Source organism: Porites lutea, chromosome 10, assembly GCF_958299795.1.
Source record: "Porites lutea chromosome 10, jaPorLute2.1, whole genome shotgun sequence".
In the NCBI taxonomy this organism is placed as follows: domain Eukaryota; kingdom Metazoa; phylum Cnidaria; class Anthozoa; order Scleractinia; family Poritidae; genus Porites; species Porites lutea.
The window spans coordinates 1,783,397-1,851,865 of NC_133210.1; the positions used below are offsets into that span (position 1 = coordinate 1,783,397).

General features: G+C 38.8%; 5 protein-coding genes, 1 non-coding gene and 1 pseudogene across 7 annotated transcripts; 5 read left to right on the forward strand and 2 right to left on the reverse strand.

Annotated features, from left to right (window-relative positions):
• Nucleotides 1-3,928: 3,928 nt before the first annotated feature.
• Nucleotides 3,929-8,373, reverse strand: LOC140950851 (ADP-ribosyl cyclase/cyclic ADP-ribose hydrolase-like). The gene is made up of 5 exons (XM_073400071.1): nucleotides 8,084-8,373; nucleotides 6,052-6,140; nucleotides 4,987-5,125; nucleotides 4,544-4,635; nucleotides 3,929-4,022 (listed from the first exon to the last, which is right to left on the reverse strand). The coding sequence occupies exons 1-5, from the start codon at nucleotides 8,360-8,362 to the stop codon at nucleotides 3,929-3,931; spliced, it is 693 nt and encodes a 230-aa protein (XP_073256172.1). The 5' UTR covers nucleotides 8,363-8,373.
• A 4,170-nt stretch (nucleotides 8,374-12,543) lies between these two features.
• On the forward strand, nucleotides 12,544-12,616 carry Trnak-cuu (transfer RNA lysine (anticodon CUU)). The gene has a single exon. It is a non-coding gene; the product is annotated as a tRNA-Lys (tRNA).
• A 982-nt stretch (nucleotides 12,617-13,598) lies between these two features.
• LOC140950852 (testis-specific serine/threonine-protein kinase 3 pseudogene) lies at nucleotides 13,599-15,246 on the forward strand (annotated as a pseudogene).
• Nucleotides 15,247-17,588: 2,342 nt separating this feature from the next.
• LOC140950401 (ADP-ribosyl cyclase/cyclic ADP-ribose hydrolase-like) lies at nucleotides 17,589-26,296 on the reverse strand. 2 transcript variants are annotated; one of them, XM_073399618.1, is made up of 8 exons: nucleotides 25,989-26,296; nucleotides 22,788-22,876; nucleotides 21,809-21,947; nucleotides 21,144-21,232; nucleotides 20,192-20,290; nucleotides 19,582-19,668; nucleotides 19,050-19,157; nucleotides 17,589-18,296 (listed from the first exon to the last, which is right to left on the reverse strand). In XM_073399618.1, exons 1-8 carry the CDS (start codon nucleotides 26,259-26,261, stop codon nucleotides 18,161-18,163), a joined length of 1,020 nt encoding a protein of 339 aa, XP_073255719.1. In that variant the 5' UTR covers nucleotides 26,262-26,296; the 3' UTR covers nucleotides 17,589-18,160. The 2 variants fall into 2 exon arrangements, with proteins under 2 accessions (XP_073255719.1, XP_073255720.1); XM_073399619.1 differs by lacking the exon at nucleotides 20,192-20,290.
• Nucleotides 26,297-28,317: 2,021 nt separating this feature from the next.
• LOC140950390 (excitatory amino acid transporter 1-like) lies at nucleotides 28,318-38,313 on the forward strand. Its single transcript, XM_073399606.1, has 7 exons — nucleotides 28,318-28,924; nucleotides 30,605-30,647; nucleotides 33,991-34,322; nucleotides 35,006-35,239; nucleotides 36,179-36,373; nucleotides 37,377-37,511; nucleotides 37,894-38,313. Exons 1-7 carry the CDS (start codon nucleotides 28,434-28,436, stop codon nucleotides 38,066-38,068), a joined length of 1,605 nt encoding a protein of 534 aa, XP_073255707.1. The 5' UTR covers nucleotides 28,318-28,433; the 3' UTR covers nucleotides 38,069-38,313.
• Nucleotides 38,314-43,292: 4,979 nt separating this feature from the next.
• Nucleotides 43,293-48,253, forward strand: LOC140950853 (uncharacterized). The gene is made up of 7 exons (XM_073400073.1): nucleotides 43,293-43,841; nucleotides 44,340-44,434; nucleotides 45,179-45,338; nucleotides 46,021-46,084; nucleotides 46,232-46,485; nucleotides 47,825-47,996; nucleotides 48,222-48,253. Exons 1-7 carry the CDS (start codon nucleotides 43,293-43,295, stop codon nucleotides 48,251-48,253), a joined length of 1,326 nt encoding a protein of 441 aa, XP_073256174.1.
• A 3,821-nt stretch (nucleotides 48,254-52,074) lies between these two features.
• LOC140950854 (uncharacterized) lies at nucleotides 52,075-60,556 on the forward strand. Its single transcript, XM_073400074.1, has 7 exons — nucleotides 52,075-52,603; nucleotides 53,458-53,552; nucleotides 54,240-54,399; nucleotides 55,938-56,001; nucleotides 57,592-57,848; nucleotides 59,217-59,388; nucleotides 60,358-60,556. Exons 1-7 carry the CDS (start codon nucleotides 52,076-52,078, stop codon nucleotides 60,495-60,497), a joined length of 1,416 nt encoding a protein of 471 aa, XP_073256175.1. The 5' UTR covers nucleotide 52,075; the 3' UTR covers nucleotides 60,498-60,556.
• Nucleotides 60,557-68,469: the final 7,913 nt, after the last annotated feature.

Sequence of the window (68,469 nt, forward strand, 5' to 3'; positions counted from 1 at the left end):
TAAATCACACCCGGGGGATACTCCTGGGAATTCTTGGTGGGGGTGTGCCGCCAAGTTTTCCAAATCCTGACCCTATTTCAGATCAAAAATGTTACTTTCAACACCCGTTTTCAGATCAGACCTCTAAAATCCACACCCATTTTCAGACCTGGCCTTTAGGCAGAAAATACGTTATCATTACTTAGAGCGCAAACAAAACAATTCTTAAATCTATTTCGAATTCACATAGTTCTCTTTCTTTCTTTCCTATTTGGAATTGAAACGATAAATACGTGCATACACTCCCGTAGTTCCCTCGAAAGCCATACCCGATTTCAGACCAAATAATGCACAAAAACCCTAACCGACGGGGCGGCACATACCTATTTAGCTTATATAAGGGAGTACCCCCCCCCCCCCCCCCCCCGCAGGAAATCACACTACTTTTTTTTTTGCGAGAAACTTCCGAAGTTCGTTTCAAACACTTCCAATCACGGAAATTCGCCGAAGGCATCGATGAATTTTCCGCCCTACAGAACAGTTTTGAAAATAATTCATTATTAAGATTCCCCAGACACGTTATTCATTTTGACGTTGAATTAACAAAAAAAAAAAGAAATAAAAATGTTGCTCCAAAAAACTAGCCCTTACAATCACTCATCCCGCGGTTCACCCAAATTGTAGCAGTTAACGTGTAGAAATGATGATTCGAACTTCACTAGTGCAGTCCAGTTCCACCTCCTCCTCCCTATTTCTTAATGACTCGCCCTATCTCATCGTTTACGTCTATGTTTAAGAAAAGAAAACAATAAGGTCTTTAAGGAACAGGTTAAGTTTATTTCCAAGGTTATGTTACTACTACGTTACCCATCCAATTTTAACTTAATTTAAAGGATTATTAATCGTTCTGCTTGCAAACGTCACTGAGAGAACGGAAGCCACCTAAAAAGATTAAAAAGAATTTCGTTTAGTCCAGAGACTACTTTAGGGTGGATTCATCTGCAACATACGCGTATCTGTCGCAATTTGTCCACTGGAATTTTTTGATCTTTTAAATTTTATTACGCGAATGTTGCAAATGAATCCAAAAGTTAATTCGCATTTGCCCGTTCTCGCCAAACAAAGGGAGCTAAAGCCGCGAAGACGACGAGGGCAGTGAAATGACGTCGCTAAAAAAAAAGAACTCATTTGCGTTCTCTCAAACTTTATCTCGTCTATTTGGACCCGCTCAATTTATCAAATGTAGGTGACTTTTCCTGGAGTTGAATTCTCAAGGACTTTATCCATGTTCAAAAAGAGAAAGGAAAATTTGTTGTTGTATATGTCCACGTCCTCCATAAACGACACATTAGGGCCATTTATACGATATATAAAATATAAAAATAAGACGCGTCTTACATAAGACGATCATGTCTTATATAAGACAAGAACAGCTCGTATAAATGGTTCCCGTCTTATTTCTGTTCCTGACTCGTTTTCATGTGAATGTTGCCCGCAGCAACGACAATCCAACGTAGCGCGCCAAAAATTAACGCATGCGTACTTTGCGTTCGCGTCTCATGTAAGACGCGAAGGTCATTTATACGAAGTTTTTCTCGTCTTAGCTAAGACGCGTCTTATCTAAGAACAGGTGTTAAGGGCTGTTCGAAAATAAGACGCGTCTTAGCTAAGCCGCGTCTTATTTTAGGCGAAAGGTGCCGTTTATACGGAAAGTTCGCTTCTTATTTAAGACGCGTCCTATGTAAGACGCGTCTTATTTTTCCTCGTATAAATGGCCCTATTAAGGGGTTTTAACTTCCTAGTCGTGCAGTGGACGTCAAAGAAATGTACTAAAAAGCGTGATGCACGTGCAGAGCTGTTGTTTTGCTCATAACCAATTGTCAATGCAAATGAATCCACCCAAAAGCCGAAGAGGCTGGGTACGAGATTACCCTAACTAAATTGAAAAGGCTTTGAAAAAACTCCTCCTGCTATAAACTTTAGCTTCTTAGGTTTTCCGGAATTTTCTTTAAAGCCATGCAACCTCTCTTGGTGTACTGACTTACACTGTACTTTTTTTTTGTCGGAGTGTGTGTGTGCTTACAACTAGCACTGAGTGTTTAAAAATTGCATTGTTTAGTTGCTAAGTTTTTAGACTTAATAAAACCATAATCACAAAAGGTGAGATTTTGACTGCAAAGGAAGTTTGTTTTAATGAAAAGAATCAACCTTGTATTGATCTATTTATTAAATTTTGTTACTTTGCCCAGCCAGGATAGCTGCATATTCACTCTAGCCTGCTTAGCGGTCGTAGAAAGGGGATAGGAGATAGGGAGAAAGAGGAAAGTGGGGGGGGGGGAATTGGGGTGAAAGGGAAAGGGACCCTCCTTTCCCTTTTTCCCACTTTCGCGCTTTTCTCTCCCCCCCCCCCCCCCACCTTCCCCTTTTTGCGCCTGCCACGCATACTAATTTCACTCATGCCAGCGTTTTATCATCTAGTGATACAGTCCATCCAGACACAGAAATTTGGCCGCGTCATCATTCTTACCTCTTAATGTCTCCAAGAGTTAAAGAGGAGAAAGAGGCATTTACGAGAGAAAGGATCGTCCGTACACAAAATATGGCGCACGTCACTGGCAAGACAAAAAGGTAAAATATTGATATAAAGCTTGATATCTGCTTGCGCTTTATGATCTATAGCAAGATCCATAAAGGAACATCAATGGCTCTTGGTGATAGATAAAATACTATAATACACGTATGAGAGGTAGAACTGTACGGGGGGCACTGATTTACAATGGCAAGACGAAGGTGAGTAGACCCCTTGTAAATATTGAGATGAATCATCGTTTCGCGCACGGTAAGTACCCCCAAAATTTTCTTACTTAGTAGGGTTTATTACCCTTACAATTCTAAAAAACCACGGTCAAATAATTTGACAGATACAAGTTGGCTTTGATGGCCTTAAATTCATAAGAGGAGATCACCCGAAGCCTCCTAGACACTTTTGCCGCAAAAGTCGCTGTTTTCTCCAGTACTCAGGAATCGGATTTCTTCGCTTGCTGATCCCACACAAATCCCACATTAGGTATATGTCACGGAATTTTAACAAACCGGTATATTTTTAGATACCTTGTAGAGTACTTTTTCTGAAAATGGAAGCCCTACTCCGTGAATGAACACATACGACGAATGAAAAAGGAAAACTTAAGTCATGATATAATAATAAATAAAAGCTCCAATTTTGTGCTGACTGGTTCGTGCGACTTAAAATATAAAGGATTGGACGTTATAAGTTCGCCCCAAAACCGTTCTAAAAATAAACCAGGCAGAAAAAACACAAGTATATGGAAGTTGCTTGCTCTGGGTTTAAAGGCTCCTGGTGAGATGATAGCTTTGAGAACTAGAGATTAATATCAAGCTGAGATACCACGTACTTTGGGTCGTCGTAGCAGGTTACTTTAAGTCCTCTATTTCTTGCGTGTTTTTTAAGCATTCTAATAGAGGCAGTGTAACAACCTTTGCGTAAACTGTAAAAAAATCAAATTTATATCGTGATATGGCATGTTGCAAAATGAGTAACAACGTAAACTTAACCTGGTAAAAGTAGCATAATTCAGTTCTGAAATGAGAATTTTAAAAAATACCATAAATGATTATAAATTATTCTGCCAGGATAAAGCATATCTTTCGTTAGAAGGAGGCGGGTGCTGCCTCCATGAAAGAGGCCAGAGATGCTTGTCAGAAAATTTGAGTTGTTTTTTATTTCTGATTTCTTCTCTTCTGCAGTTTTTCCTTAAGGAACAGCCGTCAGCTAGCAATACCTGTAAGGCTAAAAAATTTGGCGCATCATCCCAGTAAACACCTCACTGAAGTGATACCAAAATCTGCTAGTTACACCTTATAAGACGCGTATCTGCCGTTTTTATGTGAGCCGATTTTTCCCACACACATATATTCTTACTGTTTCTCACCGTTTAGGGCCGTTGTTGTGAACCACTACGATCCTGAGTTCGGAAACTTTGTTCACTTGAAGATTTGGCAGCTCGTATTTGGCAAAGAAGCTACAAAATAAAATAACGAAATTTCTTATTATATTATTAATATTATAGATAGCGTAATTATCTAGCTTATTGTGTTCTGTTCATAAGAAAGTATGTAATCCATTGAGCCCTCTCTTGGTAAAAGTAATAAAGGAAGGAAATTGGAAAGATTTGGACCGAAAAAACCTAACCAATTCCTCTACAGCCTCCTGGTTTTTTTTAAAGCCATTTCGATTGCATTATATTCAGAGGAGGTTTATAAAAAGTGGGACTTGCGAAAGTGAATCTTCGGAACGTTTCGATGTCATTTGTCCCCAGAGTTTGTCAACACCCAAAGATGTTTCAATTTTATGACCTTAGCTATTACTTTAAGGTTGAGAATTTTGAGCCTCACAGTAAATTTTAATTATTGTGATTTTTCGGAAGGTGAATCAAATTTGTGGACTCCAACATGTGGGAAAATTCCCCTACCCCTAGTTCCGTGGCCCCGGCTTAGTCAATTACAAGATTTGTAAGAACTACTTGGTCGCAGGTACGATTACCTGTCTTCCCTGTAAGGAACAGGTTTTCCATTTGAATCGACCCTGGAACCATTCAGCATTACTCTAGCAATTCCTCGAGCATGTCTTGCAAACTTTAAAAAACAAATATAAGTATTTAGTTTATTAACGTAGTTAATTAAATTACTTGACCCGCGGCTGTCTATAAACTTAAAGTATCATTGCGTGTCTATGTAGCACCTACAGGAGCTTATAAAACTCGTTAAAACTTGTACGATGACAACAACAACAAAACTTTATTTCAAGAATTTAACTTAAGTAATTACAATGACGCGCAGGTAGGAACTGCTAATCTTGGCGGGACAGAAGAACAAATTAATAGATATTACTTCTATTAAACACAGTGTTAAGGAAACGATAACTTTAAAAGTTTGAGAGAAAAATACGAGAAAAGTTTGAGAGAAAAGTACATGATGATAGTTTACCGTCGTTGACGCGAGGCCCCAGAAAGGTGTCGTATAATCACATTCACTCCAATCTGGACAGGAATTGTAGTCAATCCCATCGGAGTCTGAACGAGACAGGTTTTCATTTCCACACCAAGTCAGTCCATTCCCCAGATACCTGCAACAGGTTTTAGACGTAAAACGTACATAATTGGTAAACATTATTACGAAACTCTTGCCTACCTACAGTGTAGAGGATGAGTTGGTCTGACAGTGTCTTGTGACCACCTCTGTCAGATGAACTGATCGTGAGGCAGTCAGAGGGGGCCCAAAAGATCTCTAAGTATTGAAATGAATGGATGAGCCTGCCATCCATAGGCTATAGTATATGGTGTGGGCCAGCTAACGTGGACAGCGAAGGTGAGGCGGGTAAGGAGGTGGCGTTGCCGAGTGGTAAGAACGCTGGACTTGTAACTCAGAGGTCCCCAGTTTAAGTCCCGCCCTGACAGCTACTAGATTTGGTAGTTCCGAGTTTGAATCCTCGACCACTTTTGTAAATACCGAGCCGGCTGGTTTGCCACAGGATCTCCGGCCAGTTGGGATTCTTAAATCTGTTAAGTTTATTTCGTCTATTTTTATCTAACTTAACAAAGAATGTGTGAACACAGGCCACGCTTACAAGAAGTCGATCATTGAAAATCAAATAGACGAGGGTGTCCGTGAGAGTTTTGGCTTCGAACCTATCACTGCCGTTTACGCTCAGGAATGGAAGAATAGACTGATCCTGCAGGATAGACCCGATTTAGCAGTGAAATACTCTTTTCGACTGGACCGTGGTCTGGCCTTCCAGTTATAACCAACTGTAAACATCCCTAAAACTACTCCTTAGACTGTTCACGAGTGCTTACTGGTACGAGCGTCCATCTTCGTTTCATATGTACCGAGGGGGCGGACAAGAGAACAATGCCAAGCTCTCGATCTCGACGATCTTGAGGAAAAATAGGGGACTGCATTACTGAACAATCTAAAAGCTCCTAAAGCCGTCCTGCAATGTTATATTTTAAACAGGTGACACTAAAACAATAACCTGAAGGTGATTCTTACCCGGCCAAGGTATCTTCTAGAGTTGTATAGCGATCACCGGAATCAGAATAGACCTGCGCAACTTTGTGTGTACCAGACCAGAACAAACTCTGAAGAAAAGGCAAGGATATATTTTGAGGCTTATCTTCTTCGGAAAGAAGATGCGGCCTCAACATAGAAAAAAGGCATGATTTCAAGTGAAAACCACGTCACATAGCCAGGGTGGTTTTCTTATGACTGTGCCCCACATATGCTACCATGCAAGACGTTACCACTATGGCTTATTAGACCTTAAAGTTAGCTGATTTACTTATAACTAGTTGTGCTTTTATCCCCTCAATCGTATGTACTACACCTGTGGAATTATTTGAACGAGTAGAAAGGTAGTACGTTAGGGGCAACGTTGGGTAGGGCCCTCTAATATTCTCTCTAAATAGAATTAAACCAGCGGCAACTCTTTCCCGTTTTTAAATACACTCTAAATCAGAAAGATCTGCTTTAGACCTAAAAATAGGGCCGTTTCGGTGAATAAAATACAGTCGTATTTGTGAGTCTAATTTAGCTCCCTTAAATCAGGGCCAATACAGTCCAATTAGCTAGGGCTGATTTGGTCCCAGGGCTGAAATGGGCCCTACCGTGGGCTGGAATAGCCTTTTGATAGTAGCTTTTTTGGCCTAAATTGTGCTCAAATGGCTCCAGGAAGGGCTGAATCTGAGTTTGGCCTGCAGGGCTGAATTGACACTTTGGGGCTGAAACAGATTTTTTTAATTTTCAGTGTAGTATGCAGATGACTCAACCATCATCGCACCAGTACGGCTGTGAGTAGACTGACACTTGATAATGAGTTGAGAGGTTTTCGAGTATGGCTGTGTATTTGGGAAATATTGCCCAAACTGATTATTAGTGGTTCGCTATACCAGTCATGATCAGAAAATGGACAAGTTTTTCCTATTTCTGGGCCAAGTGTTCTCCTATACCGGTGCTATTTGCACACAAACATTGCCGGGAAAGTTTTCATTACTCCGGTACTTATCCTACTCCTTTAAATGTAAAATACTTTTTTCTGTAACTTTCAATATTATTAATTAAAAAATGTTTCTCCACCGTTTCTGATTGGCTTAATAATCGGCTAATAAAGCCAATTTCACAGTTTTAGGTGAAAACGAGGCTGGGATTGACCTTATTTAGATACAACCCTCCTCGCTTTTACCATGTCCTTATGCTAACTCGTATTTTTAAGAATAATTAAATAATAAAAGGAAAGAGGTTTGCATCAATACAAGGTCAACCACAGCCTTAATGGCTAGGGAACTAAGCCCGCAGCTGTAAAATGTTCAATTCCTGTCTTATAAGCTTAGCTAACGCTGATCAAACTTGGAAGTTGCGGCAATATACAATCGACAGAATGGCATATTGAGAAAATAAGAGCTCACTGCTATCTGAGGACGAAATAAACCGTACTGATTAAACAGTACGGAACAAATGCAAGAATACGCAAAAATATTGCTCGATGGATGCCATCTGCTTTTTGAGGCGTATCTGCAGGGAAAAAGGATCTCAGTTCATATTCTGAACTGCGCAACATGGAAATATTTTGAAGAAAGTCTAGACGAGGAGGTAAGGATGTTGAAAACTTGGAAATATTCTAGGAGGCATGTTTGCCTCGATAACACCCTCCTCGGTCGCACCATTCAATAATTGTTATTAATTACCTTGTTATCATCAGTATGGTTTACGCTCGTTGTGTTCCCTTAGGTATTATGTATTTTTTCACACTTTGCATTTATATGATTACGTCACTCGTTGTTCGCTATTCCGTATACTGCTTGCGCTTTCTAAGATATTATTTGTACTTTATGAGTTTCGAAGCTGTCATTGCCGTATACCGTTAGAAACCGTGTGTAAACGTCCCTGAACTGATTAGATTGTTTCTAAAGTTTCCGAAATAACAAATATTTCTAACACAAAACATTGTATCACAATCAGGGATAAAATACATTATCTGAGAGAAGCTCCACCCTTCTTCAACAAGACACTTGTCAGTTTTTCTAACCTTTGTAAGTTCTTGCATTCCAGTTGCATCAAAGAACGGCTGGTAATCGTCGAATGCTAGGGTACACGGATTCTTATAAGCAAAGGCTTGATGAAAGGCCTCCCAGATCTCATTACAGTCTTTCCAGTTATCTGCTTCTGGACCAATAGTATTTAACTGATACTCGTAGCATCTTCCTAGTACAATTTCTTTGATTTTTGGAGTGGAGCCCTGGCCTGCAACACTCAACTCAATGGTGTTAAGAAGAAAGAGTGATCCAACCACAAATAGGAAGCTCATCTCAGCGAGTGTTTGCTGCAATGAAAACAATAAAATTCGTCATTTTCACATTACCCTCAATAAACCTTGTTGAACCGCCAAATTTTGAAATTTTGCATAACAATTGCCTTGCATTTCTCTTGGAATGACTTTAATACCCGGGAGAAATTGAAAACAAAAGGCGGTTGTGACAATGTAACATCGACGCAAGGGAGGTTTTGTGTCCAGCGGTTTTAGTGAAGACAAGGGTTTGTAGGGGTTGTTACGTTCTCGCGGGCTCGCAAAACCTCTCTCAGGTCGATCTTATTTTGCATTTAAACGCTTATGCATTTTTTTTTGCCAGGGAGGGAGGGGGGGGGGAGGGGAAGGGGTAACCAAGGTGCATTATTGGCAATGTGAAAATAGTGAATAGGCCAATAGACTTTTTTAGCTAATAAAATTTGTTTTCCCAATAATGACTATAGCTACGTGATGTTCTCTAGGGAGTTTGTCTTTTGTCTTTTCTTGAACTATGCGTACATATGCTCGTGAATGAGCGTCCATAGGACGACATTTGAAGAGAAACATTTTCTCTAGGGTACCATCAAGTGGTCTGAAATGGGAAAACAAAACTTGCTGGCTAAAAAAGCTCTATTTCGATAAATTCATAAAATTCATACTTGGCTGTGAGGTTTAAGGGAATAAAGTAATTAAGAAATGCATCATCTTATCCCTGGACCTTAAGGTCATTTCCTTTGTTTTGGTTTTTTTTTCCAAGCCTCGCAGCTAAGTTTGAATTTTATTACATGGAAATTAGTCTGTTGGGTTGGATAGGTGGATAACTTGAAGCCACCCTGGTGCTCGGGTGACACATTCCTCAGCGCCTCATAACGTCGCCTAAGAAATATAAAATAAAACATTCATTTTTCGATTTCATGTAGTGAAAGAAAGATTTTTTCACTGTTGGGTTACGCAAGATATAAGCGTATTACAAAAGTAATTTTTATCATCGCTATTTTTTAATTTGTTGTGATGAGAGGGAATTCGAAATGCAAGAGGCCCGTATTACACCGCGTACAGTCTGTGTAAAACACTACATTAATCTCGGCATTATTGACTTTCAGAGAGATGGAAATTCAAAGTTAGCTACTAGTAAATAATTTTTTGATTTTGAGAATGGTTCATTGAGGTAATATGAAATTAGCATGTACATATACCTACATAACGGAATGATAAAGGCTAGTCAGTGACTAATTCTTAAAAAGAAAAAGAAGGAAAAATTAAGGAAAAAATACAAAGCTTTCCAAACTATGATTTATTGTGGCTTGCGTACCCACTGTGCTAAATCATGAGGTTAAAAGTTCCAGTTTTGAGTTCTTCTGTGAAAACATTTTCCGTGTGTTTTGGCCCATAGATACTTTAACTTTTACTTGTGGGTGCGAGGCCGAGTATGCCTCCCGGCATTTCCAGGAGGATACGCACGGTACGCACGTGGGTACCTGTAAAAAGTTGAGGGTAAACAAGTGAAATTTTTTAAAATGCCACGTAGTTTGGAGGACGTGAAAATAAACACACGATGGTGAATTATTCTTACTCTGTTCAAGCTTAAGTGCGGTTCCCAAGGATTCAACTCCAGTGAAATTTGTCCACATTTGCCGTTTTGAGCAAGTTGGAATAAACGCAAGAAAGTTTGAAAAAACGCGAATTCGTTTTAATAGGGACACGGAAATTAGTCGGTAGAGCGTACCTCTGAAACAATCCTGGGTACGCCTCTTATTTCTCTTGTTAATTTTATCCCTGATAATCCAGTACAGTTGCGATTAATTTTTCCCGCAAATGACCCCATTGCTAGAATTTAAATCTGGCTTCAACTTAAAGGTATTTGAGCATAACTCGGTTTCAGTATAAGTAACATTAGTCTCAGACAGTAAATTTTGTAAGTTGATATAGTACCCGTTGAAGCATACCTGAAATTACAGACATGTACGAGTAAATAGATGTCAACTTTTTAAGAAATAAAGTGATTTTATCCAAGTCTCAGAATCTAAAAACTTTGTTATTATAGGCGTTTACTTACAATGTTCTTGCGCAGCCTTTGCCTATCTTCAAAGATGACGTGTTCGCATTTGAAAGGAAAGGAAAAAATTGTAGCTTAAATGTAATAGCAATTTAAAATCCTAAATAAGGTAATACATTGCTTTTCTCTTATTGGCCATGCCCTGGATGTGAATGCTTATTAATTGGATAGCACATTTTTGTCGGATTCGAAAGCTAATATGTTAATTAGAAGTAGAAAAGATACAGAAGGTTTAGTTTTAAGACACGTCATATAGTAATTTCAGTTATTTAGTAATGATTGGACTGTCCAGGAGCAATCCTGGAATTTCATGATGCCTGGCCCGGGTTAATATCGGATATTTTTACTGTTGACAGATTTTTTAAATGATGTTTTTGCCCAGTAAAAACCTTTTTCAACTTACTAGAACGCGCTGTATGTATATAAGGTTTAAAAGAACTGAAACAAAGGCTAAACTTGGCTTTTTGTTGGGCTAAAAATTCCACAGTATGGCTGGGGGAAAACGAGCACTCTCGACCGATCGCAATCAAGTGTGCCAAAGACTTAGACAATTTTGCTGTCCGCCACATTAACAAGTTAAGAGATTATAATTAGGACCACGATAAGCTGTGAATCAAACTAAAAGGTAAACAAAGCTCTCCTACGAGAGCTGCCTTATTATTCTTGCGATCTCATATCCTCTCATGGTCAGTTCAATAACAGTCTCGATACTTGTCTTCGCACTAAAAAATATCTTGATCGCTTACCAAGCTTTCAAGATCTAGATTTATTCACTCTAAATAGTCTTTTAGACAAGAAATCTGACGACCTCAGCGCCTATACTCCAACCACTAGGTGTAAATATTTCTCTCAACACAGCTTTTCCCAATTACAAAGACATTTAATAAGTCTTCCTATTCAAATTCTAGTTTTTCATTCTTTCATACCAACATCCGAAGCTTAAAACGTAATTTGGAAAATTTCCAAACCCATCTATTAGATGAACTTACTTTTCGCTTCAATATTTTAGGCATCACAGAAACTAGAATAAAAACTGCATGTGATAATCTGGATGTCAATCCTACTATATCCCACTATAACTTTGAACATGTGCCAACACCTCTTTCAGCTGGAGGTGTTGGCATGTATATTGATGATATTCTTAAATACACAATTATCGAAAAATGTTCTAATGAGGCTTTTCAGGCCCGTTCGGTTGAGTTACACCTACCCAAACATGCAAATATAATATGCGGAGTTGTGGATAATTCCCCAGAGCTTTTTCAGCAATATTTTGATCGAACAGTCGAAAAACTCAGCGCCCGTGGCAAGCAGATCTTTTTGATGGGTGATTTTAATATTAATCTCCTTCGCTTTCATGATTGCAAATACGCCCAAAACTTTATCTTATCCTTGCAAAGCTTCAACTTGACCCCGACAATTGACAAAACCAACAAGAGTACATCCATTGACAACATCTTTGCCAGCAATCTAGAAGATACCATAACAAGCGGTAATATAATCTCAGATCTCACTGACCACTTTTTCTCTCTATTACCTCCAAAGTAAAAAAATGCTACTCCGTGACTTCTCTAATTATTCAGAGGCAAAATTCTTAAACGAACTGTCCCAACTTGACACAGAAAATATTGTTAACAAGTAATAGCAACAACATATACCGAGGACTGATGTAACGACAAATACTGAAATTGGTGAGCTGGTTTTACTGGTAAGTTCCATTTTGTATCAACGCAGTCTGGTATCAATGTTAATTGGCATATAATTCATACATTGCTTACTTCAGTTTATCTAAACATTTTAAAAATTTTAGACCTTTTGAAAAATAAAATGAAATTGAGAACGCTTAAATCGTGAAAATTGGCGTATTTATCAAGAGCCATAATGGGATGCCCATTATGGCTCTTGATTAATATAATGGCAAGGTTGCGTTTAAGTGAATAGTTAGCAAATTCCATAACGACCGGCCAAGAAACTTTCTTTCCATTTTTTTCCAGGACCTTAAATCCTCTGAAATTTCGCGTGAAAATATTAAGTTTACGTTTTCTAAAAAGTAAGGGGCCGTAACTGGCGAAAAGGAGGATGGAGCTAAACTGACTTTCTTTAATTAAGAATAATTACTTAAAATTGAACTCTTGCTGAGGAAGGTGCCCGGCTAGCTCAGTCGGTAGAGCATGAGACTCTTAATCTCAGGGTCGTGGGTTCGAGCCCCACGTTGGGCGCTATTTCATTTTGTTTTCCTTTGTTTTAACCTTTGTTTTCAAGCTCATTTGTCTTCTTATTTTGAATTTGGATTATATTTTGCGAGTTTCCAATGAAAAAAAGAAAAGCCAATTCAAAACAAAAAATTCACTTTTACGATTCAAAATTGTCAGTTCCAGTTCCACAAAGCGCACTGCGCTGATTTTGAGACACCCGTTGATTTTTCGTCATACTTTTCACCTGACCTGTCATTTCTCCTTTTGCATGCAGCAGCGAATCTTCAACAAACTTGGGTTAATTGCTCGCTATTATCGGTTTCCATGCTTCACGTGTTGTAGTTTATGTAAGCCACAATAATGTGTGACGGCACTGGCGGAAGAATTTTTTGGAAGAATTTTGCTTACTTATTGTTATTATATTATTCTTATTACATAATTATTTTATAATTCCAGAATTAGCAAGCACTCGAAGCAACCGGGCGAAGCGCGTACAGAGTTGTTTGTCTTTATTTATAAGACAAGACTGGGCAGGAGCATTGTGGGGGTCAAAAATGAAGAAAGAATAAAAAATACAGTTACAAACAACAAAAAAGGCATTTAACTTCAGCTGTAATGAAAAGCCACCAGTTTAATTGGTCGATCGGGGCCTGAATGAGTAAGTTTGTATCGTTTGCATTCAACCTCGTTCCCAGGCTTTGAGAGGACCCTGGGAACCAGGTTGGTTTGAATTTAAAAAGCGCATTAGTTTTTTTAATGTTTTAATTAATACGACGTAAAACAATTGATGATTTAAATGCGATTGTACAATGTAATTATCCATTATTTGGACTCTAAAGATTCGAATTTATTGCTTGCGAAGACTTAACCGAGCATGTGAAGAAATAATTTTACAGCGTCCCTTATTTCCGCCCGCCCGTCCAGTATCCTTCTTTACCCGCAGATGCCAAAACCAGAAAGGTAGATTTTTGCCAAGGTGCAGCGCCTTTTCCGTTATTTTCGCCGCATGTCGGCTGTGTCCGAAGAGCAAAGAAAACTGCGGAATGCAGACGCATGTGGATTCAGCGGTGATGAAGACCAAACGATTGGGGGGAGTGATGGTCCAAGTAACAACGAAAATGAAAAAGTTGATGAAAACCAAGAAAATCCACCAAATGATATAAATTTGCCGACCCCAACACGTAAGGAACCGCCAGACAATGCTGGCATGGTTTTAGCGGCGTATGGTTATGTTTTAGGCGACTCGTTAGGGAAGGGCTCGTACGCTGTAGTCAGGGTGGCTTTTTCTAAGAAATTGAAGCGGCAAGTCGCGGTTAAAATTATCATAAAGAAAAAGGCACCAAAAGATTACCTGACAAAGTTTCTACCCCGCGAGATTGCAGTCATGAAACAGCTCAAGCATCCACGCATCATCGGACTTCACGAAGCCATCGAGACGGGTTCTCGGGTTTACCTTGTATTAGATATGGCGGACGGCGGCGACTTGCTAGATTACATCAGAACAAACGGTGCGGTGGTCGAGAAGGAAGCTCGGAAGTTTTTCCGGCAGTTGGTCGAGGCGTCTGAATATCTCCACAAGATGGATGTTGTACACAGAGACTTGAAATGCGAAAACATCTTGCTGGACCGCCACAAGAACATTCTACTCTCCGACTTTGGTTTTGCGAGGACACAACCCGTGGAGTGTGGCACGGGAAAACGGCGGCTGAGTTCAACGTTTTGTGGATCTTACGCGTACGCCCCACCCGAAATTCTCCGGGGTATCGCGTACGACGGAACCCGCTCGGATGTCTGGAGTTTGGGAGTTGTGCTGTTTACCATGTTATGTGCTAAGCTACCGTTCGATGATTCTAACCTAAAATTGTTACTGGAACAGGTAAAGTAGTAAGGGTACACAATAAATAAATAAATAAATAAATTACTCAATAATAAAATAACGGTTTAGAAGTAGCACATGTAGAGGTGATACTCTACCTGTTCTTGAAATTTGTGTTAGTTTTTGAGGAGAGAGAGAATTCGAACTCCCAGAGAAAAACCTCTCACCACTGCGCCACCCTTACCCCCTCACCCTGTCCCACCCCCCCCCCCCCCCCCCCCCGCCCAAAAAAAGGCCCTGAAAATGATTTGAAATGCCGAAATACAAAATAAATATGATAAATATGATCGTTTACCAACTCGGTTAGCTTACCTATAACGAAACAAAAGTTAAATTAGCGCAAACAGGAGTTCTCATATGTTTGATATCCCTGACTTATAATTTTCAGGTGTCTAAGACGGTTGTTTTTCCCAAAAAAAGGAAAGTTTCCGAGGAAGCGAAGCATCTTATCATGCAGATGCTTTGTGAAGACAAAAAGAGAATTAATATTCCAGGGATTAAGAAACACCCGTGGTTTGAAGGTAAGACGTTCGACCAATGCGTTAAGGAAAACAACAACCAAACGCTCGTAAAAGATAAGTCGCATGATTCCGGACTTGGAAACGACGCTGAAAGTATCTCCCAAGAGATGAAGGAATGAACAGCGGTAGAGCCAGGAAAACCAGTGTAAGTCTTAAGCAAGATTTGGCTGCTTTAATTAACTGTTTTCAACCAACGGCAGTTTGATCAGAATGCGTAGTGAGAGGAGAACAGTCAGAGCGTGTCATTTGTGAAGGGATGATGAGCCTTCAAGGAATTGTTGACTCACCGTTTTTAACTGGGTGCGGATTTGCCAAAATCCTAAGATGGGGTGTCGTCCGGTCAGGAGAGTTTGTTTTTAACTACTGGGGAAAGGACAGGTTCTAAAACTGCAGGCGATTGTTAAAAATAATTGGTGGAACAAACAGATATTCCTGAGTGGGAAAAAAAAATCAGTTTCCTTGAATGAAAGCAGAGTCACAGCAGAGCAAATGTTTTCCATGAGTTGGTAACTTTCCGCACGAACCTTTGATGTACTGTTCAGATAAGCGCCATCCTAAGATAACATTCAAGGAACGGAAAGTCAAAAAGATAAATGAACAGCGAAAGAGATCTTGGACAGAGAATTGATTACCGGCTTATACGCCCCATCTTGTGTGTATTTCAAATCCAACTGTAAAATTTCTCCTTAAATAAAAGTATTAATAAAATCCGAGCAAATATGTTCAGCAGCTTAGCTTACGTTGGCGAGCTAGGGGCTTGAAAGGGAATGTGGTTGGGTAGTTAAGGTGTTCTTAAGCGCGTCGATCATTGAATGTATCATATAAAAGAATCTCTAAATTAGTTCAGTGAGATAATGAAAAATGTTTTCTTGTACTCACGCATGTATGAGTTTCACTAAACCCCCCTATAGCTATGTGCTTAATCAAGATGCGAACCTCTGCATTACGAAGTCCTCGGTTTAACCAACGATTTTCTTTACGCAGTAATAGTAAAATATATGAAAAAGAACTCCTATGTAACGAAACCTTTCGTTATAGCTTACAAATTTTACCAGTCCCTTGGCCCTTCGTAAATTAACATTCTGGTCTCGATCACTACGCGTAATGGCGATGGTTCCGCTGTAAATAAACATTCTGGTCTCGATCAATATAAGCGTAATGGCGATGGTAATCATGGATGTTACACCATCTAGTAACGGGTACCCGATGGGGCTTAGACACCATAAATTCGTATTCATGTGGTTCAGTGATTGAAGCAGTTTAAAAAAGCCACAGTTGATCAGACAAAGTTTACTAATCTTTAAAGGCCTATTTAGACGGTACAACTAGGTCTATACGAACATTACTACTGTGTAATCAAAACTAACTCTCACCCGCACTCGCAATTCGCTGGTAGGTTAGAGTTCAATCAGTCTTTTGACCATGGACTCGTGTTGTGCATGAATTTACCATCCAGGGGTCAGGGGCACCCAACATCAATTTTCGGAAAATATCTGTTCGGAGGACGATTTGAGATCTAGAATTTTCGGAACATTTGTTGTAAAATGTCTTGCCTGCCTGCCTCTCCTAAGATTTTCGAACATCTAATAAATGGTATAATCGCCCATTTTTAAAGGATTTTTACCCTAAAAAGGTCACCTATAATTTTCGGGAGCCTTTTTTTTCTGGCTGAAATTTTCGAAAAGGTAAGTATAGATCCCTATAATTTTCGGATCACTAGACTTTAAGCTAGGAAATCCGAACAGATGAAAAATATTTTAGGGGATAAAAATATGCCTATATCTACCGTTTAAATACTAAAATACGTTTAACAATGCTATGTTCAAGTGGTTTTGAACTATATTCTCGTTGGGTGCCCCTGAGGGGTATCTCCCTAATTTAGTATCCATATTTCCCAAACCTATAGATAGACGCCTTACATGAGTCCTGGGCACAAGATTAGGGACTCCCATGTCAAAAAATGGGTTGGGTGGTACGTGGAGAGAGAAGCTCTAAGGAAAATTGAAATTAAACCCTTCATTCAACTTGTTATTGAATCTGTCTTAAAACTTTGTTCAGTGGTGCTGGATGTTGTTCGATGATAGAGAATCAGGTTTGAATGAGTTAAAAACTTTTTATGCTAAGCTACTGCAACGGATAAGCACCATCCAACAATTTTGGATCATTAAGTTTGCTCAAGGCATATCGACAGTAATATTCCATATCTCTGTGTAAACTGACTACAGTCGACTGTCTCCTAACGGACACCTCTATAAGAAGGACACCTCTGTAAAACGGACACAGTTGGTCCCTGCCTTTCTTTGCTCCCTTTGTTTGAATCTCTATAAGACGGACACCTCACAAAGACGGACACTTAGTGCCGGTCCCAAAGGTGTCCGTCTTAGAGAGAGTTGACTGTATTCTTTGCTTCTTTATTAGAAACGGTTTTGACAAAAATCAGTTTTTCAAAATAAACAAGGAACCTACTTCACATGATAGCTTCAAGCCAAATATTTGAGTTTATTGTTGCACTTTACTCTATTAGCATGGGACTTTTTTCATAAGGACACGGGAAAGAAGAGTAAATGTGGGAAGGCAAACCCCCCCCCCCCCCGTCCCCCAAGAAAGACTAAGTAATACTGAGTCGGCTGAGCCCCTCCAATCATGTACCCTGAAATCCAATAACTGAGTTCGCCAATTTATTGCCAAAAAGATCTGCTTAGATCAAGGGGAAACAACCGAACTGTTTGAGGCATTGTAACACGCGCGACATGTGATCTCAGTACATTTACTATATTTCGTAACGCCCTCTCCGCTCACACCTTGATTCAAGTGATCGGTAGAAACGCTGCATAAAACACAGTAGTTTGCACCCACCTTTTCATCCCAAATGTTGATGCAATGTAAGCAGAATGAATAAAGATAACTTACTGTATGTTTTTAGTGTCGTGTTCTGCGTTTTTGTGGCCTTTTGTCGCTTGAAACTGTATTTCATTTTTTTATTCATTTTTCTTACATCATATCAATATTTGGAATCAAAAGGTGCAGACTTCTGTATTTTATGAAGAATTTCTCCCGATCACTTGAATTAAGCCTAGACCAGGCGTTAGGAACACGTGTCGGGCGTGACATCACGATGCCTCGAACATTTCGGATGGTCCGCCTGTGCTTGGATGTACTCTTCACTATTGTTTATAGATCAGTATGCTTTTTGTAACCAACTGAAAAAATTCCATTCACGAGTCTTCTTCTGCAGATGAACAGAACCACTGCTGCAATGAGACAAACACCCACAACCGCAGACAAAGTGATGGCCAGCACCTTCCACCTAAAATATTTTACAGAAAAAAAAATAATAACAAATTTTCCGCCTTAGTTCTGATCTAAAACTTTCCTTTGCATCAGGGTCTCTCCTAGGATCCAAATTTATTGTTGAGAGATATTTCTGCACGATCCCCCAACTTTGTTAAATCCATATTGTAAAACGTCCTATGAATTGTAAAACGTCCTATAAATTTTCCTGATTGGGTTGTGAGTTTGAGGCTTCCAAGGCAGAGGGCAACAACCCGCAAATGTAGTGTTTCGCGAACCTCTCTATTAACAACACAGGATTCCTTAATACAATTAATGACTAAATCTAGTGGTAAGTTTTAAAAGCCGTTCTCTCACAGCTTGTATTTCATCAAGTTTATAAGCACTCGACTGCGCTTAAACAGAATTGAACGAGTGGTACTCGCTCTCGCGTAGGCGCCGGTTATTTTTTTTAAAGGCCGCGCTAGGAGAGCACGTGAAGGGGAGAGATTTCTTCCATCGCACTAAAAAACAAACCGGCCCCTAATACGCAGGCTATAAGAGGTTCAATTGAGTAGTACAGACGAGCGAAAAACGCGGGCGAGCAGTGAAATAGCGACCGAGCTAATGACGATGGGAAGAGAGAACTGAGGAGAGCCTGTAAGTGTCTTTTTATAAAACTCCAGACCCCGCCCACTTCCTAAAAAAACAGTTTTTCGTGTCAAAATGTCAAATTTCAAAACGTCAAAAGGTGCGGGGAGGGTTTTGCACGACATGAGTAAAAACGTACCCCTTCCAGCCCTGATTGACAGTTTGTGCCATCTTCCTCTCCGAATTCTTAAAGAAAATGCATTCTTTCGCACCTGGATGATCAGCACATAAGAGATGTTCGACCTGGCTGCAAGGAAGAAAAGAGAGAAACAAAAAATAAGCGAAAGAAAGTTAAATGTAGTATTTCTACCACTCCATTATAGACTCAAACTATAAGGAGTCTTTAGATCTTTCTCAGTTTTCAGCACCGTAAAATATGAGACAAAAGCAGATGTCATGAACGAAGAGTGCGGGTTGTATAGCATCTTAACAAGAAGAAAGAAAAAATTGTTAGAATTCGAACTTTCAAGGTAAGAGGGGAGAGAGTAAAGGGCCATCCTGCCAAGAAGTGGACCCAAAATACAATCCTGGTGGAGACATTTCTCACAGTCCAATAAGGACATTTTTAGTTTCAGAATTGTGAGTTTTGAGCTGATCCTATCTCTTATAGTGATCAGTAGAGCAACAACAACCTCAAGATGAAAGAAATAATATTTTATGATTCCACTTACGCTGGGTCATCATAACATGTAGTGTTGATCCCACGGTTACTTGCTGTATCTTGTAATAACTTGATGGAGCCCTTTCCACAGCTTTCTCTTCACACACACACAAACAACAACAGCAACAACATCAACAGAAATAATAAAACGTTACTGACGGGTAGCGCTGCGTTTTCTATAAAAAGTAACCTTACGTTTCAATTGCAAGTATGCTTCTCACTAACCGCCAACACATTTAGCACCAGTGGCGGATCCAGGCGGGACGTGGAGGAAGGGGATATCAATTGGGTCTTGGACTGCCTCGTATATATTTCACCAATCAGACTTGATAATTTCTAATTGGCCAAGTGCTTTGAACTTATAAAAGTGTTATTTATTCAATATCAATAGGGGGACCTAGAAAATAAATACCACTGAAATAAAAGGATAACAGTTTTGAGCAAAAACCCAAACCCTAATTAAAACGATTCAACAGAAACGATTTAAAGACGATATTAACGAAGTCTTTACACTTAGGATAAATGATAAAGAAAGTGTCGCCTACAAGATAGAGGAATCCCAAGCAAACCAAATATACGATTTTAAACCGTAGCTGCCAACTTTGATCAGCAACACTTACAGATTTTTGCTATCATCACCGATTATGTGCACAACCAGTACAATGAGCTTCGTGACCTCTTTCACACGCAGATTCGGTAGTTCCCATGTCGCAAAGTAGCTGAAATCAGTATTTAAAGAAAGGCTCAGTGTTATTACTTCAAAACTCAGCAAAATATTTCAGTAGATTTTGTTCTGAGGGGAGAGAATGAGAATGTAAGTTTCACCAGCTATACTCAAACGATACGCTGAAAATTAACTAGTCCATAATATTCTACTGTTTTTATAAACATAACTAAGGCCCCGTGCACACTAAAAAGGCTGAGCGTTTTCATCGAAAAAGCATAGACTTGAAAATGCTCTTGAAATTGGATCAAAATGAAAACGCATACATATCGTAAGGATGACCGAAAATATAGCAGGCGCGTGTGTCTGTAGCATACACATAAAATTCAACCGGTAAGTCACAACGTGCAATTCTATCGTTTTCGTACTTTTGATTTTTTAGTGTGGACAGTCGAAAACACATCAAAACGGTCCTGTGGACGCGAATCGATCGATGCGTTTTCGATGACAAAGAAAACGCATACTTTTGAAAACGCATTAGTGTGAACAAGGCCATAATTGTACTTCAGAATAAGTTAATAGCAAAAACTGTTTCCAAGAGTGTCACACGATGAGAACCAACACTTAAACATTACTCATTGTCGCCAAAAAGGTATGAAAGCAAGATAAATATCGTATCCATATTTATGACAGATCTGGTATTCTAGTATTATTTATTGGGCTCTTATTTTCTGTGGAGGTCCAGTACTTTGGACTCTTACAAGTCGTTACAATCTATGATATGGAATTTAAGAGGAGCTTACTTATTTAAAATTATAATTTGGCACTGTCATCTCTTTTGATTTCGCGGTTTAGTTTAAGAATCACGAAGTCGCATACTCGCTCAGTGGAACGTAATGTATTCTAACCTGTCATTTTTGAAAGCTGGATAACCACTCGCACTGAGGCGCGATCCATTTACCAGGACACGAACAATTCCACTTGCTTTCTTAGCAAACTACATTAAGATAGAAAAAAATTACTGGCGTTATCAGAAAGAACTCCTCAAATTTCAAACGCGCTTCTTTTGTTCATTCTGACTCGCCAGTTTAGAGCATCCATTTTATAGGCAAAAAGAATCGATCAGGAATTTGATTTGTTAGTATTCAGATTTAGTCGAAGTTCGCGCCAGTTCTACAAAAGTTATCTTTATCCTGCTTTGATCAACCAGGCCAGGAACGGCGGAACATTTTTCGAAGAGAATAGGGGGTGGAGTGACGTCTAGTGACTTGTAGAGGAAAGGGAGACTATCCTCTTAGTAAGTATTTATTCTTTGGCGAATAAAGTGCCCTCCCCCCTCCCCCGCAAGGCCTCCGGCTCCGCGCCGTCCCTGCGGCTGCGGAACCAGACTTGACTTCCTGGTCGCCAGTCTAGTTGGTCTACCAGTGAACCACAGGAGTATTATGGGAATCAGGGGCATTCATCTAGGCATGTGCACGGCGCTACAAACTTGCGCTGCCTTGCAACATCCTGCAAACTGCTGGATTGAGTGATGAATATGTGAAAACGATCAGTTTTTCCGCACACTACTCACCCTCTCAGAAGCTTGACCCCAAAAGTGAGTAATATAATCACAGCTTTTATTACTTGCTGGACAAGAAGAATAGTCGATCCCATCCCCAGATGTAGTATTGTCTTGAGTCCCACACCAGGTCAAATTATTCACTATCCATCTATAACACAAAACAAAGGTTGCTAATTGCTATAGGTACGTACTAGTGAAATTTGCTAAGGGGAGGGGGGGGGGAGGAAATTAAACTACTAAACTACACCAAATAAAAGTTGCGACGTTGACTCATGGTCTAGTAGCATAGAACTGGTTCTTAGAGCAGGCTGTCACCATGTAAGGAAATCCAAGACAGTCTTGGATTCTGAATTCCATGCATTGGATTCCGGATTCCAGGTACTTGCAATTGGTTCCAGTCTTTATCAATGGAACTTGGATTTCGGATTCCAATCGTTAGTGAGATTCCGCGTTCCTTGTGCTGTATTCTGGATTCTAAAGCCCCGGATTCCGGATTCCGCCGGCAAAATTTTCAAGGATTCCGGATTTCACAAGCAAAAATTAAACCTGGATTCCGGAATCCGAACTCCTTAACATGGGATGAGCAGGCGATCACTCTCCATTTTCTCTTTGCTTTTTTTGTCCCCTCCCCTCCCCTTTTCTTTTCTGCCCCTGTTACGGGTGCAAACTTTCCCTAAGCGTTTCTGTGCAACGTAGTGTTAGGATTGGCATGGAAGAGAAAAGTGAACGCTACACGAAAGGTTAAATAAATCGAATGGGGCTGTGTTCCATTTCCAGGCCGAAGGCGGCTTGCGGACAGTTATCTCCTTCATCGTCCTCCAAATATCGGCTTTACTGTTACTTATGGGCATTTCCACTTATAGAAATTGATGAAGCGATGCGTTACGTCAGTTGAGGACTCCTTGTAACGTCACGTTCTTTCCACTTTGTAATTTGAGTGATGAACCAACTTAAATTGGTCCAAGGAGTGTCGGCCATCCTTACTTACCCTGCCATTGTATCTTCAAGAGTTGTAAACCTGGAGTCGAAATCTGAGAACATATGCGCTTCTTTATACGTTCCTGACCAGAAGAGGCTCTAATAAGAAATAAAGTACAGCCAGTAAAATCCCGTTGATACGAACACTGGGGGGGGGGGGGGGGGGGGGGGGAATGGAGCACAGAAAGGGTCCGTATTGACAGCGTGTCCGAATTTAGAGAAAATGTAAGGGCTTTCTTTCCCAAGGGACAAAGCAAACTGTCGGTAATAATGGGGTGTCCTTATTAAGCGGGTTGAATGTAGAGAAAATGTAAGGGCTTTCTTTCCCCAGGGACAAAGCAAACTGTCGGTAATAATGGGGTGTCCGTACTAAGCGGGTCGAATTTATAGAAAATGTAAGGGCTTTCTTTCCCCAGGGAGAAAGCAAACTGTCGGTAATAATGGTGTGTCCGTATTAAGCGGGTGTCCGTAAACCGGGGTTTGGTTGCATTTTTTAAAAAACAAATTACTTAATATCTTAGATAACCAGATTCCTTCCGGATGAAGAACATTCTCGCTCGGCATAGAACTGGAACAACCCTAACCTTAGAGCCAATACGAGGGGGGCATTGGGGTTTATTAGAAACCGCAAAACCGAAGAAAAAAATCATCCAAAACCGCAAAACCGCAAAAAAATTCGGCCAAAACCGAAAACCGCATACAAAACCGTCAAAAACCGATACAATGGTGACAAGTGGGGCATACAGAGCAAACTAAACTAACACTAATTTCACCAAAGTATTTGTGAATGTCATGGACTTTGTCTGAAGCCTTCGTATCTTTTTGTGTCTGCTTAAATCATAGGCTTTGTTTCTGCCGCTCTCTCGAGCCCAGACTTTGCGGCTCAATTTCCGAAAAGCCGCTAGTTATGGAGCCTAGTTAACTTAGGAGAATTTGCACACAAGTCCTCTTTAGAATTGCAATTTTGCAGTCGCAAAAAGCTATAGCTCTGGAAACTTCAAGATCAAGTGCTGCTCAAATAGAACAGAAATCGGAACCCAAAATAGGACAAAATAGGAAAAACCAAAAACCGTTTACATCGGGTACCAAAACAGAAAAACCGCTAGTATTTTTCACGAAAACCGAAAACCAGATGCTAAAAAACGAAAAATCCGCAAACCGCAATGACCACCAAAACCGAAAAACCGAAGTTTTTTGCAACAAAAACCGAAAAACCGATCTAAAAAATGGCCAAAACCGAAAAACCGATCTAAAAAATAGCCAAAACCGAAAAACCGAAAATCCCAATGCCCCCCTCCAATACGTCTCTCATTTTTTCTGAAATGAGCAAAGCATCGTGATCCTTAATCGAAGCCTTGCAAAAAATGAAAACACTGCACATGCGAATTGAAAAAGGTTGGTTTTCTTAATGTACTCGTTAAAAACAGGATAAAAGTTATGAGTGGACAACACGAAATCAATCAAACAACCGAGTCAAGTTAGTCAATGAACGAGAACGTTACATCAAAAAATAAACCACCGCTTTAAGATAGAGTGACAGTGCATGCAATTTTTATAGCCATCAGCTGGCATCATTTGGAGTCCAAAATTGATCATCATCATCATCATCATCATCATCTTTTTTAATTGAAATGAAATGTTTTTAATTGAAATGACTTTTTTTCATCGAAATGAATTGTAAATAGTGCTATGACTGAATGGTTTTTTAAACGAAATTAAATATAATTAGGTTTTAATAGTTTGCTTTGTTATCAATAAAATTGATTATTATTATACCATTATCTTTATTTTAATATCTTTATTACTTTTATAGTCATAATCATGATGATAATAATAATAATTATTAGTATTATTATTATATTAATACATAAAACGGTAAAAACGAATGATAAAGTCCGACGTTTCGGAGTAGTCATGACTCCATTATAAAGGAAAAATGTTTTTGGTCATGCAAACGTTTCGAAGTGCTTAAGAAAGGCGGGAAAAAACTTGACTGTTTGGTGTACGAAATCTTTTTCATAAGAACCTTAAAGCCAAACCTTAACGTGCAATCAGACTCTATTCGTGCAAAAGTATTTTCATAACCTTCGTACCTTGTTATGTTAATTTTCGCGCCACATCCCTTTGAATGCTGTAATTTGCACGATCAGAAACATTTTTTCTTGATAATGTCCGAAAGGTCGGATTTTATCGTTCGTTTTTACCGTTTTATGTGTAAAGAAATCTCTTTTAATATTATATTAATATTATTATTATAATATTGTTACACTCTTTTTTTTCTATAAGAATATATTTTATAAGAATATCGAGGCTGAAATTTGCGAAATTTTAAGAATATTTTAAGAATAAACCCCAGGCTAAGGTTTTGAAAAGGATGTAATTTTGTGTGTTCAAAAACTGTAAATACCACACAATTATGTTTTCAACTTATTCCATCCTCTGAACGGCAAAACTTGCCAACAAGGCGCAAAAACCTGCACTAACTATACTTGATACCCCAATATATTCTAAAACGGAAATGTCATAAGCTATAATTTAAGAATAATACAAGAATATTTGCAGCCTAAAATCGGCAAAAAAATAAGAATATTCAGCCTGGGCCGAAAAAACAACATTCTTATATAAAAAAAAGAGTGTATTATTATTATCGTTATTATTATTATTTATTTTAATTTTAGTTATTCTTTCTTGCTCATATATCAGATTCGAACCAAAAAAATACATTACTAATATATTCTTGTTTAAAGAAACGCTATTCACTTTGATATTTCAGCTGTTACCGTGCGTCAGCGTTAAGTTTAATTTAAGTGCTAAATTGTAAACACTAATTAATTTTAAGAAAAAGCCCACTAAAAAAGCCTTTGAATTCCGAAATGTATTTTGCAAAAAGTTGCCAGTATGTGTTAACTTATTACTTAAATCTTGTTAATCTCTCAACGGCGTCACGAGGACCGGTGTGTGTGAACTTTCTTAGTACGTGCATGTACAAAGATGTAATCAGTTCAAAATGCGACAAGGCTCAGAGAGCTCCGGTGACCTTCACGTTTATAGTGTTCAAATCAAATCAAAAACTCTCTTGAATTCCGTAATTGTACCTCAGTCTGGGCTCTCGTGCGGCTGTCAAATTAAAATTACACAACTCTGCGGACAAATACAGTACAAATACTAATTTATAGATTATATGAGCATAATTAGAGAATATTCATATTACCTTGTTCGGCTTAACTATATCCATGCCGACTTCATCAAAGTAAGTCTTATAATCTGCGAATGAAACGCTGCAAGGGTCCTTATAGGCAAATGCCTTGGAAAATATACCCCAGATTTTTGAGCAATTCTTGGTAACCTCGTGGCTCTTCAGTCGTTGATAGTCCCAACATTTTCCGATTACGATCTCCCTCAAATGAGTCGTTGATCCTTTGGACACAGTTAAACTTACCAAATTAGAAACAATTATTAAGTACAATAGTATAACCTGAAACATGTTAGTAGCCTCGACAGCGCTGACTGCACTGAAAATAAAACAACTGTCACTATTAAACAGGAAGTTTAAAAAGGAAGTTAGTTCAGTGTTAATGGATTTGCATTGCATTAACTCAGTGTCTGATCTGTCACAAAGAGATTAAGTCACGGCATGGACATATGGAGTTAGAAAAGTAATGGGGTGACCGGGAGGGGTGGGGGGAATGATAAAAGTCCGAGACGCGAATTCACCCGAAAACAAGACTTGGAGACCTACAATCTTGGACAAAATAAATGGAAAACCTGTACCCCCCCCCTTCTCCCCCCCCCCCCCCCCTCCTCAAATCAAGGATGGGAAAATGGCGCATTTTTGCCCTTCGCGCGGCTTTATCCTTGATTTCGGGGGATGGGGGTTTGCTGTTCCATTTTATTTTGTCCAAGATTGTAGGAAACGCTTCAAGACTTCGAGATCGGGCCAAAATTTTCCAAGTCCCACGAATTTCGAGGAACCATTCTTTACCCCTAGCTTCTGCATACCTCGCATCTATACTGAAGTAGTAATGTTTTGATAGTAACTCTTTCAGGGGGAAACTTAATTTTACATCTGCCTCGTTTTAGTCGGACGACGTGTAAGTGAAGGGCGCGCGAAAATGTGAGCGCGTGATCTGGGAAAAGGGGGCCGGTAGCGCGCCGACCCGACTATCTCAGAGCCTGGAACAAGCTGAACTTTATCAACCAACGAACAGAAGCAAAACTTGTCTCTGCTTCAATAAGCATGCCCAGCTTTTAAATTACATATGCATTTTGTATAGTGGGGGGGTAGATTAGTATTTTGAGGGGAGAGGGGTGAAGAGAGCAGTTTCAAAGGTTTGCCTCTTGTCGCTTGGTAACGTGCTAGTCGTAATTTTGAAAAAAAAAAAGATTTATATGTCTATCTATCTTTAGGTTGAGACAAACGTACAGCAAGGGGCACAGATACTCCAACCAACGGCCTGGCATTTAGGTTAATTACTTTATTACGTTCCCTCCAGCTGACTGAGTCAGAACGAGTAAACGTCTGTTTCTGTATGCTGTTGCATGGCCTAATTTGTTGTTGTCACGGACCCAAGTAAAGACCGATATGGTCTACGGAACTAGGTTCAACCCCGGGGGGGTCCTTGGGTTAATTTTTCCTAGTTATGTGCCGCTGGCTTCTCAGAGCCCCTACCCCATTATAGTCTATTCTGTGACCAATTATAGACCCCATCTTAATCACTTTTGGGCAAATATGTAATTTTTGCGATCCCAACTTAGTCACTTTCTATTTATGTATCTACCTTATCAATCCTTTGAATAGGTCATCAAAAAATGAATTGACCCATTTTTTAAATTAAATGAAGACTCGGCAAGTTAATATGAAGAACTTTCTTACCCCCAAAGTCCAAAAATATGCGACCCCATTCTAGTAACTCTATTGAAAATGCGACCCCATTATAGTCAATCCAGTCGTGCAAACGTGCAAACGGAAGCAACAACTCCCAACATTGTTAGACCAATAATGTTGAGAGTTGTTGCGCCCGTGTTGGCAGTGGTGTACAAATGGATGCAGTAACTCCCATTTATGTTGGGACCTGCAGTGCATCGTTGGAAGTTTAGGCTTGAGACTCTGTAAACCATGTATACCGTAAATGATCGATTAAGCGCCGCGGTGTCATTTTGGGTATTTACAAATTAACGCCCCACCTTTGTTACGGCGCTCGATATGGATATAAAGAGATATCAAAACCATATCGCTTGAGAAATTAAGACCTCGACCAACTCGTGAGTTCTAAAGTTTTAATGTAGGAAACTCTTGAAACTAGGCTACGAGTAGTCCCCCAGTTTTCCTCAGGGATAGTAGAGCGAGCGAAACGCCAGCGCGCGTGAAAATCACCGCCACGTGAGAAAAGGCGACACACGGCCTTTTCTCGCGTGGGGTGATTTTCACGCGCGCTCGCGTTTCGCTCGCTCTACTATCCAGCACTCCACTCCTCCCCCTCCCTCACCCCACCCCGCTAATGACCCTTGTTGCCTCCTGCCTTCCGGGGCACTAACAGTTGTTTGTTGCCTGGGTCGTATGCAAATTGTACCGCGGAAGACGTAGCCTTGCATTCGTTCTATTTGTAGAAATCCTGAAGCCTTGTGAACTTGTAGTTATCCTACAGCAGCCAACGTCATGGGCCGAATACAGTTCCGAGGACGCGACGGAAACCGCCGTTTACGCTCGTGCTGCAGCGCTGTTTTGCGGCGTCTTCGACAGGATTTACTCCTGGTGCTAATTATTCTTGGCGTAATTATCGGTTTTATCATCGGTGCTACAGTAAACGAGCCCGTAAACAACATCAAAGACCCAGAATGGAAACAAACCACCATCATGTTGATAGGGTTCCCGGGCGAGCTCTTCATGAACATGCTCAAACTGTTGATCCTGCCGCTTATTGTGGCAAGCCTGATAACAGCTCTCGCCACATTGGATTCCAAAGCCACTGGAAAAATCGGCCGCCGCACCGTGCTCTATTACCTTGGTACTATGCTCATCGCTGTGCTTATTGGCATTGTCCTGGTAGTTTCTATTCGCCCAGGTGAACGCAGCAGACCTGAGGTTAAGGAGACAAAACCTCTTTCAAGGCCTTACAGAGGGCTTGACTCTCTGCTCGATCTTTTGAGGTAAAAATACTTCCTTATGGAAGAGTATTCAATTTAAGATGTAAACTCTTCGAAATTCTAAAAACTTTTTGTTCAGAATTGAAAGTCTAGTTAACAGCTTTTGCATGAGAAGGATCATTTCAAGCTAGGGCTGAAGTTATTTGCATTTTTTGCTCACTTAACGCTGGTAAACTGGAATGAGACTCGGTGTATTTGGACAGTATCTTCTTGTACGACTCTTGCCACGAAGGGGTTTTATTTGATTTGAAGAAACTGAAATTTCATTGATTATGCACCATTTTTTTCACCTTTCTCCGATACTGGCTGTGTTCGTTTTGAAGTGCATGTTAACAACTTAACTTAAGTCTGTTACGGCAGCTATGCGGCACAGCGAGCGGTATGCATGACCGCATCCGAGTTGTTATTCAGCTTGTCTACGGCTCTGTGGTTTTCTTACACTAAGGTGTCAAAGATGTTAGAATTTTTTATGTTATCCTGCGATAAAGTAGGCAAAAACGTAATGCGTTGGTTGTGTTGTGTCTTGTATATACGACATATACCTCGGTAAGATTTTCTAGACTACTCTGCCGTGTGCGATCGACAGTGAAATGCAATACACGGTGTCGCTTCAGTCGCTCGCGGGTACGGGTCTATATCATATCATGCGTGTCCTATTAATCACGCGATCGTGCATAGTCGTCAAGAAAGCAAACGTTTTGATATTTTCTCGTTTAATAAGAGCGGTTTAAAATAACGTTCGCTGCAAAACATATCAAGGCACTTTTATCTCTTATGAAATAACGATTATAAATCAGTTGTGGATGCATGCAGTTAAACAAAACGTAAACAAGATTTATGAGACATTCCTTGTATGGTAACCCGATTAACCACGCGTCATCGACGACTGACAATACAGAATTGTGTTGCATGAATGACAAAAGCACATCAAGCCCGACGACATTCATGAATATGATTAAGTTCGTTCAATTTGCTTATGTGAATGAGGCCCAATGTCTACACTAGATCATTTTGAATTGTCCATTGCGTTTGAACACCATTTTTATCATCGAAAACGCAAACTGATTCAGACAGTCTTTATAATTAGGCTTTCCTACCCACGAAGACTCTTGAAAACTCCCCTCTTCCGCCCGTGGGTTGAGCCCTCACTTTATCATTGGCGGGGTTTTTCAGTCCCGCAGCCCGTCGCTAATTTTTTATTCCATTCCACTGAACCCATTCCCCGCTGCACTAATAGCATTTCATTCCGATCCCACCTGGTTTAAGCTCTGACTTCCTACTCGGATAACCATCGATCATCAGTATCAACTTGTAGATTTGCTAGGGCTTTCTTTTACATGGAGCTTTGCCAATTTACGGAGGGGGAGGGGGACCCCAGGTAGGTGAGGTAGAATACGGCGGGTCACCCCACCTATCATGTAAACGTGATCAAATAAAATGAGAGATTATACGGGCAAACGGGTTACCCCACCTAAGCGGGTTACCTCACCTACCTGGGGTGCCCCACCTCCATGTAAACAGGCCCTGAAAGACAAATTCTAGAACTCAGAATTCGTGCGCGAAATTTATAGACGGCGCTTTTAGGATCCGGCAAAGATTTTGAATCAGTTGCCTTTAACTGAGTTACTTCAGTTCTACTTGGTAAAACAAGTTTGCATGATTTCGTTACGCTTTGTTATGTAGGAGCTGTTTTCCAGTTAACATTGTGGAAGCTTCGTTCATGCAGGTCAGTATAATAGTTATCTCAACATGTATGTGACTTCTTGAGAGCAAAAATCTCTCAAGGATGCCTTAGTGTCTTTTGCGGTTATTTATAAGGCTACCTTTTTCATATTGTTTTTTACCGTATAGCACATATGATATACGGATTTAAACTACACTACGGCTTGGAAAATTTGATTACAACAAAGGAATGTTTTCCAAGTACTCCGTAGACGAGTCAGCTGTTGTGGGCCTTGTCACGCCACGCCCCGGCAAAAACGTCCCGCTTTGTGCTGTCATAGTACTCTTTAAGCAAAACGGAAAAACCCCTCAGGTCTGTTTGTGTCATTCACTTTGTTCTGTTTGTCTATGTTTTGTTTTGTTACTTGTCGTTGTCTTTTTTTGTTTCTTTGTTCGTCATCTTTTTCATTGCCTTTTTAAAGTTTTTTTAGTCTGCTTTTCTTTATCCCTTTTAGAGTGGGCGTTAATTTCGTTTGTCTTGTGTTTCAGGGCCTAAGCATTCCATATTAGGACTAAATTTTTTTTCCGCGAAAGGTCATATGACATCATATCATGTCTTCGGAGTAGGGTCGAGTAGTGTTCGTCAAAAAGCGTTGTTGACGATAACCAGGAAACGAGAAACGGCAGTGAAACAATTGCCAATTGGCGCGTTTTTTATGAGCGTGTAGTAATTATCTTTACTTTGTAAAGGTCAGAGAAAAACGACAAGCTTAACAATCGAAAAAGGGAGACGATAGTCTGCTGTTTACCTCTGCTGTTTACCGTTTGCAGTTAACATGAAGCTGGTCGTAAACACTCTAATATTTTTTTGTTATAGTCATAGAAAGGATAAATGTATGGTGAGAGTCCATGCGAAGTGTCCTATCCTTCAAAAATGAACCCGGAAAAGATCGCACTCTCCTCGAAAACTGGCGGCCAATATCCCTTGTTAATGTAGATACGAAAATCATGTCCAAGGTGATCGCAGCAAGGATTAAAAAGGTGTTACCCAGTATCATTCACTACAACCAGACTGGTTATGTTAAAGATCGTTTCATCGGTGAAGCAATACGTTCTATTTTCGATATTATGGATTTCACAGCTAAGGAAAACATCCCAGGTTTACTGCTGTTTATAGATTTTCAAAAAGCTTTTGATAGTGTGGAATGGGAATTTCTCATTGAGAGTCTTAAAAAGTTTCACTTTGGTCGAGACTTCCTTCAATGGGTGAAAACCTTTTATAACAACATTCAAAGCTGTGTTATAAACAATGGCGTTAGTTCTAACTTTTTTACATTGGAACGCGGTGTTAGGCAGGATGATCCACTCTCCTATTTATAATTGCTCTAGAAACTTTTAAATTAGCAATTGCTGTAAGGCAAAAAGAGACAATTTAAGGAATCACAATACGAACTGAGGAAACTAAGCTTTTACAGTTTGCGGACGATACAACCGCTGTGTTAGCTGACACAAGCTCGGCTGAAAGATTATTTGAACTACTGACTTAACAAATTCGAAATTCTCTCTGTTCAAAAACTGAAGGTATGTGGATTGGATCTAAGAGACATTATAAAGAAAAACCATTCGGTATTAAATGGCCGGACGAACCAGTAAAAGCTCTAGGTGTATATTTTACTTACGACCAAAAATTCCTTAAAGAAAAGAATTTTATTGAACGACTGGATTCAATACTTACTAATATATGGTCCGCTAGAGGCCTGTCGATATCCGGTAAGGTGACAATAATCAAGTCTTTTTTTTATCCCTCAGTACATTTACGTTTGTTCGATCCTTCCAACTCCCAAGGAATTGCTAAAAGAATTGAATAAAATACTATTTAAATTACTCTGGAAAGGTGTAGATAAGGCAACAAGAGCTTCAGTTATAAACGAATACGAAGATGGAGGGCTAAGAATGGTTGATCTCGAGTGCATGGTTAAATCATTGAGATTAGCTTGGTTAAAACGTATCTTCAGTGGGACTAATTGAACTTAGTTCGAGTTCGCTCGAAATAAGCAAGCAAGCAAGCAAGCAAGCAAGCAAGCAATGGAACTTGGAAAAGCTACCTACAACACTACTGAGCTCCGTTGGGGGATTGTTCGTTTTTAACTGCAACTACAATATCTCGGATTACACAATTCCTTCTCAATTTCATCGGGAACTTTTGTTATGGTGGTCGCAATTTCGTGAAACGTTTGCCACTGAAGAAGATTGGAAAACCATAATCTGGAATAACAAAGAAATAAAAGTAGAAAACAAGCCGGTTTATTATAAACATTATGTTAATGCGAGAGTCATTTGCATTCAATGTCTTTTATTTAGTCTGAAGAGTACTGATTCTTATAATCAAATGTCTAAAAAAAATGCAAAACAAATATTTTAGAATGGACTGGCTTACGTAGGTCCATTCCATTATCGTTAAGAAGTTATGACAGGTATCCTTCCATAAACTCTCCTACATTTGTGGTGCGTAACAATAATTTTGTTGTTACGAAAGGGAAATCAAAGGATTACTACAACCTACTCATCAGAGAAAAAGCTAAACCGCCCAATATTATTCAAAAATTACAGAGTAACTTTAATTTTAACAGCGACAATCTGAATCAAATATTTAAGCTGACCCACTCTATAGTTGTCGAATTGTATGTTAAAGCCCCAGTACAAAGTAATTGACTCAATTCTTTACACAAATACAAAGTTGTATAAAATAGATTTTAGAACAAATAAATAATTTATGTACTTTCTGTGACAATCAACCCGAATCATTAACCCATTTGTTCTATCACTGCTCACGTTCTAAACAGTTTGGATTGAATTTGAATTATATTGGTGCCTTATTTCGAATCAACGAATTCGTCCCTGCTTGGAAAATGTGCTCTTTGGAATTTTGACGGAAAATGCTTGCCCTTTACTTCAATTACTGAACTATTTTATAATTATTGGAAAACTCTATTTGTGGGACTGTAGGAGCAAACAAATCCTTCCAAGCAGTTACGGACTTAGGGCGAAGATCATCGCTAAATATGAAACAGAAGAAAAATTCAGTAATAAAGAATTCTTGAAAAGAAAGTGGATACTGACGCCTTATTTTTAACTCCGTATTATTTCTTGCCTTGTTGTACTTTTTTCTAACTTCTTTTAGCCCTGTAATAATTTAACAATTAATTTTGCGTTACTCTGCTAATGTAAATTGTTAAAGTGTTTTTTTGTAGTATTGTAAATGTAATTATTTAATGTGATTATCAATAAATATATTTACATCAAAAACCCGTCTAGAAGACTCTAAAGTTGAATTGACTTTCCTGGTATTGTTAACATACTTCACCCAGTGTAAAATACACGAAATTCCTATTTAATCTCTCTCACAGAAAAGGACCAAATATAGATCTGTGAAGCCAATATATCACGAATACAACAAGACAGTCGACGTACAGTCCATTCCGGCAAATAGTTCCATGAAGATATTCAACAATGGAACGATCAACTATACGACGATTCGCGAAAAACTCGCACCAGGATCAGATCTCGTTCCCAGTGGCCTCGAGATAGCATCCCGTAACATGAATGTCCTTGGGTTGGTTGTGTTCTCTATCGTTTTTGGCATCGTGCTGGGTCGTGTTAAAGAGCGAGGAATTCCAGTAAAGCAATTTTTCGAGTCGCTGAACGAGATTCTCATGGAAATGATTGGCTTGGTCATGTGGTAAGGGTCATTTGTTGTACATTATTTTTCTGAGAATGGTAAAAATATAGTAACCTCTGATGCCATTGATAAAGATGATATGATGATGATGATGATGATGATGATTATGATTAAGATGGTGGTGGTGGAGATGGTGGTAGTTGGAATGATATTAGAGACCTTTAGATTCTAAGACGAGTACGAGTATGAGATTTTCTCAGTACTAAGTAGTGCGCGTGCGTGAACCAGCGTCATTTTGGCAGGAAAACTTGGTAGCCGTCGTCATTCTACTGCGAGTTTTAGCGAGGATGTCGTAATGGCGGAAACGAGTTATCAAATGTTAGAAGTTTCATCTTTTTGCGATCCCGAGAGGGCTTAACCTCCTTCAATATAGATAACAGTGCTACTTTTCTAATTAAAAAAAAAGTACAAGGAAGCTTTCTGGGGTGTCTATTTTTTGAGAATACGCGAAGAAACCCCAGTTTAACTCCTCATCGTTCTCGTCCGTCGAATCTAAAGGTCTCTATTGACGATGATGACGATGATAATGCTAATATGCTATATGCATGATGCTTATGACACTAACGAAGGTTATAATGATAATAACGATGACGAAAATGAAAAGAAATAATGGTCACTATGGGATAATAATGATGGTAACGTGTCCGTAATGTATCCTTAATTATTTTTGTTTATTTTCACAGGCTTTCTCCCATTGGCATCTGTAGTTTAATAGCAGCCAAACTAGCAGCTATGGATGATATCGGTCGAGCATTCGAGATGCTGGGCTATGTGATGGGTACTGCGACTGCTGGCCTCTTTTTACACGGTGTGATCATTTTGCCACTTGTCTATTTTATATTTACAAGGAAAAACCCGATAATATACCTTAAGAACCTTTCTGATGCCGTGGCCACAGCATATGGTACAGATTCCAGGTAAATTCCACAATATAATTACAATACCTCAATTTTTTTTGGTCATTTGTGCTAATTAAACGAGGTCTGTAACCCTGCATGAAGATGTTTAGCGAGAGTTCTTTAATTTGTTACCTCCAAGAGTCGTCTAATGCACAGAGGCTGGGTTTTTGGTCTTGTATCACGTATAAGGTGTAAGGCCAAAGCCACTCAACTGACCAATAACCTGAGAGACAGTTCTCACTGATGTGGCGCCACGCCTTTTTGCAATTAAAGATGAACTCAATTGACGAAATAATTATGTTTTCCTTCCCGATAGCATATTATTTTCTTACTTTGCTTTAAGACTCTCCATTGAGGAGAAAGGGGGATACTTTTTCTTTGTCCCGAAACCCAGGTTTAACCTCCATACAGGGACACCTTAGTACTCAAAACGTGACTGACTAAAAAGTGGGTTGCTTGTTAAGTTAAAGTGTACACTGATAACACTAACGATAACTTTCACAACATGGGAAATCAACACACAATATAGCAGAGAAACGTAAATCGTGATTTTTTATATACATTATTGAGCTGTTTGAAACAATGACTACTGCAACAGATCCAGAGACAGGTTAATTATCATTGGTTGTTGGTAAATTATTATCAGACCTCAGCCCAACCTCTATTCAAGGCACATTTTTTTCGGTCCCGAGGGTGTCCCCTGAAAGAGAGGCTCCCAAGTAATTGGCTTCGGTTTGCAACTATTTAACAGTTATTCCTCGAGCCCGAATGGGCTCTGAGTCAATGGGCTATTGACTCAGAGACCATGAGGGCGATAGGAATAATTGTTTTAGTAAAATCTATAACATATAGCCTAGTAGTAGCTCAACCAATCAGAACGCAGCATTGATAACTAGTTGAATTTTACTAATAATGGAAAAACCACTCTCTGTTTTTACCTTTAAATTATTAACCTAGCGCGGCCACTTTGCCAACCACTATTAAATGCACTGAGGAGTACAATGGTATCGATAAACGCATCAGTCGTTTTGTTCTTCCGCTGGGAGCCACTGTCAACATGGACGGGACAGCGTTGTATGAAGGCGTTTGTGCCCTGTGGATCGCCCAGCTGCATGATATTGACCTCAGTGCTGGGCAGGTTATCACCACCGTGTATGTACCATTATACACCGCTTTAAACTTTTCTCTTAAGGTTCGGTAAAACGGGCAACGAAAATGTGCAATTCGTTTTGTAACATCAGACGTTGCACGTTTACCATCCACGAATAAAACCTGTCTTGCAACAAATCAAGTCGTTGCGGGGTTGCGAAAGGTTGTTGCAGTAAGTAGAGAGAGATTCTCCTTCAGTTTCCAAAAAAATATTGTACATGCCACGCGTTTTACCGGTCCAAGGCAAACTTATTTTGCATCAAGTGCTGTTAAACCCTTGTATGGCTTAACTCCGCAACTTGTAGTATTCTGATTGTTGCAAGACGAATTTGAAATTAGGGGATATAACGCATCTTTTATTAGGGGATACAAGTCGTGTGGCAGAAATATTGCAAAACAAGTTGCACGTTTTTGTTCCCCGTTTCAACCGTAGCATAAGGGCAAGTTGTAAAACTGTCCAGAATAGATTTACCGGAATTAAACCATGTAGTTGGTAGAGATTTCGGACTGAATGAAACTTATCGGTACTTGGTGTCCCCTTCACAATGTTTTCCTCTATAGTGTTGAATTGGTTTTGCTGGAAATATCACTGTGATGGAATAGTATCCTAGGAGAGGAGGAGGAGATGAGGGGAGGGGGGGGGGGTGGGGGGGATTCATGACTTAGCTCCTCTGGGCACTTCCCAAACGGATCACAGTTACCGTATTGAGTGACGGTATCGAAGAGATATACAGGAAAGCCAAAAACTAAAAAAGCATGTTGTAAACAATATTTAAAGTTGTGACTTATAAAACTAAGAAATCATCTACATTTATCATAATTGGCGATGATTTTGTCAGGGAAAGACTTTTATTTATGAATTTTTAGACTAAAGCTTGTAGTTAAGGAAATTAGGCAGACATTAAAAATATCCTAAACGACCCCGTTTTGATTAATGTTATCAGTAAAATTAATCAAATACATTAATGAATGTAATCCCTTATTTGGCGTCTATTCTCACTTTCAGGCTGACTTCCATGGCTGCAGCAGTGGGCGCGGCTGCAATTCCATCTGCAGGCTTGGTTACCATGTTGATTGTCCTTCAAGCTGTCAATCTGCCAACCGAAGACGTAGCTCTTCTTTGGGCCGTTGATTGGTTCATGTAAGCCAGACAGTTCCATCTTGTTTTCCGCCTTTATGTCTTTGGTTTCTTTTCCTTCCGCTTGTCCACTTTCGTTTTCCGTATTCAAGCTATTGTACGAAGAGAATAAAGTGGAAGCAAGTGACAAATGGTCTCAAATTTTAAGAGCTAGGTTCGAACCACTAAGGGGACTTTAAATCTGCAGGGGGTTCTAGTGTCTCTTTCCAGTCTTAATATGAAATGTGTAGCTATCTTGAGTTTATGCGTGCTTGAAGGCATGCTCTAGTTCGTTGTCACAAACAGTGTTTTTCTCGATAGTTACGAGGTGCCAGTTAAAGGATTAACAAAAACCTTCAACTTTTTAAAAAAATACTTTAGATAATGATATTTTTTTTCTTTGCAGGGATCGTTTCCGAACTGTGGTAAATGTTCTTGGTGATGCCATTGGGGCTGGAATAGTGGCACACCTGTCACGTGATGAGCTAAGGGAGGCTGACGAGGCAAATAAAGGAGATGACCAGGAGCTGCTCGAAAAATACAGGCCTAAGGACCCGGATATGGTTGTGTCCGGGTTGTAAAATTATTCGTTTTGAACCATGTTTAGAACCTATAAATGAGCATTTTCAAGGGGATTCCTGAAATTGTACGCGAGTAGTTTTTCGAAGATTTTCTTTAGAACGAACGGCACGGCAATGACCATATAGTTTTTAGACACTTTTACAGGTGTATTCGTAACAAAGCTTGAAAAGTTAACTTGTTTTGCAACTTTGTCAATAGCAACGCACTGCTCAGTATATTAAACTTTGAAAGGTGAAAATGACAACCTTATCTGTAAAATATTTTCCACAGCTTTTTCAAGTGTCTGTCGCTTGACCCCGGTCAGTCAAGCCTCTGTAACAGAGTTCAAAGAACTCAAAGAAGTGTTTTATTGCATCTGCGCATTCGTTATTGACCAATATTGCCAAGTTTGTTTGTTTGTTTATTTCGTTTTGTTTTGTTTTGTTTTGTTTTTTCCTTTTATGGACCAAGACAAAGTCAAAGAAAGCTAAGGGTTTATTACTCTGAGAACGAGGTTGGTTTATTTCCACATAGGTGTTACTGGGATGGATCTTTTGCTTTAGCTTGCTGGGCCGGTTCATGCATGTTTCACGTACGAAGGCAGATTGATGAAAAAGTTGCAGAGATTTATAAACGTTACATTATAACCTAACACAGATACCTAGCATCCCTTTTTTTTCTTTGTTTTTTAACGATTTTGGACCAGTGATGCCAATTTTGAAAGAGAGATTAAAAAAGTTGTAGTCTTGACCACTAGAAAAAAATCATTTCAGGACCTTGTGGATCTCGTAAAGTCTTAGAGCATCTTTTCCTAAACGAATAGATACTCTTGCAAACAGTGCTTATCTGGTTAAAGTTCGGCATTAAGTCTTACAACAGGTGCGTGATAGTACCACAGTACGAATCCAGATTAACGCGTGGCCATTACCTTATGGGGCCTGGGAACTGTACAAAGTCAAATCCACAACCTGGCATCCTTTGGTGGCCTACAGGATATTATTGGCCCAGAGCTCCAACTTTTAACCTCCCCCGCTGGAAAAGTTATTTTTTCAATTGCTGTTGTTCAAATTAGCCAATCGCAAATCGTCAAAGAAAAAACCCGCGTCCACGCCTAAATTTAAAAAAAAAAGTTTAAACATCTGGCCCCAGTGGTTCAAAAGTTGGATAGCGCTACCCACCGAATAATTCACTATCCCGGCGGGATAGCGCTATTGATTTCACTAATACTTCTCCGCTGGATAGTGATTTATCCGGTTGATAGCGCTATCCCCATTTTGAACAAGTGGGACCTGATGTCTGGGTTCCTGCTGATTTACGTGTACACGTAATCGCCGATTAAGCAGCGGTCTTTCAGTTTGTAAATCATTGCGTGTGATACAAATTTGTAGCGGAAATCATCCACTCTGACTTGGAAGTAAGGAGCTTAAGTCTGACAACGAAGGTGGTGGCCTCAAAAACATAGCCTGTGTACTGCACACAGGCTACAAAGACAGAGAATTTGCGATAAGCAAACTTCATTGCTCTTTACTGTATCAGTCCAGTTCAATTCGTCAAATATTGAGAATTTTTTTTTTTTTATATTTTATTTTATTTTTTTTTATTTTAACAAACAACAAATTAAATACAAGTTAAAAGTGACAAAAGAAAGAAAAACTACAAAACAAAAACAACAACAACAACAAAAAAAAACATCAATTGAGAGGAGAGCAGCAGGCTAAAAGCAAATAGCGAAGTTGATACATCTGGTCCTTTTTTCTTTTTTCTCTCCCTACTTTTTCGTTTCCTTTTTTTTCCTTGAGTACAAGGGCACAGTCGAAACCAAAACAAAAAAGAGATGTAGAGAAGATATTTATATTTAATTAGGTTTTGGAGACTCATTTAATTTGGATTTAATTTTAAACTACTGTGTCTAGCAAAAGCAAGAAAGTCTGCTGGATTCGTTTCTCCACATGGGGAAACTTTATTGTCTTTCATATCCGAGGGCAGTCCTATTTCTTCCGGCTTAGCGCGTTTCGTTCGAATTTCGTGAAAACGTGAAGGACAACAACGACTAACTGCAGAGTAAAAAAAATTGTGTGAACATTTCTGAAGGAAAACAACAACTTACTGCAGAATAAGCCGTTCCATTGACTTACAGCTGGTATTTCCTACAAGTTTCAGGATAGGAACGTTACCGGTCATACATACAATGTAATTTTAAAGGTATACTTGTACTGTGGTACTACCACCGAGCCTGGGTTACCTGTTGTTTTAGTGCTATCTGACTTGACAAAGCGATTTCCTTATTTGGTTTGAGTGCAACTACTTTTTTTGGGAATGAGATATTCATCTGTTGTTTGCAAAACCCCGCCATTATATTGTCCTGGGGTTACAGTATTTTTCAAAATCAAATACATAAATATATATATTTTACTGTCTCAGTTTTTTGAAATAAATTTTTGCCGGTCGCTTGATGCTGCTTTTGTAATCGTTATTTTGGATACGTTTTGTTCGGTCTTTTCTACGTTGTCTTTCAATGTCCCAGTTGGATGCAAACAAGAGCCATCCCCCGGCCCATTGTGGTTCCTGATGTATAGTGTCACGTCGTTTCCAAACTTTATCCATTGAATCCTGTATTTTAACAAAGACACCTGGAGATATATGGCTTATGATTGTATACCTAGGCCAAGGGAGTAGCTTTACCCTAGTGCGAAAAAAATATATTACTGCTATGAAATATTAATAACGTATGCGGGGTTCCCACCGCAGATGATAGGCAGATTCAATATGAATAGGTTTTATAGCTCAGTTTGACTTTCGGCGCTTAATTAAGAATGTTGCCTGCTATTAGAAGATTTATAATGCGACTAAACGGCTCATCACAATTTCCTTCAACTTTCCTGCAATGTAGAGTGTCAATTTTGAAACCGGCAATTTGCTCCAATTTTTACACCTTGTTTAGTAAATAAACATAAAGCAATTGAATGCACTAATTAACCAAGGTCTTATTATGGTAATGTGCTTGTCAGTTAGAAACACCTTTTTCTAAGCGGTAACTATTAAGAAGTCGAAATTTCGTGAAGAAAACCACACTGAACAGGCACTGCACACCGCAGTTCAGTTTTCCAGGTAAGTGTTTCTTGATCAGCTGTGAACGAAGTCGTATGTATTAGTCATTTCCACGTTTCATGAGGGTTTATTTTAATCGAGAACTGTTGAAACGTGGACGTGGTTGTCGTTTGAACCTATCATGCCGAAGCCTAATCACTTTGATACGACCAGTAAATATTCTTTTCAAAAACTGCCAAGATCAAACAACTGGATGTCTAATGTTCGACTCAGAGATGGAGTAACTCGTGTCAGGAAAGTCACTCCTTAAAACAGTTTTTATATCTGCATGGCACCTGATGCCACGGAGAAAATGGTTTTTAGAAAAGACTTCTCACTTCATTTAATTCAATTGATCGTTAAACTAGCACCACCTCCACTCAGATGTGTACAACGTTTGCAAGCTATCACCCAGCAATCTGAGCATTGTAACAAAGTTTTAAAATGTGGCGTTCACAAGCGGAATTACATGTAGGTGTATGCATACAGGGTGGTATAGTTGATTTGTGAGAAGACAAAAGTTACAAGCGATTGAAGAAAGAAGAAAAAGAAATAAACCAGTTCATCAAATATGTTTCATAAACGAAGGAATAGGTTTGTAACGAATACCAAACGTTTAATTTTATGATACTGTCTTAAATGACATTTAACTCGGATTCAAAGTCACTGAACTAAATAAATTAAAACACTCTAAATGGTGGAAAGTTGATCTTCGCAGGTATCGCTAGTGCTAAACTTGCAACGAGCGAACAAAAATAAAGAAGATATCTGCTAAATAACCAATTTAATGTGTCCTGGCAGAATCAAATGGCTGTTGTTTAGTGACGTGATACAAAAACGCCTTGTTGGAGAGCCAGCTCAGTGGACAAGAAAAACGAAAAACTTGCGCCTTTTAATTTGTAATAATGACCTCCTGTTCCACGTCAGTGGCCTGCCCTTCATTTATTGAAAATAATAATCTGTTCAAAACAATGGAAAGGTGCTTTAAATATAGGATAATACCTGAACTACAAGGCCTTCTTAAAAATGCGCGCTCGGTCATTTTTTTCAGGAAGGCCGAGGAGCGAGGGCATTATCCGATTTAATGCGCCTTTCCATTGTTTTAGAACCAGCAGGTCATTATTGTGGCCACTGAAATGGAGCAGTAGGTTATTATTCGTTGAAATGACCTCCTGTTCCACGTCAGTGACCTGCCCTTCATTTATTAAAAATAATAATCTGTTCAAAACAATGGAAAAGAGAATTAAAGGCTCATACTGACTGACCAGGTGAAAAAGGGTCGTTTGCTTCACTTCTTGAAATAAGGCTCTATTTCGAACATTTTTTGGGAAGGCATAAATTAAGACAAGGCACGATCAAGGCTCACTGAGAAATAGGTTGAGTTAAATAATTCTTAATCAGGATTCCATAGAGGACCTAACTTGAGACGTGTCATGTAAACATTGGAGGTTTATCCTTTTTCTCCAGCCTTAATTTTGGTGACCTCCAGTCAGCGTTAAGTCACTTGATCATGACTTAGAGAGCGGAGGAGGTGCCTGAAATTCAGCCTGCTCTTGCTCTAGCCGATTGTAAAGGGACGAAGTTTTGACCATTTTCCTCTCATATTTTCATAACATTGTATATAATTTGATTTTTATTTGATCTTTTTGGGCCACTTCTTGGAAACGGATGTAAAATAGTAAATTGAGAAATTTAAGACTGGAATTAGATGTGTGGCTGATTAGCTGCTAGCCTGCGTCGCAGACAGTCTAATCCTGGGTCTCGGGTGACAAGTCCGTCTGCAACGCGCGCAGGCTAATTCGGTACTACCAAATCTTTTTTTATTTTCCTAAAAATGATAATGTTTCTGTCGGTATATTTATATATAATTATAGGGCGGTCTGATATTATACTTCTTAGATAAAATAATGCATTGATGGATTGTTGGATGGAAGGTTTGTTTATTGATAATTAGGTTTCGGTGCTTGTAAGTTTGTTCATCGACCGGTTGCTTTGATCGGGATCCACTTATTTCACGCCTCTCCCGGCTCGCGCCTTTTTGCACGCCTGCCATTTTTTTTCCCGCGCTCGTTTTGCTCGAAGGACTAAGAACAAAGAAGGGCTTACTGCCGCTTGTTTTATTTTAATAATCTATAATTCTATTTCAGAACTGCAATAATGAACTGGGCGAAATTGTTTTCTGTGTTAGCTCTCGGAAATTTTTTGATCTTCTACCAGTCTTCTGCAGCTGAAAGCGATTCCTCTGGAGAAGGGGAAGAAAAAAAGCTCCATGAAATGCCTCTGGTGTTTGGATGGATAGAAAAGCCCCCATACGCAACACCACCAACAAATGGATCTTTAGACAATGAAGCGCAGGGAATGATACGTGATGCAATAAGCCCTTATATTCTTATGGAGTGTGGATATAATTGGGGTAAACAATATCAAGTGGCCACTAAGAAATTCGAAAGCGAATTTGAAATGATCGAGTTACTGAGGCAAAACAAAGTTCACGTCGCGCTTCCGATATTTGAGAATCCAGAAAATCGTAAATACATAGACTTGCCGTTTTTTAAACTTGATGATTATCACGGAACCGAATTTATCACTACTGAGGATGATACCACAGCGCTTACAGTTGTAATGGATTCTGTTTTGAAGTCTTGGCCATTACTCGCTGTCTTACTTGTACTTACGGCTATTGCTGGAATTATCATGTGGGCTTTGGTAAGTGTAACTACATTATCAAACAGCTTTGTACGCACAACATTGCAAAGCCAAACAATGCAAGTTATTGAACCGCCGCTGTCTTTTTCAAGTAATGCAGTGTGTTTTAAATTAGGTCTTCTAACTCTCTGAGGACCCTGACTCGTCCCCAGTCGTCTTCGTGTAACCCGCGCGGCGGGAGCAGGGGGTGATGGGAAGGGAAAAGGGTTTATCCCCTCGCGCCACTAAGGAGAGATAGATAGAGACGACTGGTGACGAGTCAGCTGAGCACCTACTGAAACGTAACAGTTCTGTGGTGAAAGAAAAAAACTAACTGTAAATAACTGATTAGAAACAATCTGAAGGCATTTTGTAAACTTTAGTTCAAATTGTCAAAACCTTCACTGGTGTCAATCAAGCGATACATCTATTGCTTCTGCTTTGCTAAACGTTCATCCTGCTCATACAAATAACTCTTTGTACGAACGATTGTCTCTCACCTTTGTTCAAATTCGGCAGGACACGTACTGGAATAGTGAAGAATTTCCTCGCTCATTTATCAAAGGATCATGGGATGGATTCTGGTGGTCTTTTATTTCTATGACCACAGTAGGGTAGGTAACTGCTTTCCAGCAAGGCGGAAGCCAATTTTGGCCTGTTGTTATGGTAGCTCTTCCGTACTACTGCCTCTACTCGGCGCTCGTGCTAAACTGATTCAGCGAGACTTTAGCTAAAACTCAAAAAGACAAAAAGTTTTAGTCAAAAAGGGGATAAAAAGTAACAGAATACCAAACACAGTAAGCAATCAGACAAAATCAAACTCCACGGTATGGTCCGTACCGTACGCACGCGCAAAGCCATATCATAAACGGCCAGAACACGGCCCGTTTCATCACACAGAGGGCTGATAGCTTTGCAGCGATGAAGGAAGGCAAAACATTGCCAGGGTAGTATGCACGCATGCGTAAAATGCTGGCTATAACAAGAGTCTGGTTATGTGTGCTTCTTTGCTGACCTCGTATCATGAATAAGTAACCACTTGCTAACAGCATCAAGGATCAGACGCATGTTGACTCAATACTGCTGACTGGCCACACTTTTAGTTGCGATTATAATGGTTGAAGATACCCACTACTCCAGTCACATCATAAAAAATGTGTGAGCAGAAGTCAGTTGCTGGATGGCGTTTTAGAAAATCAAATGTTACTACATATTCACAGTTTCCAGTCCAAATTGTTGCACAATAATCGTCGGGCGTAAATGCATAGGCTCACTAATTCAAACATCTACAGTTCACTGCAGCAGTTCAGATAAAACGTTAACTGACAGTAATCTAATAATTTTTACTATTAAAACAGCTATGGAGACAAATCTCCCAAGTCGATCGTTGCTCGGATATTTTCCATCATTTGGATTATGATGGGTCTCATCGTCATGGCAATATTCACGGCCAGCGTCACTTCAGCTTTGACAGCGGCTTCTTTGGATCTTGAGCCAAGCAACCTTGAAGGATATAAGGTATTATAACATCTAAGACTACTCTCCTTTCAATGGGCAAATCAGTCACACAAAAAACTTTGTCGGTTGAATTTGGGAATCACCTGAATCTTTAATATCGTAATTTCCAATCAGCGTCATCATCATTATCATCATCATCGTCATCAACGGTTATTAGGAGCAAGGATTAGCACAGTTGGTTAGCTAGTGCGCAGCCTTCTGCGCGGAGGTTCCGAACTGGATTCCCAGCGAGTGTGACCTCAAATCCTTGTTATGACTTCTTTCCTTACCATGTAGCTTTAAATACTCGTAAGACGGAGGACCAATGAAGAGAGGGAGGTAAAATAAGCGTACCGTCAGCCTCAGTTAATACCGGTTATTATTTACCGACGTAAAATAAGGACACTATATATCGATCATCATTATCATATAACATTTAGAAAGAAAATTTCTTTCTCAGTTGATTCAAATAATTCGTATATACAATTATCCGCCGGCGATGGTTCAAAGTAACGGACACCTAAATACACGAGATCTTTCGATTGCAGGTAGATTCTCTGAGTCAGCTTTCTACCACCAACAGGCTTTAAATCGTTTTGCGTTAGAAAGCAGATTAAGTAAATCTCGTCGATATTACACCAAGAAAGTCTAACTAGAAAAACTTTAGAGTAGTCATAAAATCCATCTATCTGATTTCTATTAGGTTGCTGTGTTGGGTAACGGGACGGAATACCAGCATGCGCTACTAGAAGATGCTCATCCAACAGGTATTTTCAAAGCTTTGACACGCACTCTTGTACTACTACATCTAATCTTAAGTTAAAACAGAAGCTTCTCTCAAATCTTTGGGTGGCCTAAACATGTGTCCCACATTATGCTAACCCCAAAACGATTTGTTGTACTTCTTTGTATAGAGTACAAAAACATTGAAGAAATCGTACAAGCGATGAATACAGACGAAGTCGATGGAATGATGTTAGACCACTACACAGCTTCTTACTATCAACAAGGAGACAAATTAAAATCATTCGTCACTGTCACGAATTTTGAGCTCCGCAGAGAAGTTGGACTGCTGTTTTCTGAAGACAGGAGGTTCATTGCAGAATGCTTTTTGCTTTATCGTTCAAATATTTGGCGACTGGCTCAAACAATTACAGGAACGTTTAAGGTACTAAAGAGTCTTCAGAGGGACTAACTTCATTGCCTGAGTAGATGAGCGCAATATAATAGAGATTGAGAAGAGAACTGTGACGTCACAAAAATTCAAATTTGTGAAATTGAGGATTGGTCAGCATATTCAAAAAGAACAAGATGAAAAAAGCCCCCTTGAAAAAAGTCAGCCTGTTAGTGCAAATTGGCAAGGAGATAAAAGCACGGGTTGGCTCTGATGACTTCTTTCGAGATCCTTCTAAAATTGGCTTGGACCTTAACTTTAACGATTAAGGTCTATTTTAGAAGGATTTACGAGGATCATCGGAGCATAACATTGTTTATATACCACCAACGGGCTGATGTTTAGTGAACATTTTCTATCTTGTTCAGTCTTGTGGATGAGCCACCCAATCCCATAATTTCGGAAAATTAGTCAGTTGTGACGCCATCACTTCTCTTCCAGCTCTATTTATTTTTATTCAATTTTTGCTATTTTAATTTCATAAGCCCCGGGCTCAAAGCTCGAAAGAAATATTTAGTTAATTAAAACGCTATTGATGAGTCCTTTTTTCCCACTGACTGAACCAATGCAATGAAGCACAGAAACAACGAACCCACCTCTTTTTCATCGTACGGTGATCATTGAAATTATAAATGAAAAGAAGATTATCGCACTTAAAACACTGTGATTGTTACTTCTGTTACAGCTGAACTAGGAAACTGTATTGTAGCACGAAGAACCAATATTAAATGTCAGCCAGTGGAATTGGACAAAAAGGGGAACTGGATAATGGCACCACTGATAAATTGATAAGCTGATAAGCTTGGTTGAATTCTTATAAATTCATTTCCCTTGTCAATGTGCTCGTCCCCTGGTACCCACTCGCCTTCTCGAATTACATCCCGACCAATTTATTATTTCAAGCCAAATCATAAAATGGGCTTCGTCGCCGTGATCGCAAAAAGACAAAATGGTGCACTGACCTCCTAAAAGACAATGGGTGTTTTTCCCCCCTTGCCGATCTTTTGACTATTGAGGGGATTGGTGGGTCGTTTCAGAGAGATAAAAAAAAAATCTGAGTAACAGCGCTCTCTCCCTCTCAGTCAAGCTGATGACACAATAGGTTTCCCAAGCACTGGTCAGCCTTAAACTAACCAGGACTAGATTTCTGGATTTTTACGATGCAATGAGCGCGAAAACAAGTAATAAATAAAGTGGAAAATATCTGTCCACTGCAGCCCAATATACGCCTATTTTATAGGCGATTGAATACAACACTGTGTGTCTGGTAATAAACAGGCATTTTTTGGTCAGTTTTTTGATAATCTGTTTATGATTTTATTTTCCATTTTAGCTAAAACAACAAAAGTCTACTAAGAGTGTCAGCCTCTTTGATGATTCCTCGCTCTTAATTAAACAGTTTCTTTACACATCGCTGGGAATTCTGGGTGTTTTGGTTCTTGCCGGAATGCTGTGGGAATTATTTGTCAAGAAAAAAGTTAAAATAAGGAAAGGTCAGGTTGTAGGTAAGTCTTCAGTCTGCCTGTTTTTATAAATACTATTGGGGCGTTTGAAACCTAAAGAGGGAAAGATTATTTGGTAGAAAGCTCCCCTAAGAAGCAAGGCAGGTTGTTTCGGTTCTCACGTTAAACGAAAATTGGATAACGGTCACATTTTCCTGGACGCTGCCGACCCCTGACTTCACATGATGAGTTCATGAATTTGACTTTTTTTTTTCATATTGCACTTAGCTAGTGCAGGAGACAAAAGTCAGTCGAAGTAGATCTAATAACTTCGGCCAAACTGTGCTCAAATAACTCCAGCCAAGGCCAAGAGGATACCATGTAGTCTCAAATACCACCAGTTTGGTCAACTTAGATATATAATTTTAATATTGCACTTTAAGAGGGCGGAGGAATCAAAAATACGTGATGAATACCTTACGATTTCTATATTAGAAGTTAGGAAACAACGCACACACAGTCACTTGTCGGATAATCAACCCTTTATACCCTCCAAAGTATTTTGAAAATACGTGCATAGTTTAACGTCCAGGACACAAGGCGTCAAGTTGTTCAGGCAGGATGCAATTTAGTCCAAATTCAAAAGGCATATGCTAAACCCCAGAGGACTGTTACTGAAACGGGCAGCCGTGAACGGGGAACGATCACGGAGAATGGGGAAATGAAAAATGGGAACAAAAAAGATTTGGAAATAAAGTTACTAATAAGGCTAGGGTTCAAGTTAGGTTTCTTCCCAGTTTTCATTTTCCCGTTCGCCGTGTTCGTTTCCACTCCGCGTTCTCCGTTTTAGTAACATCCAAAACCCAGACGAACGATTCTAGACGATAGACGATAGACGATGGAGGAAAAGCGTAAAACGAAGGCGATATGAATTTGCATCTTTGTCACACAATCCTGTGTAGGCTTTGATAGATTGTGCTAGCATAATGTTTGGCATAATTCGTCATCAAGGAAATAATTTTCACCCATTTTCCGAAAAAAGCACTGCTAACATAATTTGTACCTTTGGTTGTATTGCAGCAAAAAAATTATCAACCAATTTTATTTTTTTACCCGAGTCTGACAGTAAGTGACCGAGAACTCGTTCCACAGGACTGAATGCATGCGCGTTACTAGCTCGGTTCCCCCGCAAGAGGGTTAACCAAGTTGTCAGACATGGAATTATGCGCTCTTAAAGTTCTTATATGTAAATAAGGTAAATGCGGTTTCCATTTACTTCAGTGTTTTATAGTTATTGAAGTGTTTTAACCAAATATATTAATTTTTAACTAAATAGTAGAGGCATAATTTCTGCAATTTTTTCTCTCTGAAATGAGTATAATTTACAAAAACTAGCATTGTGATAATTATTCACATAATTTTAGAAATATAAGAGCACTGCTAGAAGCTATTATGCTACTTTTGCGAGCACAATCTATCAAAGCCAAATTCTGTTACGCTTGGAAGCCACGTGAGGGGGCGACGCCTTTTTTATTGCACGCGCTCCTATTTTCCAGCCATAATTAGACCAGAAACGCAAAGCAAATCAGTCCTCAAAACTAAGCACAATCCATTACTAAATGATTTGCTTTTTGTTCTGTTACTATTGAGTGAGTGTCCCTTGAGCAAATATTTGATAATGTGTCATACACTGTATGTGACGGTCTTTATTGTTGTAGTTTGTTAAAGGACCCATAACAAGTGAATTAAGATTTACAATAAAGATCAATGACAAAATGCAGTGTTTTCCCCCAATTTTGCCACATGCTGCTTGAAGCACATGATCCCAGTTAAAGACCAAGAAAGATGATTAATTTACCTTATAAACAACGGAAATTCAATCATGCCACCCGCGTGCATGAAAACGATTTGGTAAACGGAGTAAGATTGATTTGGAATACTGTGCGTAGTTAATTCTCGGAAAATTTCTAGAGACGCCCCTAAATTAGAGTTTGCGCCCACAGCCTAGCAAACGAGGTTTCCAAAAAAACGAGAATATTTTAATTTTTTGTTTGTGGATTTTACTATCTCCACAGAGGCGTCTGAAAGGGCATCTGTTCTGATACAAAATTTTACCGCCAGATGTTCATAAATATTAATTAACTCGTTTTAGAAGTAAACACAACTCCTCGGCCGTACGTGTAGCTTCAAGACAGCATTTTGTAGTTCTTCAGGAGCTGAGTTCTTAGATTACTAAAATGTCAGATTATTCTTTCTTAACCTAAGATGTCTCTTTTTCTGTGTCAGATAGTTTAGTTTCGGTCGCAAAAAGGTAACTACGTCAACATGATATCTTTATGAAATATTAAACGCTCCCACCCTACCCCCCCCCCCCCCCCCCTAGCTCCAGGCTGAAGATCATTCTAAAAGGGTTTTCTGGTGTCCGTTTACGCTGACAGATCGTAATCGCCTGGAAAAATCAAGTTCAGTTGATTCAACTAAGTGTTTCTAAGTCTTCAATTTGGCCTTTCTACAACATCATCAGTTATATATTGTAAATAAGGCAAAATTCCAACAGCAATTAGCAAGTTTTGTATTTGCATGATAATTTGCGGGTTATTCAGCAGTATTCTGGTTTTGTACAGTTCCACCGACGAATTCCCTTGCTGGTAAATGCGGAATCTTATGTTCCAATCATTGCAGGTACACTCTTTTTTTTATATAAGAATGTTGTTTTTTCGGCCCAGGCTGAATATTCTTATTTTTTTGCCGATTTTAGGCTGCAAATATTCTTGTATTATTCTTAAATTATAGCTTATGACATTTCCGTTTTAGAATATATTGGGGTATCAAGTATAGTTAGTGCAGGTTTTTGCGCTTGTTGGCAAGTTTTGCCGTTCAGAGAATGGAATAAGTTGAAAACATAATTGTGTGGTATTTACAGTTTTTGAACACACAAAATTACATCCTTTTCAAAACCTCAGCCTGGGGTTTATTCTTAAAATATTCTTAAGATTTCGCAAATTTCAGCCTCGATATTCTTATAAAATATATTCTTATAGAAAAAAAAGAGTGTATGACTGTTTAAGTTAAGTATTAATCACGACTGACAAGCTCCCATTGCGTTAAGGAAGAAATTCTTCATGCGGCGGTTTCGCGCGCCGTGATTTTTTTTTTTTGGAACCTCCAAAACATTACCTGGAAGAATAGCTTGTTTAAACTTGAAGAATCAATGTACAGAGTTGTTCCCACATGCCCGACTCGCCTTCGAAGTGATAGGATAAAACTAACTCAACAAAAGAAAAGATTATTTTTCATTAAAATTACGAAATCGCCCTCTTTTTCAAACGACTGTCAGATCTTTTGCACCTGCCACTGAAATCTAACATGAGCTGAAACGCAACGGCAGTTTCAATTGTAAGCTTCACTTCAGCATCCCATCAATCTGGAGATATGGGCTTGTAGTAAAAAATCAAGCATTTTATTTAGCTAATAACAGGGGTATGTATACACTCAGTGTTGCATGCTGTAGAATAAGAAAACGCGGGCTATTTTAAGGCGTTAAAGCATAATCCTACTTGTAACTTAAGGCTTAAAATTTATTTCACTGTATCTTGTTAACGTAAACAATGCAACTGTGTGATAGGATATTTACTGTCGAAATTTCTAACAAAGAAACGTTCTATGTAAGCTGATGAGCGATTACTAGTTTCTTATATGTACCGACTAGCGATTGATTTTATGTTAATGGCTTGGCACCAGCGTGTTATGACTTAATATCGCATACCCAAAAAGCGAGAGCACCATAAATCATCGTAATGTGGACGCACATTTTTTCCATGATCTGTGGGTTTTCAGTTAGCTAGAACCTGAGGCTTTAGAGATTTTACTATTACGATTAATTAGAAATAGCAATCTCTGTGTACGAGATCGAGCTCAATTTCAGTGAACATGCATTACAATGCAAGTACAATTATGAATGAAAGAAAAATATAATAATCTGCTCACTGTCAACTATTGAAGTGAAGAATGTGCCTGTAACCTGACACGAAATGTTATTAATTTTATTCCTGTTTAATACTATTAAAGTTCAAATTTTTAATTTTTTTTTTAATCAGATCTGTATATTATGTTAAAAATTTTTCCTTTTCAGACTCACAAAAATGGCATCGTTGAAAGTGTTTGTAGTCTTGCTTTTTGGAATAGTTGTTGTTAACCTTAGCTTCTGGTATAGCGCAGCTGAAAAAGAGCATCTAGAAGTACCTTTAGTGTTTGGCTGGATTGAAAAGCCGCCGTATGCAGTACCACCAACCAATGAATCGCTAGATAATGAAGCCCATGGATTAATCCGCGACGCCGTGTTAAGGTATATTGCAGTGGAGTGCGGATATTCTATCAAGCTGGCATATCAAGTGTCCACCACGAAATTCGAAAGCGAATTTGAACTTTTGCAACAATTGCGGCAGAACATAGTACACATTGCCTTGCCAATATTCGAGGATGCCAGTAATCGTAAATACAGTGAATTTACCTTCTTCAAACTTGATGATTATCCGGGAACAGAATTTATCACTACCGAGGATGACACTACCGCGCTTACAGTTGTAATGGATTCTGTTTTGAAGTCTTGGCCATTGCTCGCTGTCACACTTGTACTTACAGCTATTGCTGGAATTATCATGTGGGCTTTGGTAAGCGGCTGTTTATATAGGAAAGTAGACACCTACAATAGAACCTGCTGTAAACGCACAGCAACATTTAGAGAAAACAGGCAAATACAATTCAAGTTCTAAGTGTTAAATCAGTGCTTAATATCAGTAATATCGTCATTACCTTAGTGTTAGATAAAGGAATTGCCAAACAACCAGAGGTGTTTGACTCCCTAGGAATTGATAAATTGAGACCTTCCTCCAGTCCTGGCGTATTTTTCTTCATTATAAGAAAAATTAGCCTTAAAATGTTTAACAATCATTCCTCGAGCCCGAATGGGCTCTGAGTCAATAGCCCAAGAGACCGAAGGCCGAATGGGCTATTGACTCGAAGGCCATAAGGGCGAGAGGAATAATTGTTTTAGTAAAATCCAACTAATTACTCAAAAAAATAGAGAATAAAAAACTTTTAGCTAGTTAAAGCTAGACTTTAATCCTTTTTTGCCGCCAAAAAGCTCGCGCTTTTTGCTGCTAGTGGGCTATAACATATAGCCTACTAGTAGCTCAACCAATCAGAACGCAGCATTGATAATAGACCACTAGTTGGATTTTACTAATACGTACATGTAGTATAAGCAGTCTGTTTCCGTAACGTATTCATGAGCGCTCCAATCACTCTAGCTAGTCTACAGTTAGCCTGATTGAAAAGGCGAAAGAAGTAGTTGTTGGAACAGCAAGCAAATGGTTTAAACGTGAAATGCAATCTTCTTATAAGATTGTTACATGTACTACAGCGTCAGAAACCTGCAATTGCATGCTGAGATGAAAGCATCTACTCGATTTTTCCAAGATAACCTATTCTCCATATTTTCGATCTTTTTTTTTCTTCTATACAGGACACGTACTGGAATAGTGAAGAGTTTCCTCGCTCATTTATCAAAGGATCATGGGATGGATTCTGGTGGTCTTTCATTTCTATGACCACAGTAGGGTAGGAAAATTTAGGGATCTCAAAAGACTCCAGGGAAAATTTTATATATGGTGACGGGTTTGTAATACAGATATCTCTAGAGGGAAGAGGTGAATCAGCCGAGGATATTCCGACTTACGGAAGCCAATCAAAACGTGCGAAACTTGCCATTCTCTGACTGATTTAGTAAAGACTAAAAGTGATTGTTCAGTTCTGAACTGCGGGAAGGTTTTATTTGCATTGGGGTAATAGAAACTCAGTACCTAAAAAAATGGAATTGAGTATCTTAAAGGACCAAATAAAGAAACCGTAGGATGAAACATCTAGTACTTCTTTCAGGAATTTTGGTACTAATTTGTTGCATCGTCTCCTTTAATTGGCCCTTGAAACCATCCCGAAAATGTTTGATGTTATAATCAATTTTATAGCTGAATAATTTAGACTATCTAATCGATATCACCATTTATCAAGACGTGATGAGGGTATATTTTCGTCTATTACCCGCTCTTGTTTCATTGACATTGTCTTACAATATAGAAATTACAGAGGACGGGAAGATAACGACTTCCCTCTCTAGTCCTTTCGACCATGATCCAGAAGTCCCAACACGTAATACAGCCCTAAAAGGTGATAATCATTCTAGGCTGGCTATTGTGAGTGGCTTTGTTATTCCACCTATTAGAATCATTTTATTTATCTATGTAACAGCTACGGGGACAAATCTCCCAAGTCGATTGTTGCGCGGATTTTCTCCATCATCTGGATTATGTTAGGACTTATCGCCATGGCAATATTCACAGCTAATGTGACTTCAGCTTTGACAGCTGCCTCACTGGAAGTGAAATTAAATAGCCTTGAGGGGTACAAGGTATTTTAAGTCAATTATGTTTTAGCACTTAACAAAAAAAGGATCCATAAGACTTAAGCAGAGACTTAATAATATGGGACTGTTACTAGGGACGCCAATAGCCGACCGGCACTTCCTCGGTAACTATCCCAACTATCCCAAAAACAATTGAGGGACGCATTTCGCAGTAGGGAACTTAAGAAACACGACGACGACCGGAAGTGAGTTACAGTGTACTGCGTAGGCGCGACCAGTAAATTTCGTCGTCGTGGTGTCGTCGACGACGCCAAACAAAGTAGAATCACGTCGTCCTGCAATCCACAAGCTTCGGCAAATATAAATCCACTGTTTTAAGCGATTTTTGAATTCCTTATCATTTTCTTCCTTATCCTCGTAAATCCAGGTATCGTTCCTTTTTTCTCCTAACAAGCGATGTTGATTGAAAATTCGACTAGAGAATTGTTTTTACTTCGAAGAATGACAACAGCTGTGGAGGCCGAGCGAGCGAACTCGTAAGTGATAAATTCATTTGTACGTCAGTTATGTAAGGCAAATCATTTATCTTTAATATGGAGGAAATAAACTATATATGGAAAACAGCTATCACATCAGAATGTCTCTTTTTCCAAATCTAAACTCTGACAGACACTCGGACTCGGTCATCTCATTCAGATTGAAAGTTGAATAATCTTCGTACGGAAAGCAGGTGTTTTTCCACATGAAAAGGTCAGACAACACAAAAAATTCTTCATCGTCAATGGAATTAGACGTACGGCTTAAAAAATAACATCTTGCATTGTTTTAAAAGACGCAATTGCGAAAAACTTTGTTGCGAGCGAACATCACAGTTTTACATTTGTGTTTACATTCAGTGTCGTCGTCACCGACCTACCGGCCGACTACATCTTAAGTTTCCTTAATCCCGCCGAAACTGACGTTCTCGTTCCAGTCTTTTCCCAGTCAACAAACGTCGTCGTCGTGATCGAACTTCGTCGTGGTTCTTAAGTTCCTTAATGAGTCACATCACATTTATTTTACAGTCTTAAACGTATCAGGTTTGTGTGACTCAAGTTTGGTGCAAGAATGCCAGTTTGAGTAGGTTGGGGGATGTCGACTCCCGTATGAAAGTGAGCAAATTAGAATTAAACAGCAGGACCAAACAGATCGTGGCTCGTAAAAGGGACTGTACTGAAAAAAGTAGCCAATTACAAGAACCGGTTAAAAACTACCGTGATTTTAGTTCGGTGAAAGATGTTGAATTTGAATGCTAATCAGCCAGATTATTCTCTCTTGCGGAACTTTAATAGCACAAGACAAAAAAGGAGGCTCGAAATTGCAAAAACTGCGGACGGAGATAGATCAAAGTTGATTACTACTGGGATTTTGTTGAAAAGAGTTCAGCTTTCATTTCATCATCGAAGCTTATCTATAATGTTAACAAACTGGGAAAATGGCTGTCGTGAAGCTGTGATTTTGTCATTTGGAAGTTGCTTCTTCACGCAAACCGCCCGGTTAATAAGTTACCGGTCTATGAGTAAAAAGTTTCGTGTTTGCTTTAGATTGCAGTGTTAGGCAACGGAACAGAATATGATCATGCGCTGAGTGAACACGCTGAACCAAAAGGTACTTGGACAGATTTGGTGAATATTTTTATACATAATTATATCACAGGTAGCCCAAGCTTACTATGAGAGCCCTGAACAACGTTGGCCCTGAGGAAGGCTAGTTTTGTTAGCCGAAATATTGGCCTATAATAAAGCAGCCGTTTGCCGTAGTGCCAGCCCTGCATTTAGTTTTGTGACATTATCCTATTTAGCTAACTAATTATTCATACGGCAACAATTGTAAAACGTTGTATGAGAATTACCTTATTTCTCAATAATAGAGCGAAACGTGCATTAAATTTTCCCTTTTGAGCTTGCATTTTGTATTTCCTTATGTTTATTTGTATGTTGACTGTGTTTCAGGCCTCTTAGGCACTGTTTAATGCCTTTTTTCGAGCAACAGTCTCTACTGAAAAACTGTCGCTCGAAAAAAGGCGTTAAGCAGTGCCTGGGAGGTCTGAAATGCAGTCAGAACGCGAAAAACAAAAACAAGAAAAAGCTTAAGGTGAGCTTCAATGCGATATTCAATACACATTTTGCTAATTTAGTTAGCAAACTGAATATTTCTCATAGAACGTCTTATAATTTTCTTTCTGTATGAATAATTAATTGACTTAGTAAGGTAGTGTTGTTCTTGGGTTCTTGGCTAGCCAGAGAAAACAGCCGACATTTGGCGACGCTATCACTGGTTTCCCCACCAAATGACGTCTGAGAGTTAAACGAGCGCAGAAATTCCATACTGATGACGCGTCACTTCCCAGATCTGGGTAGTGCTTCTGATTGGTCGTGCCGCGTAAGAAATTTGATTCAACCAATCAGAAGCACTACCCTGATCTGGGTAGTGACGTGTCATCAGTATGGAATTTCTGCGCTCGTTTCTCAGACGTCATTTGGCGGAGAAACCAGTGATGACGTCGCCAAATGTCGGCTGTTTTCTCACGCTAGTTCTTGGCATCCTAAGAGCCCTGAAACGTATTCAACACACAAATAAACATAAAAAAATACAAAATGCAAGCTCAAAAGAAAAAAAAAATTAATGCACGTCTCGCTCAATTATGGAGAAATAGGGTAATTCTCATACAACGTCTTACAATTGTTGCCGTATGAATAATTAATTAGCTAAGTAGGATAATGTTGTTCAGGGCTCTCATAGTGAGCTTGGGCTCTACCTGTGAATTTGACACCACTATCATCAGCAGCAGTGCTAATTGTAGATTAAAGTGGATGTTCACAGAGATGTCTCATGAACATACAGAAGTACAGACGTACAGTTGACGCTCCATCGTGATATGTCTGTCATATTTTTGTCAAAATGGATGGTCGCTTTTCAGGTTTTTACACTAGCAGTATCGGCAATATTAAACATAATTTCAGTTGAGTGAATAAATAATGAAAAGCAGCAAAAACATATCATCTTTTAAACAAATGTCTGCGATACAATGATACAACTTGAAAAGTAAGCCTGGCACTTCCAATTTATAAAAATAGTAATTTTAGTTCCTTAATGTCTCCGTTAATTTCGGAAACCTATAAATGATTTCACCTTGCACTTAAAATTAAGCACTTTTAAATTTTAACTCAGCGTGAATAAATATTTTTAAATTTCTAGAATACCAAAGAATAGAAGACATGCAACAAGCAGTGAATGCCCAAGAAGTCGATGGAATGATGTTGGACCACTACACAGCTGCGTATTACCAGAGAAGAGATAAACTCTCGAGATCACTCATCACTGTAAAGACGTTTGACCTTCGCAGGGAAGTAGGAGTGCTCTTTTCTAAGGACAGAGAATTCATTGCCGGCTGCTTAGCGATTCACCGTTCAAACATTTGGAGACTTATGCAAACGATGACTGTAAAATTTCAGGTGCTCGCATCATTAATTACTCAGCCGGGTCACTCAGTTATTCTTAAATAGAGACCTAAGATAAAACAACAGTATTCTACATTTATAAACAAGAAACTCAGTCTTAAGCATAGCATGAAGTCGGGATACAATCCGGCAAAGCATTTAGAAAAAAAAGATGATCAGATAATCAGAGTTAACTGACTCAATCGACACCTGGAATGATTCTTTGGGTTCGAATCAGAGGCAGGAAAAATCATTTCATAAATGTTTACCCCCGGGGGAAGAACTCCCATATTAAAGTGACAGGAATGCTCTTCATCTCACTTTGGGGTGTAAATTGCAGATTTTGGTCTCACTTAGGGTGTTTGGGACCGGACTCACGTTACCAACTACGCCGTAACAATAATGGTATATTTTTAGAAAGACCTCGGCTAAGAACGAAGAAGACTTTGGGAGATCGCGCGTTATCGATGGCTGCCCCCTTTTTATGGAACAGTCTTCCTCTGCCAATTAGACAGGAAACATCAATGGACTCTTTTAAACGCTCTGTTAAAACATATTTATTTAAAAAGGCTTTTAGTTAGATTATTCATTTATTTATTTTTATTTTTATTATTTTTATTTTTTTAATATTGTGATTTTAATATCGTAATTTTAATATTGTAATATTGTAATTTTACCGGGTAATTTTATTGGTTTTTAATTTAGTTATTAATAATGTTGTAATGCGCTTTTGAGTATTTTTATAGAAAAAGCGCAATATAAGTATTAAATATTATTATTATTATTATTATTATTATTATTATTAAAGTTACTATATTTGCCCATTCAGGTGTCGCTTAGTACTGTGCGTAAAGAAATTTACAGAAAAGACCCTGACACTGACCACACAGAAATCTCCCTTAGGGGTCAGTTTAAGCTTGAACCACACCCACTTTTGTCTCCCCTAGGGGTTTAATTTCAATTTTCCAACGAGCATCCCCGTCACTTTTATATGGGAATCCCCTCCGGGTGTTTACCTCACTAGTTCACATCTCCATTTTAACCTCTTTGACTCCTCGGAGCTTTACTTACTGAGAGAACCCTTGGGATGAAAGGTTACTTTTCCATGAATTCAAAACCCATTAGGGATAACGTTCCACACTCACACTCAAATTTATCCGTAAAAAAGACGATTTGGGGAAGCAAATAATAAAATCATTATATCTTACGAGTTTTATATCTGAGTAGGGACTTAATCAAATTTGTTTCCAAAGCGTGATTATCTCGTGGCCTGTCCGGTAGTAAATATATATAAAATCGTGGAACTTGATGGGTAACAATCATCATCACTAACTATTTTTTCATCAATATGATCAGTAGAAATGTTTCAATTTCTCCATTTAGCTAAAGAAACAAGAGACTTCCAAACAAGTTAGCCTCTTCGACAATTCCTCTACCTTTGTGACACAACTTTTGTATATATCACTTGGAGCACTGAGTGGTTTGCTTCTTATTGGGACAATATGGGATTTTTTTATCAGAAGAAAACCTAAAAAAGATAAGGATACCTCAGAAGGTAAGTTTGAAAAGATACTGCGAATTTGTAAATACAGCAACTGTATGTGAAAAGTGAGGTCTAAAATATTTTTGCCAAATATATTATTGATCCCTGAGAAATGCACTAGTGGGAAGAGGATGCTATGCAGCTTTGGAGTGAATGTGAGTCAGGAGACCAGTATGATATGAAGAATTAGGCAGATCGATGAGGGTATTATAAGCTGAAAGCCGTATACAATTATAAACGTTTTATAATTCATTCAAAGTATTTTATACCCCGATCGATCATTTTGCCTGTTTCTCGCCAAATTTAAGATGCAAAGCGATGTTTAGTCTAACAGATCTTCGAATAGCAGTTGCCACCCATCCATTTATATTTTTGCCTTTTCTGCCATGTCGAAAGGCAGCAGTTTTTCGCATTTTCTTCTGGACAAAATGTTTGAAATTTCCCTCCCTTTTTTCCAACTCTAGTGGAGCTAACACCCTCGGCCCAGGGCTTCTCCGTTATCGTGCCTTTTCTGTCGATCGTAGGAGTCGCTCAAATTTGGTCAACGCGTGTTTGTTATGAATGGGCTGGGGAACCTAAGCCAATTCGAAACGGGAAATATTTTGAATAAATAATTTGTATTAATTTATGATGAAGAGACATGGTGCTGCCGAGAGCCGTGTGCCATCTATGAGAATGGCCACAAAGACTTTAATTACGGCAAACCATTCTCCATGCTTTAATTCGAGCACGTGATGAACATATATATGTACTACTTTAAGCTATTTTTTGCGCGCAGAGTGTTAGATCCTACATATTTGCCACCCTGAAGCACTTTTATGGCACAGTTTTTACTAAGAAACATATCTGTTCTTAAACAAACAAAGCTAAATGGCCAAATATGGGGTGATTCGCCTGGCATTACTTCACGAAGTTTAGCGCAATACGCAATGCTATTCTCATTTCATGACAAGTAATATCATGCATATTTTTCATTTTCAGTGGGACGTATAAACGGAGCGTTTGCTTTGTCGTCAGGAAAAGAAACTATTTGCCGTGATGTGGAGGCCGCAAGGATACTTTTTAGGCAAATGGATGAACACTTGAGCAAACTTGAAACCAAAGTTTCGATGCTTTTATAGAAAAACCACGAACGCTATGAGACAGTAATGGTTTGTGTACAGCCACCATGCATAACTGTTGTTTCGCGTATTTAAGAGAAGATATTAAGATGATTAGATACGATTGTGGGATAAGTTCAAAAAAGGTGACAGTGGTTGTTTACCACTGGAAATACATGCCTTGGGCAAACCGCTCGGTTCACGGTTTGGACAAATGGTATAGGCAAACTTCAGGACAAGTAAATTCTTCCCGGACTGGCGCGTTTACCGAAAAGTGGCCGAAAAGTGAAGAAATAGAACACGGATTTCAGGCGCGAATTTTTTGGAAAATTCCGTCCGGAAGAACAGGACTATCTTTTTAGATGTTCCGTTGCTCCTAAAAATATGCCGGTGAAACGATCCAAGTCGTGTTTGGTTTACTTTCCAAACGGATTTTCCGGAAATGTTTTGTAAATAGTCAGCAACAAGAGGCTCTTGTGAACAACCAATAATTATGTCAGAAACTCGGGGAGTGGTCGCCCGTTTTCCTTTGCAAAGCAGCTTATAAGGGTCACATAATAATTAGATTGCTTGGCAGTAACAAAAAGGCAAAGAGGCAAAAAGCTAAATAAATTGAATCATGTGGGATTATAAATTGTCGAAACCTTTTTAATACACCTTCAGCAGGCTTGCACAAATTTTTCAAGGTTTAACCTTTGCGTCTTTGATGCTCTATAACTTTCGCTGTAGCTGATAGTGTATGTACGGAAAAGCCACAAAGTGAAACTTTGGTTTGTTGACATCGCCGCTTCCGTAGCAACAGAATAACGATGAATTGGAATCTAAAAATTTTCTCCGGCGAAATCTAGCAATAAGCTTAAGCTGTAAAATCCTCTAGTGTGCTAATAGCTTAGAACGATGTCTTTACCTTGGCAAAATTTGAAAAAATCTATGAGGGCGGTTTTTGAAAGATAATGTTCTAAAAATTTAGGATCGCAAAAAGTGTCTTTTTCACTTTTTGTTTTTTAATCATCAAAAATGATTTACTGCGCTGTTTATACAATCCAAATTTATATTCCTGGCTTAAGATGTGGTTCAGTTAGTCCTTTTAATAGTAAAAATTGGCAAGCCGTCGCCCTTTGCGATCACGCTAATATTTTGCTATTCTTACTCATAAGTCTAATTTACTCGTTTAAGCGCAAACAGGTGTCATCTTTGGCTTTGAAACCGCACTTTGGAAATTATTCCAAAAACGTTTTTAAGAATCGGTTCTTTGCGAAATTTTCATTGCTGAGCATTTTAGTGAAATTCCAAAGTCATTGAAAATTTCTAAGTCACTTCCGAGAAGTAACATCGTGTTCATGGTAAATCCGTTTGCGCCTGGCTTCGTTAAGGCCAATTGTGTGCGTTTTACTCCTTTCAAATCAGGAGTTGGCTTGGAGCTATTGGAGCTAATAAACGTTCTTTAAATGTCAGAAACTAATATAAAAACAACAACAAGCCCAGTAACTTTAAAATATAAATTATAATTGTTAATTACTTTCCCCGTACGCAAACCTATGTATCTGACCCATGTAATACCCACTATAAATGTAATAAAAACCAACCATAATGTAATAAAATTTTAACCATAAATGTAAATAATCTGGCTCACCATAAATGTAATAAACTTTAACCATAAAATGTAAAAGGTATAGAAAATCGTATGAATGCCAGTACATTTCGCTATTTATTGTACAAGTTCAGTGTTTGAAAGTTATTAAAATTAAATGAGTCATTTGTCATGGTTAACAATAATTTTGTCCCGCTGTCAGCCGTAGTTTTGAATGTGTTTTTAATTCACGCTTCCTCGCTATCCTTTCCAAAGAAACTTCAGTATTGTATTGTATAACCTCAGAAGCCGTCCTGATAACCTTTGTGGGCACTCCACATAAAGCTGTTACTACTTTTCTCTTTGACCAATCCGAAATATCATTTTTGGTTTAGTGAATATTATAAGTGGATTACAATCATGAAATGTCAAATGTCAAATGACAACTTCTTTTAAGGTGGCTCACTAGAGTATTATTTTAATTTTTGATAATTATGCGTCCAGTTTAATTTCCCATAGACCTCATTTTTTATATAACCAAACCAGGAACAAACCGAGTAGCTATCAAATTTTTATATCTATTTTCTTTGTATGGGTAACGTGTGCGCGTACGGGAATAAGGTTGTCAGAGGCATTACTGGGGGAAGACTAGTTTCCGTCTCCCATACCACATCCATTTTTACAAGTTCAACGCTCCTGCTGAACATGAAAACCAGTGCTATTTTATTTTTATTTTTAATTACGCACTTATTTTTGAAGTAAACGTTTCAACTATCTTGCCATTTTACAGGAAGGAGCCTGTTACCTGGGGCTCCAGGCCTCAATTTCGGGGACATGAAAGGTTCAGCATCAGAAATGCTGAAATGCTTCATCAGAAATGCTTGAAATGCTTCATCAGAAATGCTTGAAATGCTTCATCATATGAAGAATTTGCAAACAGAAGTTGTTTGACCATGTCTTATATAACTTTATAAGTTTCTTTGGTCCGTGTTCTCTTCAAACAAGAGGTAAATCAATGAACACCTTAATGCAACATGCCCCCCCCCCCCCCCCCCCCTTATCGGTAAATAGTTCCTGCCGGAAAATTAGTGCAAGATTGCTGAAAAACTCTGCTCATACGATTGCACTATCTGTCACTAAGTTACTGAATCTATCAATTTTGAAACTGGTAAATTTCCTAAATTGTGGAAATGTTCTAAAATTACAGCCCTGTTTAAGTCAGGGGACCGGACAAATACATCAAAATACCGACCTATCTCTATATATTCTGCCTAAACTCAGCAAGATTCTCGAGAAAGCTGTACATCCACAGTTATAACAGTTCCTGTTTGCCAATAAGCTCCTCTCAAGAAAACAGTTTAGATTCCGGAAGGGACTGTCCACTACATCTGCTCTGACATCCTTTGCCGACGAAGTCCTTCTCAACATGCATGGAACAGGGTAGACTATGTGGAGCAGTGTTTTTGGACCTAACAAAAGCTCGGATACGGTAGATCATCCGATCTTATTGTCTAAGCTATTGGCGTTAATGCTTTGTCAGGAAATTCGCTTCAATGCTTTCGTTCCTGTAGCACGTACCGCAAACAGCGTACATCTTGTGGAAATGAGATGTCTAACGAGTTGCGAGTAACTCATGCATCGCGCAGAATGCCTGGACATCATTAATTATTCATAGTCATCGAAGCAGCAATTTGAATGCGAGCGCGCTTTGAATAGCCCAGAATTAGAAGAGAAAGGGCCCAAATTGGTCAACTAGGGCTAGTAAAACATGCTTTTCTGTTTTTCAGAAGTTATAACTTTCACGCACGGCTTTTTGTGAAAGCAATGATGTATCAACACTTTAAGTCTTAAACTAAGCAATATAAGGAAAAGTCGAAAATTCGGAAAAATTGGTCGTTTTCAGTATGGGCGCCACTTTTGACAGCGATTTTCTGAACATTTTCACCAGCTTTTATATTTTCACGCGCGGTAAAAGAAAGATGGTGCCTCAGGGTAGCATACTAGGCCTTTGTTCGTTATTTACATCCATGATCTGCGAAGCATTCTGGAATGCTGCTGTGCGTCCCTCTATGCAGACGACACTGTGATTTACTGTTATGGCTCATCTTCCCAGGAGCTGAGAGATAAGCTAAATCGCGACTTGTTGGCCGTAGCGAAATGGCTGAACGATCACAAGCTAACTTTGAATCTGTATGCTTATAGGTATTAATAGGAAATTGGAAAGCAAAGTGGCTCTAACAGTATCAATATTCGACCACAATGTAAATAACATCAACAGCTTCAAGTACCTTGGAATTTTTATATTATCCGATTTTACATGGACAAATCATGTTGAAAAAAAAAGGTACATTGTTGGCAAAATTAATCAAAGGCTTGGTCTCCTTAAACGCATTAAGCCTTTCAGTGCACGCCTTCTTTTTTATAATAGGTCTTGTCATCCCTTTATTTGATTATGCAGACCTTGTTTGAGGAGACAAGCATAATGTAACCTTAATGTCCAGTTTGCAAATCTTGTAGAATAAGGCTGCTAAAATAATTTTACACAGATCTCTTTATTCATCTGCTACGCATGCGCTTGCCACTCTTAAGCCGGGTACCATTAGCAAAAAGTCGTTTTCAAAAGAGATGTATTTATGTGTATAAGAGTTTAAATGGACTTGTTGAGCGTGATATGAACTTCATAAGACAGCAAGAACAACTTGATTATAATACCAGAACTAAGCTAAATTTCAGACTTCCAAGTGTTAAAAGGAATAGGAATAGGATGGGGCAAACAAGGGACTGCATTTCATGCCATCAAGGATTTTAACTCCCTCAGCCAGGCAATCAGACAATCCGTGAATCTGAATATTCTTAAACGTAATCCTTTTATATTTTTAATTTAAATGAATTTTTAATATCTTGTACATTTTAGTAGTTTTTACATGTTTTAGCTTTTTAACGTGTTTAAGGATTTTAACTCCCTCAGCCAGGCAATCAGACAATCCGTGAATCTGAATATTCTTAAACGTAATCTTTTTATATTTTTAATTTAAATGAATTTTTAATATCTTGTACATTTTAGTAGTTTTTACATGTTTTAGCTTTTTAACGTGTTCGCGAATTGTGTGTATTTTGTAATTTATGAGATCCTTTTTGAAAACCGTATTTTATATGAAAAAGTTATCTCAATAAAGAGTATTATTATCATTATTTCTACTGAGTCCACATGGTCCAGAGGAGATGTGTTTGTCGTTAGAAAATCAAAACCTGTCGAAAACCTCTGAAAAATGGGTTATTTTGATCGCGTTACAGTTTCGTTACACATTCTATAGACCGCAAACCAAGAGACTGAGGGCTTGAGGGCTCGCAAGATCGGCTTACTAGGCACTTCGTGCCTCGGTCGCCCTTCGGGCGACGGTCTTCGGTCACCCTTCGGGCGATGTGCCGTGCTCCAGCGAGGATATGGCTTGCGGTTATTGATTTTCAAAATGGCGAACAACAAAGTCGATCTAGGTCAGATAAGAAGCGAAGAAATCGTTTACAGTAGATTCATAAAGATCCCATGGGGCTAATTAATCGTGCTAAGTGACAGGTATAGACATTTTTCAAGGTGAGACTTTAAATAAGTAATTCATTTATTCACACGAAACTCCTCTGGACCCTGTGCTGAGTCCTCTATGTCTTTCTGGCCTCATACTGTATCGGTCGCTCCTCTCAGGGAACATTGTACTTAGAAATAAAACAATCCTCGAATTACCCAAATCCCTCTGGTTTTTATGACAAAAATTACTCTTTAATTATTACAAAACATTATCTGACAACCGTCTGGCAGTCATAAGCTTTATTTTATGATAATATTCAATTTGTTACATTTATGGTTAAAATTTATTACATTTATGGTGAGCCAGATTATTACATGGTTAAAATGTTATTATATTCCTGGTCAGTGATTTATTACATTTATGGTCGGTTTTTATTACATTATGGTTGACTTTTATAACGTTTATAGTTAGTATTACATTATAACGGTTGCTTATTACATTTATGGGTGATCATATCTGTCATCTCATCAAAGATGCAAGATGAGGATACCTTTTTTAAGACAAAACGATTAAGGTGAGATTTTTATCTCGCTCAACAGTCTGGAGAAAAAAAATCGTTACGCTGTTTCTCGTTATGCCGTTACAGGTTTTACTAACAACCGCGCCAACTGACATTAGGGAGTTTAAGATACGGATACCACGGACTACGAACTACAGCGGGACGAGCGTTGCCCTTTGTTTGTAGCACTGGGTTGAGTCGTGCAAATATAGAACGTTAAGATTGCACTACAGACAGTAGGCTACGAGGGAAGAGGCGGAGAAGGAAACAACACGCAAAGATTTTCTTGTTTTCATCACAGTTCACAAAAATGCAAGTCAGTTTTGCATGTGATTTTATCTTTAGAACGATGAACAAATTCTTCCATACTTGAAGGAAGCAATTACGTCCGCTGAAATTGCTGAACAAAGTTTTGGTTACACAGGTTTTATTTTTTTCGCCCATGAATACTTAGTAGTAAACCTTTATTTAACTAGGGTAATCCCTTCAGAATACTTAAAAGTATATCTGTTATCAATAGGAGCCCTAAATTAAGACTAATAAAAAAGTTCAAAATAAATAATAAGAAACTAAGTAACTATAAGTTAATAATAGTACAGTATAACAATTAAAACTAATTCTTATTTATTAAATAATTATTATACACAACTGAGCCATTATAATAAAAACTTTTCTTGGCGGTCTCAGTTCTTACTGCAGGTAAGTATATAAAATTGCTTCTTCTTGTTTCTCTCGAAATAACTTCCTTATTCAACTTAAAATAATTCTTTAAAAACTGTGGTACATTATTATTTAAACGCCTCTTCACTAAACCTAAAATATGAGCGTTACGGCGATCTTCTAAACTCTGAAATTTAAGATAGTCGGTGGATGTTGTACCATATTTAGATTTAACTATAATTTTCGAGGCCCGCCTTTGCAAAGATTCAAGACTTTCCATATCTGCTTTATTGCAGCTGGACCAAACAACATCGCAATAATCAAAAATGGGCAAAATTAATGAATTATACATCTCGAAAGCTGCATGTAAAGTGATATTCCTCCTAAGGCGCCCTAAGAAACCAACTCTTTTACCAACTTTTCCCGACTTTTAATTGAAAAGTCTTAATTTAACCATAAAATGCAAACAAGCTTTTGATGCTGAAATTAAGGTTATCAATAAATCATATCAGTTTCCGTTGATTTTTTCCTTGCTTTATTACGTTGAACGCATAAACTCGGACGAGCTTATATCATTACATATTTACGGTGCCAGGACACATGTAAAAATCTTCTTTAGGAAATTTATAATAAAGTGTTGAAGTCTAGAAGTCTGATGTATCTTTCCTAGACCTAATTCACCTTAAATAGTTTTTGCTCTTAATAGATTCAAAGCTGAAATTGCAAAGGCGGTATGAAGTGTAAACAACATTCATTAATTAAAAATCGGTTTTTGTTAGAGTTGAAAGTATGCAGGGAGCATTGATATAAAAGCTGTATTGTTCAGTTCACAAAGTTGTCGGTTTTGAAGGTTTTGCAGACGAAGAATTCATTCATAAAACTTTCAAAGTAGCTTCGCATTACTTTTCTCATCGTCAATAGCTTAAATATTTCATTTAGATCTTTGGCCTTATGTAAGTGTGAGGTTTCGGCACAGTTTCGGTAGATAATTATTTTTCACCTCACTCTGAGAGCTCTCTCTAAAGCAAAGTTAATAGAATGACATCATTTATTAAAAAATCATAACCCCCCGGGGTATTTTTACGGAAGATATTTATTATTCTCCCTATTTCAGTTATCGCATCTCGCGTTTACGCGAAAGTACTACACGCTATCGCTACTGTTCTTAAAATTCCCAAACTCTTAGCACTGTCATCTCCTTTCAAACGTACAGTTACTTTTAATTAACTTTGAAGCCAGGCATTAGCGTCCCAAGGAGGAGACCACAAGTGGGATCGAAGAGGGGTGGATGTTTCAATTACCATTGCAGGTGTGGACGATGTGCAGTTTGATCATAAGCAACGTTGGTTAGTTTTATATCCTAAAGCCGGCATGTTCATGTCCTTTTCGTGAAACATATCACAAAAAAATATCATAAGTTACAACTCAACGTTTTGTTATTTCTCGCGAAGAGAGGTTTATAATTTTGTCGGAATTTGTATCACGCGTGACTTCGACGAGATCGCTAAGCGAAGTGGCTATTTGCTGGACAGTTGACTCCCGTTATTGCGGACACCCTCCAGGGGAAGATTTAGCGTCCGTAATAGCGAGAGTCCGAAATAGCGGGGTACGAGAGAAAACAAATTGTTTTCTCTTTAAATTTATGAAATGATATGTAAAAGTCCGACAATTCTTTACTTC

Excerpts from the sequence above, each read along its gene's own strand:
- LOC140950851 (XM_073400071.1), bottom strand. The coding sequence starts at position 8,362 with ATGAGCTTCCTATTTGTGGTTGGATCACTCTTTCTTCTTAACACCATT. Across the intron at positions 6,141-8,083 it reads GAATGCAAGAACTTACAAAG|AGTTTGTTCTGGTCTGGTAC; the intron begins GTTAGAAAAACT and ends CCTTTTCTTCAG. Across the intron at positions 5,126-6,051 it reads CTAGAAGATACCTTGGCCGG|GTATCTGGGGAATGGACTGA; the intron begins GTAAGAATCACC and ends AACCTGTTGCAG.
- LOC140950401 (XM_073399618.1), bottom strand. The coding sequence starts at position 26,261 with ATGTTTCAGGTTATACTATTGTACTTAATAATTGTTTCTAATTTGGTA. Across the intron at positions 21,233-21,808 it reads GGGGTCAAGCTTCTGAGAGG|TTTGCTAAGAAAGCAAGTGG; the intron begins GTGAGTAGTGTG and ends ATCTTAATGTAG. Across the intron at positions 19,158-19,581 it reads ACATGTTATGATGACCCAGC|CCAGGTCGAACATCTCTTAT; the intron begins GTAAGTGGAATC and ends TCTTCCTTGCAG.
- LOC140950390 (XM_073399606.1), top strand. The coding sequence starts at position 28,434 with ATGGGCCGAATACAGTTCCGAGGACGCGACGGAAACCGCCGTTTACGC. Across the intron at positions 28,925-30,604 it reads TCTCTGCTCGATCTTTTGAG|GAGCTGTTTTCCAGTTAACA; the intron begins GTAAAAATACTT and ends TTTGTTATGTAG. Across the intron at positions 34,323-35,005 it reads ATGATTGGCTTGGTCATGTG|GCTTTCTCCCATTGGCATCT; the intron begins GTAAGGGTCATT and ends TTATTTTCACAG.
- LOC140950853 (XM_073400073.1), top strand. The coding sequence starts at position 43,293 with ATGAACTGGGCGAAATTGTTTTCTGTGTTAGCTCTCGGAAATTTTTTG. Across the intron at positions 46,085-46,231 it reads AGAAGATGCTCATCCAACAG|AGTACAAAAACATTGAAGAA; the intron begins GTATTTTCAAAG and ends TTCTTTGTATAG. Across the intron at positions 47,997-48,221 it reads AAGGAAAGGTCAGGTTGTAG|CTAGTGCAGGAGACAAAAGT; the intron begins GTAAGTCTTCAG and ends TATTGCACTTAG.
- LOC140950854 (XM_073400074.1), top strand. The coding sequence starts at position 52,076 with ATGGCATCGTTGAAAGTGTTTGTAGTCTTGCTTTTTGGAATAGTTGTT. Across the intron at positions 53,553-54,239 it reads ATTTCTATGACCACAGTAGG|CTACGGGGACAAATCTCCCA; the intron begins GTAGGAAAATTT and ends TCTATGTAACAG. Across the intron at positions 54,400-55,937 it reads ATAGCCTTGAGGGGTACAAG|ATTGCAGTGTTAGGCAACGG; the intron begins GTATTTTAAGTC and ends TGTTTGCTTTAG.